Below are 70,845 nucleotides of genomic sequence, written 5' to 3'. Positions count from 1 at the left end.
CCTTACAAAATCGACAAGACCTAGACCTCCTAACCACACACACACACACAAAAGGAGGACTTTGCTTATTCTTAGAAGAATGCCGTCTGGAGTAGAGATGCAGCAAAAATCCTAGCTGACCGAGCCTCCAAAATTCACCAACGCTCCTCAAACTCCTGGGGACAGTGGACTCACAATCCACCATGGCTCTCATGGTTAATTCCCATCCTTACCCCACTCATAACTCTCATTCTCCTCATATCAGCAGGTCCATTGTCTTCCACACAATAATTCAGTTTATCCAAACACCAGTCAGAATGGCACCCAGAATCACATAGACAATCTTATCCTGATGGGAGAAATCCGGTACCAGCCACCAAACCACAAGTCACAGCCCAATATTTCAACGTTGAAAGGGGAACAACAGAATCTAGCACTGACACATAACAGCAGGAAGTAGCCAGCGGAATCTTGATGCCCCCCCTCCCTCACCTTCAAACTTTTAAAGATTTTTCTCTAACCAAAGTTGGGAATCTTGGAATGTAACCTCTTGCCTCCTGAGTTTGTACTTGTTCAAACACCGAAAGTCCTGTTCCCGCTCTTGCTCATCAGCATCTCCGCAAAGCCACAGACATCCCTTTCCCAACAGCTGAACAGTTCTGGGACCATCACGCCCACCCTGAGAGAGCTAACTTGGTACTTTCCCACCCTATATCTTCTTCTTTTTTTTTTTTAAAGATTTATTTACTTATTTATTTATCCCCCCCCCACCCCAGTTATCTAATCTCTGTGTCTATTTGCTGTGTCTTCTTTGTCCGCTTCTGTTGTTGTCAGTGGCACGGGAATCTGTGTTTCTTTTTGTTGCGTCATCTTGTTGTGTCAGCTCTCCATGTGTGCGGGGCCATTCCTGGGCAGGCTGCACTTTCTTTCACGCTGGACGGCTCTCCTTAGGGGGTGCACGCCTTGTGCATGGGGCTCCCCTACTACGTGGGGGACACCCCTGCGTGGCACGGCACTCCTTGCGCGCATCAGCACTGCGCATGGGCCAGCTGCACACGGGTCAAGGAGGCCCAGGGTTTGAACCGTGGACCTCTCATATGGCAGACGGATGCCCTAACCACTGGGCCAAGTCTGCTTCCCCATTATAAACTTTTAAGGTAGAAACCTCTAACTATTTGTTAAGTTCTTGTATTTCTTGTAGCATCAGTATAGGTTATTTGTGCATTTCTAGGAATTTATCCATTTCATCTAGATTGTCTGGTTTGTTGGCATACAGTTTCTCACAATATCCTCTTATGACCCTTTTTATTCCTGTGGGGTTAATCGTACCTTCCTCCCTTTCATTTCTGATTTTATTTGCATTATTTTTCCTCTTTTTTTTTTTTCCTTTGTTAGGCTAGCTAGGGGTTTATCCATTTTATTAATCTTCTCAAAGAACCAGCTTTTGGTTTTGTTGTGGGTTTTTTTTGTCATTGTTGTTCTCAATGTCATTTATTTCTGCTCTAGTCATATTATTTCTTTCCTTCTGCTTTCTTTGGGAATGGTTTGCTGTTCTAGTTCTAGCTTCTTAGTCATTCAGTTAGTTATTTTATGTTAGCTTTTTCTTCTTTGTTTAAGATTTATTTTCCCCTCCCTGCCCCCACCCCCACCCTGCTGCTTTTTGTTGTCTGTGTCCATTTGCTGTGTGATCTTCTGTATCTATTTATTTATTTGTTTGTCTTCTCATCTTTCTCCTCTAGGATTCAGAGGGCTTCTATTGGAGGTCCCCAGGATCTTCCTTCTTTTTTAATAGAGGCATTTAGGGCTTCCAAACTTTCTCAGAGGCTGTTCTCCAACCTCCACTGACAGCCTCCTCTCTTTCTGCCAGGTAGGAAGTAATTCCACTCTCCTCTGTGTCCTCAATGACCAGTGCCGGTCAGTGGAGAGGGTGATGGCGAGGGTCAAATCTCTCTAAGCCCCTGCCGGCTCCCAGGACCAACAAGGGCATGGCCCCAGCCGGCCTGGCAGGGTTCACAGCAGACCAAATGGGGGCGTCCAAGCCAGAGTCCGCCTGTAGCTTCATCCCTCTCTCTCCTCTTTCCTGGGGAGATGGATCCCTGTGGCCCACCTTGGTCTGTAGCTGCCGGGAGGCACCGAGGCCAGAGAATTCAAAATTATCCATAGGAGGGGGGATGGTGTCGCAGCTGCAGATTTAATGCACAGCTCGCTGTCGAGATTCTGTCCCTTTGTCCCTCTCTCTTTCCCTGGTGTCCCACACCCCAGAAAATTTTTTCCCCTGCCTGTCCTCTAGCTCTTTCTCTGGGAGAAAAGCGGGTCCTGTGTCTTTCTAGTCCGGAAGTCCTCTCGTTGTTTTCTTTAGCTTAAAGAGTTACTTTTGGGTGCTTCTCCTCCCACAGGCTCTTATTGTTTCTGAAATGAGGTGCTTGTATAGTTGGGTACCAGGAGGAGCGAGCCCAGGCCAGCCTGGGGGTTCTCGCCGCCTTCCTGGGCTTCGTGGGGTGCACAGACCTGGCCACCACAGCCCCTCGCCCTCCCACCCTCTCGGTCCGGGCTTTGGCTGGCCCTGCGGCACCTGCTCCTCCCTGCACCTGCGAACGCCCCTGCCCGGCCCAAACCAGAGGAGCAGGAGCTCCTGGCTGCCCTCTGCAGGTGCGAGCAGGAAAAAAAAGACACCGAAGCCAGCAAAAATACAAGTCAGCCGAGGCCCGCCCCGCCCTCGCCCGCCCCCATTATTTCAGGATCGGGACTTTTCCCTCCCGGACCCTGGAAGTTTGTGGCTTTCCCGACCAAGGACACACGCGGAGGTGATGACGCCAGTTCTGCTACACTTCCAGTGTTCCTTTAAAGTGCTCTCGCTCTGGGAAGTGGACTTGGCCCAGTCGTTAGGGCGCCCGCCTACCACATGGGAGGGCCAAGGTTCAAACCCTGGGCCTCCTTGACCCGTGTGGAGCTGGCCCATGCGCAGTGCTGATGCGCGCAAGGAGTGCCCTGCCACGCAGGGGTGTCCCCCGCGTAGGGGAGCCCCACGCGCAAGGAGTGCACCCCGTAAGGAGAGCCGCCCAGCGCGAAAGAAAGTGCAACCTGCCCAGGAATGGTGCCGCACACACAGAGAGCTGACACAAGATGATGCAACAAAAAGAAACACAGATTCCCAGTGCTGCTGATAAGGATAGAAGCCGTCACAGAAGAATACACAGCGACATGGGGAATTTGGAACAATCATTTCTGCTTGGATAAAGAGGTAATTTGATGAACATGACTCATCTTTTTTTAAATAGCTGTTTGATTATTTGGAAATTCTCTAAGCAGATGTCTATAGTAATGTTCTTAAAATAAAAAATTATTTTAGAACTGTTGAAACAGAACATTAATGGAATGCAAACATTATCAGGATGCTGACTATTCTTTCTCCTTCAGCATTTGTTATTTACTCATTTCTTAAAGCTGGATTTTTGAAAATTAAATCTTCTTCAAAATTTGCTTTTTTAGTCTCATCAAGCAATGTGCTTGGTTGAAAGTCACCCTGAAGACAAATTTTTTTGAAACACAACAATTTCCAAAATCATCTGAGGAAGAGTTTGCCCCAAATGTGTAAGAAGTGAAACAAAATTGTTTCTTTAAAATCACCATATTTGAACAGCTAGGAAAAAATCATATGATCTAGGAAAACCTTAGATTAAATTGTTCAAGTGTTGTGCACACTTCAAATTTCATTATATGAATGAACAATTGTGGGTAATCAACTCCAGATTCAAAAATGTCCATTCTGGGGACTGGATGTAGTTCAAGGGATTGAGCACCTGCTTCCCGTGTCAAGGTCCTGGGTTCAAACCCCGGTACCTCCTTAATAAAAATGACCATTACCTTTTTTATTTTTTTAAGATTTATTTTTTATTTATTTCTCTCCTCGCCCCCCCAACCCCACCCCGTTGTCTCTCTCTGTGTCCATTAGCTGCGTGTTCCTCTGTGACTGCTTCTATCCCTATCAGCGGCATCAGGAATCTGTGTTTCTTTTTGTTGCGTCATCTTGCTGTGTCAGTTCTCTGTGTGTGCGGCGCCATTCCTGGACAGGCTGCTCTTTCTTTCACGCTGGGCGGCTCTCCTTATGGGGCGCACTTATTGCGCGTGGGGCTCCCCTACGCGGGGGACACCCCTGCGTGGCACGGCACTCCTTGCGCGCATCAGCACTGCGCATGGGCCAGCTCCACACGGGTCAGGAGGCCTGGGGTTTGAACCGTGGACGTCCCATGTGGTAGGGAGATGCCCTATCCATTGGGCCACGTCCACTTTCCTGACCATTACCTTTTTTTTTTTCAGGGGGTCTGCGAGTAGAGACTCCTCAGACAACTTTACTGTTTACAAGGGGCTCTCTATATACCCCAGTCTACGTACGTGACAAGCAGCAACATGCAGTTAAATATTAGCATTACTAAGGAACTCTAAGGAACTCAAAAAATCTTGTCTCAAGGTACAAAGCCCAAGTGTTCTATTTACTACAAAAGGTTTGTGCTTATCTTTTCTTTCCTGACCATTACCTTTTGAGAAGACTTCTTGTGACTGTGGAGAAGAGAACTGAGGACAAGTTTAAAGTCCATTTAATTCATTCAGTCACTGTTTTAGTGTGCTAGGCTGCCAGCGCAATGTACCAGAAATGGGTAGGCTTTTACAAGGGGGACTTATTATTTATTTACTTTTAAAGATTTATTTGTTTTATTTATTTCTCCCCACCCCCTTGTTACTTTTTTCACTTGCTGTGTCTGTTTTCCTTGTTTCTTTAGGAGGCACCAGGAGCTGAGCCCGGGACCCCTCATGTGGGAGAGAGGTGCCTAATCACTTGAGCCACCTCTGCTCCCTGCTTTGTTGTGTCTCTCATTATGTTTTTCCTCCCTGTGTCTCTTGCTGTGTCAGCTCGCCACACCTGCTCATCGCATCAGCTTGCTGTCTTCCTTAGAAGGCCCTGGGATCCGAACCAGGGACCTTCCATGTGGTAGGTGGGAGCCCAGTCTCCTGAGCCACATCTGCTCCCCAATTTATTAGTTTAAAAGCTTACAGCTCCTAGACTGAGAAAAATCCTCAAATCAAGGCATTATCAGGGAATCCGTTCTCTGTTCCTGTGACTTTCTCTCTCCCAGGTCCCAGTGATCTCTGCTTCTGGCTTCTGGGGCTTCCTCTCTCAGCTTCTAGGTGTTTTTCTCTGTGTCTCTGCACATTTCCACAGTAAGAGGATTAAGATCCACTCTGGGTCCTGCAATCTAATCAAAGGCCCTTAACTGAAGTGATTTAATCCAAAGGTCCCACCTACAGTAGGTTCACACATCCGGGAGTGGATGAGCTCCAAGGACACGATATTCTGGCGTCCACCCAGCTTCAGGTATCATCACCACCACCCTGAAGCAAGCTCACCTGGCGAGTCGGCCACGCCCCACCACGGTGCCCAGCCTGGCGTGGCCTTGTACCATAGGAGGACTACTGGGTGCTTCTAGCAAAAGCCAGCTCTGCCCTTGTGCACCAACTCCCTTCCCCCTTGCCTGTTCCAGAAACTTGTTCCAGAAATTCCCCCCTCCTTCTCCATCTTCATTGGACCTTCTTTCCCACCCTCACTCAAGCATGCTATTTCTTATAAAGGTCCTCTCTTGATCCCACTTTCCCTTCCACTTATCACTCACAGTATCGCCTGTCTTTTTTTTATCCACACCCCCCCCCACTTGAGGCTTGCCTGCTGTCTGTTCTCTGTGTCCATTTGCTGTGCATTCTTCTGTGCATGTGTATTTATTTTTATTTATTCCCCCCCACCTTTGTGGCTTGCCTGCTGCCTGCTCTCTGTGTCCATTTGTTGTGCATTCTTCTGTGTTTTCACTGATCTCCCTTTTGGTTGCATGACCTTGCTGAGTCAGTGCCCTGCGGCGCTTGCGGGCCGGGCCCTCCAAACCCCCTCAGCGGAGGGCGACTCCAAGCTCCTGGAGCTGTCTTAACTCCTTCCTTGTCTTCACATGCTCTGCATCAGACAGAAAATCCCAGGGGCCCTCTCTTCAGAGAGAGCCAGGATCTTTTCACCAGCGCCATGGCCCCCATAGGCTCGGTCATATCCTCTCCTTCCCGTCTCTCCCCTCCATCCTTGGCCCCTGTCAGCCTGTGCTCAGCACTGAGCCCTGCTGCAAAGCCCTTCCGTGGCTTCCATCTCCCTGGGAGTGAAAGCCAAGGCCATGACCATCCCCCCAGCCCAGCACAGCCTGGACCGCCTCGCCCCCCTGTGTTAGTCAGGTTCTCTAGGCAGACAGAGGCCACAGGAGATACCGGTGAATAGCACGAGATTTTATAAAATTGTTCTCAAGCGACCGTGGGGATGCACGAGTCCAAATTCTTTAGGGCGGGCTGCAAGCAAAGGGCTCCAGTGAAGGTCCTCGAGGAGCTCCCCCGGAGATGCTGGCTCTCTGCCCTAGAGGTGGGAGTTCTCTCTCTGGAGGCTGCAATCTCTTCTTGTGTTCAGGTCTTCAGCTGACTGGATGAGACGTCACTCGTTGCTGACGGCAGTCTCAGTTGATTGTAGACGTCATCAGCCAGAGAAGCAATCGACTCACTGATGAGTCAAGTCCAGGAAATGTCCTCACCCTCACCGAACAATTAGGCCAGAGCTTGCTTGGCCCAACAACTGGGTGCTGTTACCTGGCCGCGCTGACACCCAAGCCTCACCTTCGTACCCCGCCCCCACCCTCCTCCCCCTCTGTTGCTTAGCCCACCGGGCTCACCTGATTTCACACATCGGCCTCTTTGCTTCGGCACCCTCCTGGCTGGGAACAGCACGCGCAAGGCCCCTCAGCGCCTCGGCCCCTCAGTCCAGGAGGCGCCCGACGGGGCTGGTTTTCGAAGCCACGTCGGCCAAGCCAGGGTAGGACCCGAGCCTGCGCCCTCCTGCAGAGTGTGGTTCCATTCCCTCCACCCACATTAGCAGTGGCTTGTAAGCTGTTGGTGCTACTGTGGTACAGGTGTGGGCAATAATGTGACCTCTTGATGCCTAAAGTGACGTATATCTGGGTTAAAAAGGAAAACAGGTTAAAAACAGTAAGAAAGCCATTGTGGTCATTATAATTCCTAGGAACTTATTCCTGACAGCTGTAATTTATCTGGGAAGGAACCGGCTACTTTCAGAATCACCCAGGGGGCACTCTGAAACCTGGAGACTCTGGCGAACCCCCTGGGCCCGGCCCAGAACGGGCATCCCATGGGGCAGGGGCAGGGGTGGGGGGTCCTGTGCAGCATCAGAATCTCTCCAGGTGACTTTGAGCCACCATCATCCCACTCCCATTCTCTGGAGAACCTCTGATCTGGGGTGTTTTAAAGTGAAGGTATGGGAAAGAGGAAGGAATTAAGAAAAAAAATCACACACATGCATACTTTCCACTCATTTCCGTTCCTTTAAATTTGAATTATAATTTCCGAATCCATCCCTTAAAGATCATGTTCCTCTCTTTTAGTAATAATTTAAGAAAAAACAGAACAAAGATGTGTCTTAGGGCACAAATATAATTAACTTGTACATTGTAGCCATGAGACCAACTTTATGTAAATCATTGCCAGACACAGAGATGCAAGCTTATTTCCTCCCAGTCGGTTTCTGATGTCAGTCGTAATTCAGACGAAACTGCAGAAGTGAGACAATGTATGGGGTGAAGAGATTTTTAATCTTTCAGCATAAACTAGAAACTAAAAAATATATACGGATGCATGAATCCAGGAAAGGATGGAGGAATAAAAGTATCACTTGTGAAATTGTTGGGGTTGAAAAATATTGAGGAAGTGGGTAAATTATCTAGCAGGAAACCAAGCACACTTTTTGAGTACCTAATGTGTACCAGGCTGCCTACAGAAATTGAGGAAAAATAGGGCACAAGAAACGGTCCTTGGGAAAAAGACGTGGCTCAAATATTTGGGTTCCCATCCACCGTACAGGAGGTCCAGGGTTCAATGCCCAGGGCCTCCTGGTGATGGCAAGCTGGCCCACGTGGAGTGCTGGCCCCATGCAGAAATGTGGCCCCGCACAGGAAATGCCACCCAGCGCAGGAAAGCTGCCCCGTGCAGGAGTGCCGGCCGAAGTGGAGAGCTGGTGCAGCAAGATGACACAACCAGAGGCACAGAGGAGAGGAAATAAGAAGACGTAGCAGAACAGGGAGCTGAGGCGGTGCAAGAGAGGGATCACCTCTCTCCCACTCTGGAAGGTCCAAGGATCGGTTCCCAGAGCCGCCTAATGAGAATCCAAGCGGACACAGAAGAACACACAGCAAATGGACATGGAGAGCAGACAACAGGGGGAACGGTGGGGGTTGCGGGGGAGAAATAAATAAAATCTTTAAAAAAAAAAAAGAAATGGCCCTTTACAAAGGCTGGCGATCTAGTTGGCGAGGGAGCTGGTCAGCGAGCGGCCTTGCTGGAGTTCTGTGTGAGCAATGCTGAGAAGGACAGGGGCTGGACTCACACAGGCTCCGTGGGGCCCTCGGGGAGTTCCGTGCCGGGCAGCAGTGCTCCAAAACGTAGTCACCAAACGAAGAATGTGCCACACTGAGGAAAGAGGTTGTCGATGTGGGGGGTATGGGAAGCTCTTATATTTTTTAATGTAACAGTTTTTGTGATTTATGTATCCTTAAAAGAAAAAAAGAAAAAAAAAGAAAAGAGAGGGATGGAACCGTGAGTGTCAGCTGCAGAAAGTTCTAAGCTTTCCTTGGCCCTTCGGGTAAAGGAATTTTAAAACACCAGGTTCACTCCTGCCCGTGCCCCCTGGCAACTGTTAAAATTCAGCATTTTCTTTTTCTGTCATATGGAGTGGTGATGTATGCCCCCGGCCCAGCATCCAGCTCAAAGCCCAAGATCTCTGGGGGATGGGCACTCCTCTCCCTCTGCTCCAGGTGTCAGGGAATCAAAAAGGCAACTTCGGGGGGGAGGAGCGGGGTGAGGGAGGTGGGGAGTATATGGGGACCTCATATTTTTTGAATGTAACATTAAAAAATAAATAAAACTTCATTAGGTTGGATAATAAAAAAAAATCTTTGAATTGTACTTTTATTTTTATTTTTAAGATTTATTTATTTAATTCGCCCCCCCCTCCCCGGTTGTCTGTTCTCTGTGTCTATTTGCTGCGTCTTGTTTCTTTGTCCGCTTCTGTTGTCGTCAGCAGCACAGGAAGTGTGGGCAGCGCCATTCCTGGGCAGGCTGCTCTTTCTTTTCACGTTGGGCGGCTCTCCTTACGGGGCGCACTCCTTGTGCGTGGGGCTCCCCTACGCGGGGACACCCCTGCGTGGCACGGCACTCCTTGCGCGCATCAGCACTGCGCATGGGCCAGCTCCACACGGGTCAAGGAGGCCCGGGGCTTAAACCGCGGACCTCCCATGTGGTAGATGGACGCCCTAACCACTGGGCCAAGTCCGTTTCCCTGAATTGTACTTTTAAATGGGTGCGTTGTATGATACGTGAACTATATCTCAATAAAGCTATTAAAATGTTAAAAAAAAAAAAAAAAAAGGCAACTTGGAGCTGCTCCCCTTAAGCCCACCTGCCCCCCAACACCATACTGTGGAAGGACAGGGCCAGGAAACCCCATTCAGGAGAGCGGTAGGGGACACAGGGCTGTCACTGACCCAGCAGGATGTCCCCTGAGCAGGCTCTGCTTCATGGAAAATTCTCCCTTGTCCATCTCCTCCTGGGCCGCATCAAAAAATGGCTGTTGAGGGAAGCGGATTTGGCCCAATGGATAAGGCGTCTGTCTACCACATGGGAGGTCCGCAGTTCAAACCCAGGGCCTCCTGACCCATGTGATGAGCTGGCCCATGCACAGTGTGGACATGCGCAAGGAGTGCCCTGCCACGCAGGGGTGTCCCCCACATAGGGGAGTCCCAAACACAAGGAGCACACCCCGTAAAGAGAGCCACCCTGCGCGAAGAAAGTGCGGCCCGCCCAGGAGTGGGGCCACACACGTGGAGAGCTGACGCAGCAAGATGACACAACAAAAAGAGACACAGATTCCCGGTGCCACTGACAAGAATGCCAGAGGAGACAGAAGAACACACAGCGAATGGACACAGAGAGCAGACAACTGGGGTGGGTGGGGGGAATGAATAAATAAATCTTAAAAAAAAAAGAACCACTGGGGAGTGGATGTGGCTAAAGCAGTTGAGTGCCTGCTTTCCACATGGGAAGTCCCGGGTGCAGTCTCCAGTGCCTCCTAAAGAAAATGGAAACAAAAAAGTAAGCAAAAGAGAAAACTGACTCTGGGAAGCCGACGTGGCTCAGTGGTTGAGTGCTGGCTTCCCACATACATGGTCCCAGGTTCAATCCCCAGTCCCTGGTACTCCCCCCCCCCAAAAAAAAACAAACCTTGAATTAGGCCCTGCCCTGATCAAGATGGCTGGATGAGAGACTTCAGGGCTTTTTCCCTCAGACAAATCTGAACAACCAGCAAGAACTGGCAGAAACATCTTTCTGAAAACTTCGGAAAACAGTTAAAGGACTGCAGTCACAAGGTGAGTGCCAAATCAAGAACAAGGCTACTTAAAAGCAAGAGAGGGGGACCGGATGTAGCTCAGTGGTTGAGCTCCTGCTTCCCACGTATGAGGTCCTGAGTTCGATCCCAGTATCTCCTAAAACAAACAAACAAAAACCCAACTCTCACTGGGCAGTGGATGTAGCTCAGTGGTTGAGCATCTGCTTCCAATGTCAAGGTCCTGGGTTCAATCTCCAGTACCTGCAAAAAAAAAAAAAAAAAACTGGTAGGAACTCCTGGTGCCCTGGCTGGCCCCTCCCCCACCCCTCAGCAGCTCGGTGTGCAGCTGCCCACGTCCCAGTGTGGAGTCACAGGCCTGGTTCCAGAGGGAGCACAGCAGCCCTCGTGCACATGCTGGAGCCTGTATACATGGTACAATCTGTGTGGGGTGGCCTGAGGGACCTGCCGAGCTAGAACTCGCCCCGAGTGTAGGAGGCAGCTCACCGAGCTCTCCAGGATGTGTGGGAGAGCAGTCCAGTACCTGCCTGGGGCAAGGACTGCCGGCTGAGGGACACGCAGGGCAGGGCTTGGGACTATGAGGAAACTGTTCCCCAGGGAAGAGGGGACATTCAGACCCATGTAAACAGGATTTCTAGTGTTGGACATTTGAACCCAAAGGGTATCGGGAATGAAAGAAAGAGAAAAGAGAGAAGGAAATAAAGAGAAAGAGCGAAAAAGAAAGAAGGAACGAGAGAGCTGGGATCAGGGGGTCTGCAAGTAGAGACTCCTCAGACAAATTTATTGTTTACAAGGGGCTCTTTATATACCCCAGTGTACGTGCCAAGAAGCAGGCATACGTAGCCTATGTGTCAATAAGCATAAACACATAGCCTACAGTGTCATCAAGCAGCAATATGTATTAACTATCAGTATTACCCATAGTCTAAGGAATTTAAAAAAATCTTATCTCAAGGTACAAAGTCTAAGTGTTCTATTCACTGCAAAAAGTATGTGCTCATCTTTTCTTTCAGCCTTTAACAGCTTCATCCCATTTGCCCTGAACTCTTAATTACCGCATTCCTTAGGTTGCAAGCGTAGCCATGGAGACAGCACTAGCATGGAGATAGCATGTCTCTCCTTGAGAGGCCACTGTGCCTCAGTTTCCAACACTAGGGCCACAAGTGCATGCCCAAGACAAGATGCATGCACAGAAAGGATCACTGAGTCCCTATGCTTTGGCCTAGAGCTATTCTCTAAACTCATTGTATGGATAAGCCCTGAAGGAGAACCCTGAAAAGGTCAATGTTCAAAGACTGGGAAAGGTGTTTTTTTTCTTTTTCTTTTCTTCTTCTTTTTTTTTTTTTTTTGTTAGGTCCTGGCCTTCAAGGAAAGCTCTGCCAGAACACTAGCTGAATACAAGATTAAGGAACAGACGCCAAGAGTCTAAATTTCAGCAACAGGGAAGCAGACTTGGCCCAGTGGTTAGGGCGTCCGTCTACCACATGGGAGGTCCATGGTTCAAACCCCGGGCCTCCTTGACCCGTGTGGAGCTGACCCACGCACAGTGCTGATGTGCGCAAGGAGTGCCCTGCCACGCAGGGATGTCCCCCGCGTAGGGGAGCCCCACTTGCAAGGAGTGTGCCCCGTAAGGAGAGCCGCCCAGGGCAAAAGAAAGTGCAGCCTGCCTAAGAATGGTGCCACCCACACAGAGAGCTGACACAAAAGATTACTCAACAAAAAGAAACACAGATTCGATTCCTGTGCCACTGACAACAACAGAAGCGGAAAGAAGATAACGCAGCAGAAAAGACACAGAGAACAGACAACCGAGGTGGGGTGGGTGGGAGAGAAATAAATAAATAAATAAATAAATAAATAAATAGATCTTAAAAAAAAAATCTTTAAAAAAAAATAATAAATTTCAGCAACAACACATCAAAACATCAAAATGTCCAGTTTTCAACAAAAGATTACAAAACATACAAAGCAACAGAAATTGATGGCTCAGACCAAAGAGAAGATTAAAGCATCAGAAATCATCGATGAGGAGGAACAGAGCTGGGACATACCAGACAAAGACTTTTTAAAAATGGTTCTAAATATACTCAAAGAGCTAAAGAAAAACATGAATAAAGAACTAAAGGAAATTATTAAAATGATAAATGAGCACACAGAATGTCAATGGAGAGATGGAAATTATGAAAAGGAACCAGAGAGAGCTGAAGACCAAGTATCAGAAATTAAATTTCCCTAGAGAGTTTCAAGAGCAGACCAGAGCTGGCAGAAGAGAGAATCAGCAAAATTGAAGACAAGACCATTGAAATAATCCAACCTGAGGAGCAGAAGGAAAAATGAAGAAAAGTGGACAGAGCCTGAGGAATCTGTGGGACACCATCAAGTGTACCAATTTACACACTGTGGGAGTCCCAGGTGAAGAAAGAGAGAAGGGGGTTGAGAGAATATTCAAGAAAAAATGGCTGGAAAAAACTTCCCAAATTTATTGAAAGACATGAATGTATACACCCAAGATACTCAATGAAGAGCAGGATAAACCCAAATAGAGCAATGCCACCACATATTATAACCAAACTGCCAAATGTCAAACATAAAGAGAGAATTCTGAAAGCGTCAAGAGAGAAGCAATGTGTCACATCCAAAGGAGCCTTAATAAAACTAAATGCTGACTTCTCATCAGAACTCATGGAAGCAAGAAGGCCGTGGGATGATATAGTTAAACTGCTGAAAGCAAAAGCCTGCCAACCAAGAATTCTGTATCTGGCAAAATTATCTTTCAAAAATGAGGAAGAGATTAAGACATTCCCAGGTGAACAGAAGTGGAGAGAGTTTGTCACCACGAGACCAGCCCCACAAGAGATGCTTAAGAGAGTTCTACAGGTCAAAAGGAAAGGACGGTAGACAACAGACTGAAGTTACATGAAGAAATAAAGGTCTCCAGTGAGGGTAACAATATGGATAAATATAAATGACAGTACTATTACATATTTGGTTGGTAACTCCACTTTTTTACTTCCTCCAAGATCTAAAAGGCAAATGCATAAAATGTAATGAGAAATCAGTGGCTTTGGACTTGTATAAACATGTAATTCATTACCAAAATACATAAAGGTGGGGGGCAAAGGGATACAGGAACATAGTGTGTGTGTACTATTGAAGTTAAGTTGGTATCAAAGCAAATGAAATTGTTACAGTTCAGATTTAGGATATTAAATTTAAGCCCCATGGTAATTACAAAGAAAATATCAGAGAATATACAAGCTCATAGAGACAGAAATTAGAGTACCGCTGGCCAGGGTTTGGGGGCTGGGAGAACAGGGAATTAATGCATCATGAGTTAGGGGTTCTGTTTGGGGAGATGGGGAAGTTTTAGTAATGGAAAGAAGATGATGGCACCTCAACATGGTCAATGTGATTCGTCCCACTGAAAGGTGTACTTGGGAGTGGGTGTGATTACAAAGTTTATGTTGTATATATGTTCTCGCAATAACCAAAAAAGAGCAACTTGTGAGGCAGTCACAGTTAAAGGCAATTCATGATCCTGGACAGGATCTAACAAGGGAGCAGAGAAGGCGCAAAAGGACTTTACTGGGACATATGAAAAAATTGGAATATGAACTGTAAGCTTTATATTAATGTTAGATTGCTTGAACTTGGTAATTGCACTTGAGGTGGACACGTAAGTGAATGTCCTTGTTCTTAGGAAACGTACATGGCTGTATTAAGTGTTCAAGGAGCGTGATGTGTACAACCTACACCCAGTGTTCAGAAATGGATTGAAAAATAGACAGACAGGGGGATAGGGAGAACGATATGGCAAACATGACAAAATGTTGAAATGGGTGCATTGGGGAATCTGGGGGGATAGGGCTATGCTGGACCTCTTTTTACGGGGTCTGTATTATTTTTGTAACTGTCCTGTAAGTTTGAAAGTATTTCAAAATAAAATTTAAAAATTTTTTGAAATAAAAGAACAACAACAAAAAAAAAGGAAAAGAAAAGTGAAGGTGAGCTTGACCCAAGCCTTCCATTGATCCCGTAGTTTTTGTCTACAGGTGACTGGTTTACAGGGGGAGGTTTAGGTCATGTATGTTCCCAGAATGAAAACGAAAGTATAAAGCACAGGATTCTATAACACAGTGGGCCCTACTGTAGACGATGGACTACAGTTAGCAGTACAAGTAGAAGAATGTGTTTTCATGGATCACAGCAAACCTGCAGCACTAATACCAGGTGTTTATAATAGGTGGTAGATGGAAAAAGGCACCTAATGTAAACTAGGGAGGACTGCTAATAGCGCTATTTTCATAGTTTTTCATCAGTTGTAACAAAGGTAACTACTGTCAAAAAATAGTACAATTACCAAAAAGTGGTATCATGGATTGTAACAAATGTTCCCCACCAATGCCAGGTGGTGGCGGTGGGGTGTGGGAATCCTTTACCTTCTGCATGATTGTTCTGTAAGCACACAACTTCTCTAATAGAAATTTTTGGGAAAAAATAAGTGAATATGAGCTGCTTGACTCCTCCTATCGATCCTGTAATTTTTGTTTAGGATGGAAAAGAAGTTAATTCCTCCTTTCTATGGTACATTTTTGTAATAATATAATGTTTTCTAGCTTTTGCTTAAGAGTAGAGAATTACAAAGACGTACACACACCAATAACTTGCTTAAACAACAATAATAATATATATAAAAAAGGCAGTATGTATCTAGTGTTTGAAAACAGAGCAGGCTGGAAGGCCTCTGTCTATTTATCTGTCTGTCTGTTTGCTTGTCTGTCTGTCTAATAAAGAAGAATGAAGTCCCCTCCTCCCTAAAGAATATCACTGCTGTAAATTGCTCATGATTCTTTCCATTAACGCAGGCCCTCGTTATTTCTTTTACACAAAAGGGATCAGACAGTATGCAGGATTAAAAAGGAGAATCCAGGATTTAGTGGCAGAAACAGGATTAGTCCCTGCTCTTGGCCTGGCAGTTTCATTATTTTCTTTACAGTTTATTTGGAGTCCAAGAGAAGAGATTTGAATCCTCGTAGATCAGAAATTTGAGCCAAATTTAAGATAAATAGGAAGAAAGAAGGGGAGAGGAAGGCAGGCAGGGAGGGACAGAGGGAGGGAAGGAAAGAGAGAAGGGAGGGAGAAAGGAAAGGAGGGAGGCAGGGAGGGGGAGAAAAGAAGAGAGTTCTCAGCCGGGGCGCCCATGAGCCGTGGGCCGCTGCCTGGAGCTGCGAGGACCTGTGCTCTCGCCCCAGCACGGCTCTCAGGCTGCAGGTGCTGTCACCCAGCAGGTGGCGCCACGCCGACGCCGGGAACCTGGCGCGCGTCCAGCCTCGGAAACTGGGAGTGGAGTTCAAGGGGGGCTGGTGGGGGGCAGAGCTGCCCTGCCCTTTTACCATCCGAGTCCTGGGGCTAGAACACCCGTGCCCCGGCTGCCGTCCGATGGCCCCGTGCCGTGAGCCGGGATTGGCACAGGGGACCTCCGCCCGCACGTGGCGCGGCCAGGTGGTCGGTGGGCTCGTAGAGGGCAGGTGTCCTGAAGCATCCAGGAGGGCCGGGCCTCACAAGCCACCTTTCCCAGCCGTGGTCAGAAATCGCCACCCCGGAAAGAGAGTCGGAAAGACGCTGCGCTGCTGGTCTGGAGGATGGAGGAGGGGGCCACGAGCCCAGGGCGGCGGGCGGCCTCTAGAGCTGCCAGAGGCCGGGAACAGAGACTCTCCCCGGACCTCCGGAAGGAGCGCAGCCCTTCACGACGGGACGTCGACACCCCAGCGTTTGTGGGGTTTCAAGCCGCTAAGTTTGGGGTGACTTGCTGCAGCGACCACAGGAGACGAAACACGGGCCTCTGCTCCCCCATATATGGATCTGTTACTTTCTGAGCAGGGGGCGTTTTCAGGATATATAGGTCTGTGTGATGATTTTGTGGCCCCCCATGCTCCCTCGTCTGTCTGCTTGTCGTCTGCTCACTGTGCCTGCTTATTCTCTCTGCTTGTCGTGTCCATTTGTCGTCTGCTCATCTTCTTTAGGAGGCGTGGGGAACCAAACCCGGGACCTCCTGTGTGGGAGGCAGGCACTCAACCACTTGAGCCACAGCCATTCCCTGCTTTTTGTGTCTGCTCATTGCGTCTGCTCCTCTTCGTTAGAAGGCACCAGGAAGTGAACCTGGGACCGTCCGTGTGGGAGGCGGGTGCCCAACTCCTGGAGCCACATCTGCTCCCTGGTTTTGTGTTTGAATCACTTTCCTGATCTTGGAAGGACTTTCTTGCTAAAGATGGTGAGAATAATTTTAATGACAGTTCAGTAGCTTCGTTAACCAAGTTTCCTGGCTGTTTTTGCTTAATTCACCTCTCTGCACAAAAACCCAGCGAACTCAGCCCTCCAGGAACATTTGTTGCTGTAAACGGAAATGAACTCTGGTGCGCTGCTGTGGAGAGCTATGGAAGCAGCGGCTCTTCAGTCCTCACCTCTTCTTGGCTAGAGTGTGGAAGCCCAGCAGGGAGGTTCTCAGCATTTCAAGGATTAGTGTTCAGAAAAAATTAAGGTGAGAGGTCTAGAAACAATTAGGGCTTCCGAGATGGCTCAAGGACGAGTGTCCTACAGCCATACAGTGGAGAATACGTAAGGGGTTAAAAGGCAAAGGAACACAAATGGCCAATCAGCCCAAGAAAAGATGCTCAATGTCTTTTGCCATTACGCAGACGGAAATGCAAATCAAAACCCAATGAGATACCATTTCACACTCACTACAATGGCTGCTATAAAAACGGACCAACAGAAATTAACCAGCGTTGGACAGGATATGGAGAGAGGAACGCACGTTCCTCGTTGGTGGGACTGTACAATGGTGTAGCCTCTGCGGAAAACAGTTTAGCCGAGGGAACCGCTGCTAACGTCGGCTACACACCGTGTCTTTTTCTGTCCATTTAAACATTTACATATACACGTTCTTTAAAAAAAAATCTAGGGGTTTTAGTGTAGGATTCTCCCTGCGTTTTCCACTAAGAATATCCTAACCATTACGATAACGATGGATGGTCCTTGGGGTTGTTTTCAAGTTTCCGCCGTGGGAAACGACCGCGTCCTGAGCATCAGGCCCTGACGTGCGAGGAGTACGGACGTCTCCAAGGCTGTCGCTCAGGTTCTAAACGGGGAGGCGGGGGAGGCAGAGGCGCCTGGGCTTTGGACAAGACGGGATTAGATGAAGTTTTATTTTCTGCAACGTCCCCAGCATTCTCCCCCCCCCAAACACTGGGAAGTAAGGCTTTCTTTAAGATTATTTCATCTTTTAATTGACTATTCTCCTTCTGTGCTCGAGTGCACCTGCGTCTGGTATCCCCCCTCCTCAAATCCTGAAATGGTGCTTGGCGCGCTCCAGAACTCGGGCAGGTGCTCACGACGGAGAACGAGGCGGGGCGGTCGGGGCTGGTCCCGAGCCCCAGAACTGAAGACGTTCCGAGCTTCTAGCTCCGTTTTCAAGCAGAAGGGGGTGCTTTAAGGGCGTGTATCGCCAAGCTCGGGATTCGATCGCATTCTGATTGTCTTCATGTCTCCAGGCTGTGGCCAGTGTGCAACGACGGGCGTTGTAAACCGCTGCTCCCCACTCCTGAGCGCCGGGCCACGGAGCCAGGGGCCTCCCAATGGCCACGGTTTACCTAAGACGTCTTTGCCAAAGCAAAAAAGGACTGTGTGTGCATGCATGTGCACATGCAGAGACGTGCTATGTAGAGGGGAAGCAAATGGGCCAAAATATCCACGTTTTTAGGCTTCTCCATCCGATCATGTTTTTTTTTTCAGCTTTTCCATATGTCCGAAAGTTTTCAAACTAAAAATTTGGGGAAAGTAAATGCTGAAAGGTATGGCAGTTCGGTGAACATTAAATGCTCTAAATTTTCTTAATCCAGGCAGATTTATCAGGCAGATTTGACCGGCAGGAGGTGGCGATGGCATCCTAATTTCAGGGCTTTTTTTTTATTTTTAGGAGGTACAGGGGATTGAATCTGGGATCTTGTACTTGGGAAGCAGGTGCTCAACCACTGAGCTTACACCCGTTCCCCCCATTTCATGACTCCTTGAATCGTCCAGTTTAACTGTCTTACTCCAATATTTGAGAAACTATTTGTAGGTATGTCTTTTCTGATGTGCTAGAAACAGAACCTAGCTTTTTCTTTAAAAAATCAAGGGGAGAGTTCAACTCTGAGGGTTTTCTTAAGTTTTCCAAATGGACCACAGCAGGGCTCTGCTCTGGACACAGTATTAGACAACTCTGCCTAAGGGCCAGGGGAAGTAGAGGAACTTTATTTACCGACAGCTGACAACTATCGACACGACACTATAGGTTTCTATGAACATTGATAGGCCTGGGCTCATGTTCCTGAAACATGCAACAGATATGCTGGCTGGCAGCAACCCGATCTCTAGCACAGAGTGAATGTTCGATTTCCTTCTGTGAAGCGTTGGTGGGTTTCATGACACGCAGTCCCCCTAAATGGAAAAGCCCTTTGAGGGCAATGGGAACCGGGAGGGACAGTCAGACTGCTGGAGGCACCGCTCTGTGCTCCGTGCTGGAGGTCGCTGCGGAGCTCCGAGCCAGCGGCCCTGTGTCCACGGCAACCCACAGCCCTGGCCCCCACGGCACATGCGACCCCCGGCTGGAAGGCTGAGCCTCCAGGCGCAGGTGGCTTCACCCCGAAAGCCCGTCCCACTGCCCCGCCCGCGCTCTGGAGACTGAAGCGTGGGCAAAACGACCTTCCCACCCTTCGAGGGACTCTGAGCCTTTGGTTCTCATCTGGCGTGTCTGATTGTATTGTTCACGTGTGGGTTCCTAGGAAAAGGTGCTAATTGCTTTTGAAAGTCAATTATGTCATCTACACAACCGTGCCTGATCTAGAGAACAGGAGCGAGTGTGGGAACAGCCCCGCGAGGGACAGTTAAGTATCTGAACCATCCACGGCTATGCTTGTTCTAGTACTTCTAAAAATAAAAACATTGTACGGTGTAGGTATATTCTGGTCTTTCTTTACAGAATAAAATTGTAAAAATTAGAACTCAGTTATAATTTTTAAAGGCAATGCTAAATGGAGACTGAAAATCTGCTGGCTCATACATCTACGATCAGAGACATTTAAAACACTTCTGTTTATTTACCAGAAAACACGTAGAACTTGAAGACTACAATATTCTACTATTTTAAATACCAGGCCCAAAAGGAAAAGTACGTATGCGTATGTGGTATTTCAACTTCTTTTCCTGCACTGAAACAGGGCACGTGCTTTAATGCAGCACATGCAAATAAGAAGCCAGTAGCTTCTGCTGGCTGAGAAGAGATCGCTGACCGACCCGGGGCGGCCTCTTCCGGCTGATCATCAACTACAGAATGCATTCAAACAGGCTGCATTTTTGGATGCAAGTATATCACAGGGTTTAGAGAAAATAAATTAGTATACCAAGATGAACATACCTCAATGTGACGTTTTAGTTTTCAGGGAGGTAAAATTATCTATTTATTGTTTGCTGAATTATATAATATTCTACGTAAGTTTTGGCCAATAACTCAAATACTCAATTATAACCACCTGAGTCTTCAAGGAACTTTCGAGATCTTTTGTTATGATTATGTTGCTGGGCAGTAGCCCAGGTAAGGGAGAGAAGTCGCCCAACAGTCCTCCTCCCCCAGCACCGTGCCCTCCCAAAGACCAGCAGCCCCTGTGCTTTGGGGCACAGTCACCCGGGGTGTGGACTTGCCAGGCAGAAGCTCCGGCCCCTCCTAGAATCTCTGACTCGGTGAGTCTACGAGCACCCAGGACGTGTACCTTTAAAGTACCCTCGGGGGATGCGGCAGGTCGACCTGGACCGTGCTGTGGGAAGCACCCCTTAAAGGCAATTCTCCCGCCAGGGTCACATGCCCAGACCCCAGAGCACCCACGTCCTCTCTATGCAGGACTCTCCGGTGGGCGACTGCAGCCCGCCTCCCACAGCAGGCCCGCCGCCTCTGAGCGCATCAGCATGCGGCCGTGAGCTGCGCGCAGCCCCAGTACCTGGGGGATGGATCGGAAAAAAAGGCTCAACAGTGTGCTGATCGTACTCAGAGGTTTCCAACACGTTTTATTTTGCTGACCACTGGTTTGTAGCTTTTGAGGCCCGGCATCTGCATACCCTCCTGTAAAATGTCCCGTCAGTTTCAGTCCTGGGGCAGCCCACACGCTGGGTGCATGGCTTGTCTCCAGGAGCCCCGAGAAGGCCGCGCCTGCGTGCCGGGGGGAGGCCGGGCTCCCGGGCACGGCGCCTGCCCTGCCGTGGCTTCCTCAGGCGAGAAGCTGATTGTTCGGGTGGCTCGGGTGCCTGCCCGCAGGAGGCGTTGGGACACTTGCGGAGCCGCGGTGCTTCCTCCTCAGCAGACGGCCGCTGAAGGTCCAGGGCACTTGTGCTTGGCGGCGGGAACCCCTCCTTGTTGCGTAGGCCGAAACAGAAGGAAGCCTCTTAAGGAGCACAGATAAACACCTCTTTATATCGCCTATTTGGTCTAGAACTACAAAATTTAATTCGAGAAAAAATATAGGTCCCATGAAAGACTTACAAGTTTTATAAAACTAAAATCTAGTTTTCCCCCAATAAATTGTACTTTAGGCAAAACCCTCCCAATGCTTCTAAAATAATACTAAAAGGGGCATCTGATTATACAAGATCAATAAAAAAAATTAAATATTTATTTGAATAACAAGTTTTGAGTTCAAGCTGCAAAGTTGGCAATGCAGATTTTAACAGACCATGAAAAGCGTGCACAAAATGTATTGGCGCAAAGGACAAATTAATGCTAAGAATTAGGCTAAATAGCTGCTGATTTTAAGAAAACGAAAAGGCCTGAAATCACTATACAAAATATAAAATGTATTAGATGCTACCATCCACACAGTCTTTATTATTGATTATATTTAAAAATTATTTGCGTAGTTAATTATATGTTGAATCGTAAATGAGTATCATACACAAAACCCCCTTCTGGAAGGGCAATTCCTTGTTGCACTATAGAACATCTAGTTACATTGCAAAAAGTATCCTTCTCTTCACTATCAGTAAGGAAAACAGTTATCGATATTACTGCAAATATCTGGAAGACTACAAAAAAATTAAAGAGAAACGAAATTTCTTTTTTTTGTCTTCCAAGCGCTTTCCGTGCAGCTGCGCACTTGCCTCGTTACACTGAGCGCGCTGGCGGCCGTGCCCCGGTGGAGACGCTCCTGCTCGTGGGGCGAGTCGCCGTCACTGACCGGCTTACCATCAAGACGGCCAGAGCCAGGCCAGCCTTCTAACGACAGGGACAGAAAATGAAGACACCGACTGCGCGTCGACACCACTCTTGGTAATGTCTGTGCTACGTGAAAGCACCTTTGAGAGAGCCTGTCGGCAGGAGATAAGAGTCTAAAGATTCAAAATGAATCAACGGTATTGGCTAACGATAAGTCTCGACTCAGAAGCTGCCTGAAGATGAGGTGCATCTTCAGCGAACGTAACAGGAAAAGAAGGCAATGGTTCTCTTTTATTAATTGTATCCACTCACAAATCGACCTAAGGTCACCAGATGTGCAGACACAATGAGAATTTGGGGGTGTACAGTCTTAACTGGAGCACTGGTGGAGGGCGCGGTCCGGGCGAGGGCAGCTGCGAGCTCCGCGGGGGCTTAGGAGGTGGCGCCTGGCGTGGGGTTCACGCTCTGGGTGGCCACCTGGGGGGCCACCTCGATGATCCGGGGCTTGTCGATGATCCTGGCCGTGCGGTTGCCCTTCTCCACGATGCCGATGATCCACGCCTGGTGGCCCTCCCCGTACTTGGGCGACTTGATCTCCGCACAGAACCGAGCGGCCTGCTCCCGCGGTAGGCAGATCAGCAGGCCTCCTGGCGACGCAGAGAGAGGGCCGTCAGGGGGGCTGGCGTGCGCGGCACCACGCCATCCCCGCGGACAAAGCCTGCCCACCGCCCCCACGCACAGGCTGCCCCCCGCGCTCAGCCGAGAAGCCAGCTCCCGCGGCCGTCACGGGCTCCATGGACCCACCCCGAGAGCCGTTACACAACTTGCTGGGTGAACTCCTAATATCACACGGACCCGAAAATAACCCATCTGTGAACTGTTTAAAGACACAAATGGTGGAATCCGGGGCCTTGAGAACACGTGGGATCTATTTTTTCTCCATGCTACATTGACAGGAAAAGAGATCTTTTCCTTTGCAATTCGATTCTCTACATGGCTTCCTCATCTTACAAAAAGTTTTTTGGTTTTTTTTTTTAATTAAAAAAAAAAAGATTAAACTCATGAAAGAGTTTAAGCCTCAGAGGATCAAAGCCCAAGTCCTGGCTCTATCATGATCTCCAAGGTAGAAACAGTTTCATAAAATGCATGACAGTGAATCTTCTTTGTTATTTCTAGTACTAGGGAAAAAACTTTTTATAAGTGGAATGAACTCAATCAGGAAAAAATACATACTCGCTTCCATAAAGAAGTAAAATCGCCTAATTGCTGAAGAAAGGGAACAGGTCTGCTCTGCGGGTAAAAGCTGCTACTGCAGCCGACACCCCCTCGGGCCCACCGGCCCGGCGCCGCCCGCTGACACTGGGCAGAGGACAGAAGCACCCGCCCTCTTGGGGCACAAATGGAGACGACAGGCCTTTTTCTGAACAGCAAGATCAAGGGCCTTCTGCAGAGGCTGGGGGAGCTAGCAAGCTCCCAGCCACTAGGCCTGGCCGCTCCCGGCAGACTCTTCTAGAAGCGGCTTTCAATGCTGATATCTAGGCTCCCCCCGCCCCCCCATCAATTAAATCAGCATTTCTAGGGGGCATGGGCCTTTTTTTTTTAACCCCCCAGGGGATTCTTTTCTTTGCCAGGGCAGAAAACTACTAGTTATATAAGGGAAGAAAATAGAAATGAGAGAGACAGGGAAAAAAATATATAGGAAGACTCGAAAGATGAAAGAGAAGATAAACATATACCTGAATAAGATGGAAAGGGGAAATGTTAGGGAAACGGACTTTGGCCCAGTGGTTAGGGCGTCCGTCTACCATATGGGAGGTCCGCGGTTCAAACCCTGGGCCTCCTCGACCCGTGTGGAGCTGGCCATGCGCAGTGCTGATGCGCACAAGGAGTGCCGTGCCACGCAAGGGTGTCCCCCGCGTTGGGGAGCCCCCACGCGCAAGGAGTGCGCCCGTGAGGAAAGCCGCCCAGCGTGAAAAGAAAGAGAAGCCTGCCCAGGAATGGCGCCGCCCACACTTCCCGTGCCGCTGACGACAACAGAAGTGGACAAAGAAACAAGACGCAGCAAATAGACACCAAGAACAGACAACCAGGGGAGGGGGGGAAATTAAATAAATAAATAAATCTTAAAAAAAAAAAAAAAAAAAAAAGAAGGGGAAATGTTAGATTGTATGTATAGTAACAGAACAAAATTAAAAATTTAAAAATCCATGGAACTACACAAACAGTGAACCCTAAGTTAAAAAAGGACTTCAGTTATCAGTACAACTGTAAAAATGTGCAATGATCAATCATAAGAAATGTTCCACACCAATGAAAGGTGCTGGTGGTGAGGTGGTGTATGGAAATCCAGTATATTACAATGATTAGTCTGTACTCCCACAAGTGCTCTAATAAAGAAAAAAAAGAGTGGGGGGGGAAGAGTCAAGGAAAGGGGCAAAAAGAAAAACGGCACTCGGGAGGCATAATCTTCAACTTTCTTCTTAAAAGAGCAACTTGAGACATTTCTCACCAATGTAGCCAGTTCATTTCAAGGGCTAAGTTTCCCAATGAAAACTGAGCAATGACTAATTTTCCCACATTCTCCCCCTCTCCCTCCCCATCACATTCCTACACCAAAAAGGAAAGCTCAGGGGAGCAGCTGAGCGCCTGCTTCCCACACACGAGGTCCTGGGCTCGATCCCCGGTACCTCCTAAAAACAAAAGAGCGCACGAGAGAAGCGAGGAAACCAACTCTGGGGAGCTGATGGGGCTCAGGGGTTGAGCACCGGCCCTAGGACCTCAAAAAAAAGGAAAGCTGAGAAGCAGTCACGTTTAGGCAGCAAGCCGGGCACACCGGGGCCGGGCGTGCCGACCCCCCGCGCGGGCGCCCCCCGCCGCCCCGTACCTGAGGTCTCGGGGCAGGTGCCGTGCATGAGGCCAAACATGTTCCCGCAGGCCTTGCTCACGGCCGCCATCTTGGCCAGCACGGGCAGGTTGTGGATGACGAACGACACCTCGTTCCTCTGCTGCTTGGCCAGGTTCTGCGCGTGGCCCAGGATCCCGAAGCCCGTGATGTCGGTGGCCGCGTGTGCGTTGAACGTGTGCATGAGCCCTGCAGCTGGGAGAGCACAGGCGGCGTCACCGGGGGCAGCGTCATGGGGCGGCGCGGGGGACCCGCCTCTCCCCACCCAGGCGCCGCCACAGGCTGCGCGCCGGGAGGCTCCTCGCGGGCCGGGGAGGCAGCGAACTGGGGTCACGGAGGTGATCTGTCTAACGCCACGAACACCACAGTCACGTTCCAAAGGCCGACTTCTCGACTCAGTCGGAACCACGCAGAACCCATCGGCCGCGTCCATCAACAGCCATTCCCCAGTAAGCACAGTCGCGGAACCGGCCGGGGGGAGCTGCCTGCAGGGTCTGTTTCTAAGGATCAAGGGCCTCTTCTCCTGGAACGCGGTGCCCGGGGCTCCGAGGGCTCCGCAGGGCTCTATGGTGCGTTTTCTCCCTTATTCAGGCGCACTGGGGACAACTGAGGCGGGAGGAGGGTGGGGACCTCGGGGCCACCATGGCTATGGGACCAGACGTGACCGCTCCAGGAACACGTCCGTACTGCCTGCGGGAGGCCACCTCAGACGTGCAGGACATCTGACGAGGCCTGCCCTCCGGGAGCTCTTCCCACACAAGGCATGCGCCCAGGGCCAGCCAAGGGGATTCTCGTTATGGGTAAGCACTGCCTTCAATTCCTCTATGGGAGACTTTCTAAAATTATCGCTAAAACTGTGGACATTTTTAGACAAACATCAAAGTAGAGACTAGCGCACTAGTCTCCCAATTCCAACGACATCCAGCTTCAACCAGCCCACCTTTTCTCTGGGGTTGCATCTATTCCTGCCCATTTGGGGGGCTTGGAGGAGGTAGGGTCGAGACTTTTCAAGCCCAGCCCAGCCCTCCCACTTCATCCATAAAGACATTTCCACTTATCTGTGAAAGACTAAAGCCATTATCATGGAAACAAAATTAACGTGACAGGTGCTTGATGTCTCCTGAATCTAAGTCTCCCCCCTTTTCTTCCCCTCATGCCCTTTGTTTACTGCAGAAGCAGGGGTCACTTTCAGGGTAGACCGTCCTGATTTTGCGCTGGGCTGCTGTCCTCTCCCCGCAGTTCCCGTGCCCTGGCAGCGGGTCCGAGGCGTTGCGGGCTCAGGCCCAGCGCCTGCAGGCGGCCGCCACCTGCACAGGGGCAGCGCCTGGGCCGTCTGTTTTGGTCCGAAGCGGACGGAAGGCTTCCCCCGACCCCCCACCTAATGGTCTCAGCAGCCACTGACCATCCTCCTGAGGTCCCTTAATTCAAGGGGGCAGCAGACACAGCAGTTCACAACTCAAGCATTCGTTTATCAGATGTGATCCTTCTATAAAGACCTTTTTTAAAAAAAACAAAACCTGTTTGACAGACTATATGGCTGATTCTTTATCTAGTTTCAGAATGTGCTCATGCACGAGCAGATCTTCCAAGGGTGGCCAACAAAATCTTTTAAAATTACTGCTGCCATGACCTCGTGGAATTTTCCTATATTCGACACGTTTCGACTGACGGTAGTGCTGATTCTCGAGCTGACCCTCATCTAATTGGGCCACTACATGGCTTCCAGCACAGGAAGCCCAGGCTTATCTGTTACATTTCCTGTCCTAGATTCAGAGTCAGTCACGTCCCCAAACAGTCCTGGTTGCTTTGAGCGGGAATTGCGATTTTGAGAGCTGAACTAGGCAACAGAGAAGCTCATTGCTCTAGATTTTGCCAGTAGGCTCAGAAATGAAAAATCCTGAGTTCATGCTGACTGATTAAATCCATTTAACTGACTAAATTCCAGTTTTGGCTTAGTTCCTCTAACATATTTCTTTTTCTTTTTTTGGGGGGGGGGGAGGTACCAGGAGCCAGGGATTTAACTCGGGACCTTGCTGTGGGAAGCCGGTGCTCAACCACTGAGCCACACAGCTCCCAAGCTGGTTCTTTTGTTTGCTTGATGTTTGCTTTCAGGAGGCGCTGGAAGCTGTGCCCGGGAACTCTCCCATGTGGGAAGCAGGCACCCAAATACTTGAGGCACATCTGCTCCCTGACATATTTATTTTATTCTTAAAACCTTAAGTGGATACACTGAAAACACCAGACACAAAAGGATCTGAAACAACTCTTCCCCACATGGTGCCCCACGAACTTAATAAAGGGTAGGCTCACTGGTTTCAATCTGGTTTGGATCTGTTAAGATTTGGGTGTTTTTTGGCTTTCTTAGTTTTTTTAACAATACAAAACTTATTTCAGAGTCAAACATATGGAACAAAGCACATCCAGAGTAGACCTGCATCCCTCTCTTGCATGTATCCATTTGTCAGTTTATGGTTTATTCTTCCATTATTTCTTTTGGGAAATACAGTATGTAAATGAATTCATAATCAAACACAGAAAATACTGCATACTATACACATGCTTCTGTCCCTCCCTTGCTTTTTTCCATTCTGATAAAGGTTTAATATCCAGTATATAAAGAAACTCTGTAACTCCACTCCCTTGACTTTTAAAAAAATTTCTCTCCCCTCCTTCCCCCCCATTGTCTGTTCTCTGTGTCCATTCGCTGGTGTTCCCTTGCTCTTTTTACTCAGTTGTCTCCTGGGGCTACCTCCCTAGCCACAGAGATTGTTCTCATTCATTTTTACAGGTGTATAGTACTCCACTATATGTATGTAGAGGAGAAAATTCAACTAGTGCCACTGGTGGACATTGGATTGTTTCTTTTCTTTTGCAATTCTAAACAGTGCTGCATTGAAAAGCTTTGTACATGTCATTTCTTATTTAGGCTACAGTAGTTTTGGAATAGATTTCTAAGAAGGGAGACTGCCAGGTCAAAAGGTAAATACACTAACTTTGCTAGATACGGCAAAATACCAAATAAGGGTTTCTGTCATATTGTGTGTTCCTACCAAAAATGTATAAAAATAAGTATCTTAAAATGCTCAAATATAAGCAAACCAATAATCCATACAGACAAAAATAAAGCCATTATAAATCAACTTCTTACTGTTAAAACTACTTAATTTGAAGGGCCAAAAAGACTTCTTAAAGAGTATGCATGATAGAGGAGCTGAGCAGTACTGAGAGCAAGGCTCTAAGCAGAGACAGCATCTGAAGACAGAGAACTAAGTAACTGCAATTCAACTTTGTAAGATGTCCTAAGAAATAGTCCAGAACTCAGAAAAAGAATAATGGAGAACTTTCACTTCAAAATGAATTATTCAGGAGCAGATGCAGCTCAGGTGCCTGAGCACCTGCTTCCCATGTACGAGGTCCTGGAATTGATCCCTGGTACCTCTTAAAAACAAAACAGACAAATGGAAAGCACTGACTTGGGGAGCCAGGGTGGCTCAGTGGCTGAGTGCCGGCTTCCCACATAGGAGGTCCTGGGCTCAACCCCCACCCGGTTACCTCAAAAAAAAAAAAAATAACAAAAAGGAAAGAGGTGAACCAATTATCTCTCTGGTAGAACTTTAGCCATCATGAATTGAGTACTAGGATATGGAATGATATGGGAAAAATAATTCAATAAAAGCAAATTCTAAATATATATAAAAACACGATTCCACCCCAACTAAGCATAGGAAAAAACCTTTCAAGAATACACAAAGTGGGAAGTAAATTTGGTTCAATTGATAGAGCGTCCGCCTACCATATAGGGTTCAGGGTTCAAATCCAGGGCCTCCTCGCCCGTGTGGTGAGCTGGCCCACGCACAGTGCTGATGCGCGCGAGGAGTGCCACGTCCTGCAGGGGTGTCCCCCACATAGGGGAGCCCCATGCGCAAGGAGTGCGCCCCGTAAGGAGGGCCACCCCACATGAAAAAAGTGCAGCCTGCCCAGAAGTGGCGCCACACACATGGAGAGCTGACGCAACAAAAAGAGACACAGATTCCCAGTGCCGCTGACAAGAATACAAGCAGACACAGAAGAACACACAGTGAATGCACACAGAGAGCAGACAACGGAGGGGAAGGGGAGATACATTTTAAAAATAAATAAATCTTAAAAAAAAAAAAAGAATACACAAAGTATTTTTTGGGTAGTGGGACTATGGACGATTTTCCCTACTCTTCTTCATTTTCTAAATGAAGAAAATACATGCTTTTATGATTTGTAATATACAGTAGAGAAAGAAGAGACAGGAAGAGACAGGAAGTGAGGGCACACTGAAATAATTTTGTAAACACAGTTTTCTCTCTTACAACTGCTTTGGAGAAGAATTCGGCACGATGCAGGCCAGCTGAAGCAGTCCCTCTTATGCACGCGCGCCACCGCCAGCCGGGAGGCCGCCAGCAGCAGGACGGGTGAGGCAGTCGCAGGGTGGAAAGTCCCCGTGTAAGGAGCGAACCAGATACACAGCGGGAAGAGGCTCGGGAACCTTGGACGTTGGAGAGACACGGCAAGGACACCACAGGTATGACTCTATTTCCATAAATGCAAAACTCATTGTCTAGGGATAAGATCCTACATGATAAGAAAACGTTTTAAAATAAAAACTGCATAGACCCCCATCGCTAGGGCAGGCAGATGGGACCTGTGCTTTTGGGGTTGGACGTGGGGCCTACTGGGCATTTCCCACATGGGTTCCTTCGCTCACAGATGACTGAAAAGGAAGTCTCCGTGAAGTACCTGGAGAACACCTAACACGCAGACCACAAAACCCACCACACGCGCCACAGTTACCAAACACCTACGACACGGCCTCCACTCTGCACGGATGCCGCAGTGTCCAAACCAGACAGAAATGCAGGCCCTCTGGGAGCTTACAGACAAAATGCAGGTTTGCTTCCAGATCATTCACACAGACGACCCACACAATGCCTCTCTGTCCCCTCTGGCACAAGACAGAGGCTAGGACTTTTAAACCAAAACAAGTGTCTCCTTCCGAAATATAAAAAACACCTGACACTTCGTATACATGAAGGGCAATAAAAACAGTGAGCGTGAGATGGTGAAACTGCATCGTGTAGTAAGCCTTGCTGCTTCAGAGAGAGGCATTCTCACTCCTGAAGTTCCTGATTTATTTCAAGCAGTTTTTAAAACTCTTCGCATAGTATGAGAAGTACTGTTCAATTTCTACGTTCTTACTAAATCATTCAGAGGGAGCAGCGTCTAACACTTAGAAGCACTATAAGCAGAGGCAGATCTGGTTTCCCAGCGTGGCCCACCACCTAGTAGCTGTGTGACCCTGGGCCAGTTACTTTACCTTTCTGTGAAATGAAGATGACAAAGACACCTTCTAACATTGTTGTAAGAAATGAGAAAGGACATCAAGTTCTTGGGACATAATAAACCAAATAAACAATAGTCACTATTATACTTACTTTTTTATCGGTAGTAAGAAGCTAGGACTAGAAATAAAATGTAAAGGAAAAAATGAATAACTACTCATTTATATACAGAAACCTGGTTATTAAAATAGAGCAGGGAAGAGGATGTGGCTCAAGCAATTGGGCTCCTGTCTACCACATAGAAGGTCCAGGGTTCAATACCCAGGGCCTCCTGGTGAGGGCAAGCTGGCCCATGTGACGAGATGGTCCACACAGAGTGCTGCCCTGCGCGGAAGTGCTGGTGCAGCAAGATGATGCAACAAAAAGAGACAGAGGAGAGACAATAAGATGTAGCAGACCAGGGAGCTGAGGTGGCGCAAGAGAATGATCGCCTCTCTCCCACTCCAGAAGGTCCTAGGATCAGTTTCTGGGGCCACCTAATGAGAATGCAAGCAGATACAAAAGAATACACAGCGATGGACAGAGAGAGCAGACGAGGGAGGCAAAATAAATAGATAAATCTTTAAAAAGAAAATAGAGCAATGTTAGCATCTTAAATCAATAGAGAAGACAAGTACTTCCGCAGATGTGCTAGATCAAGTTCTTTTCCATCTTTATTGGGACAGAGGAATTTAGTACTGCTCATAATCACAGAAATTTAGAGCTGGCAGGGACAGAGAAGAGACACCCTGTGCTCTCCGAAGCACGCCAGTGGAAACACATTTGGCTGCACTCTTAACGCATCGTTCAGGCTGTTCCTTAGTTGCCTGTTTTAGCCAACACGAGCCACACCTAACCGTCATTTCTTCCAGAAGGTGCAATGCATTCGGATCCCGCTAACGGACCCCACACCTGGCACCCACGGGGAGCGGGGGCCAGCGCCTGCTGCTCCCACAGGCCCCGGCCAGGAATGGTTTCCGTTTTTTAAGAGTTGTTAGAAAACAAACACACACAGCAATATTCGACGGAGACGGCGCAGAGCCTGCCCCGCCCACGTCTGCTCTCGCGGTCCCCCCAGGGAAGCCTCGGCCCCCGTACCTGTTCTGTTGAGCCTCGCCATATTCATCATCGCCTCTTGGTATGCCAACTCGACGTCTTCTTGGGTGACCACTAGTTTAATTTTATTCCACTTCTCAGGCTAAAAATAAGAACACAGGTGGGGGAGAAGAAAGGGGCAGGCGTGATTCACCTTCACCGCTAACCCCTGACAGAACAGCACGTTTTTTATTTGTCAGCTTCTGGAGAGTTTTATTTATCTAATTTGGCCCCAAAACTGTGTCTCCTGGACACAGGCTGTCTCCTGCCCGCCACGTGGGCCGCAGGACAGAAGGCACCGACAATATACTCTGGTTGCCCCTGCCCTTCATGAAGAGGGCGTCTGCCGCGACAGAGCCTTTGGGACTTGCTCTTTTCAATTGCGAGCATTTTTAAGAAGCTGGTGGAAAAGCAGGGGCGGCGTCAAGCTGGGGTGGGAGGAGGGCCCCAAGCCAGCTCATCCCGGCCGCCCCTCGGCCTGGCGTGCCCGGGCGCTCTGGGCAGCACGCAGCCCTGGGCGGCTGGCTGGAAGGCGACTGGGGGGGGGGGGTGGGGGACGGCCTGCGGTGACCTGCCCAGCGCCTGGCCGCCGCTAACACTGACAGGAGATCTCCCCGCGGCCTCGGCGCCGGAGTAACGACGCCACAAAGCGGCAGCCGTAGAGAGCTTCTCGTGCGATATCAAGCTAACATAGACCTGGTTGATGAATAACATGAAAATTATTTATTTTCCTTTTTCAGCTGTTTCTCAGAACTGATAGTTTCAGATGACAGCTGTAGAAATTAAAAGCACCAAGATATGTGAGAATATTCCACAATCTTATTAATTTGTGAGTTGTTACAGCAATGAGAAAAATCTTAAAATATGATTATGGCCCAGCAGAAAAGTGACTCAGGAAAAATATCTTCACACTCTAGATTCGTTCTCCATGAAGGAATTATATATCAAAATGTTCTGAGTTACTAATCGGTTTAAAAAGACAAAACTAACAAACAAGAACAGCCAAACACCCCATGACTACGATAATTTAAATCGCCAATAACCCTGGCTCTATACCCCAAACATCACACACTGCGAATTACTCTCCTCTTTTTAGAAAACCTTTGCGCCCCAGCCCGAAGCATATCTATTTCAAGAACTCATGAAACTTTCATTTAATAAAACATGGACAGTTCCTAGAATTTCTAGGACTTGACTGACACTAAGCTCCTTGGAAGTAAAACTAAAGAGCCTCATTTTAAAAGACAGACTGATGACATTTAGAAGGACAAACACGTTGAACGTGTCTAAAGGGGCAGGGGTCACGCCAGCAAAAGTGCCTGAAGCGACCTGAGCTCACGTCCGAGGCGAAGGCCCTCCTCTCCAAGCCCACCTTCAGAGCCCCCACGCCCGCGGCCCCTCGCCCGCACTCACGATGTCCAGCCACTGGTGCACGGCCACGGCCACCTGCGTCCCCAGGGGCTTGGTCAGCACGAGCACATCTCCCGGCACCGCGTTGTCCGGCCTGAAGGAGAGAAGAGGGGCAGTGTCGCGTCAAGCCAGCCTGTGTGTGCACGAGGGTAACTGTCAGCACAGGCCTACCCAGGCCAGACACTGTTTTTGTTTGCTTTACTCACTTAAGAGGCTGGAACCGCGGGTGGGATTTCTCAGGTTCTGCGGGGTTTGACTCCACCCCGTGGATCTAACACTGGGAATTTCAGCCTCGAGTTTCTCAAAGACTGATCAAAAACAAGCACTTGGCACCCAGATTCCTGGTTGGTCCCTTCCTAAAGACTGAAGGCAAATACTAAAAGGCAGCCTTAGAAATGAAAAGACTGACACGCCCCCCTCCCCCGCCCCGAGAACTTCTATTTCACTCGCACCCCCGCTAACAGGACATAAGCCCACCACTTGCATCCGCACCAGAGGCTACAGCGGTCCTATTCAGGCCAGGAGCTGTCCACATAGCTGTCAGACCCCTCCAATACTCATCTAAGTCGACTAAAAGGTAAGGCACAGCCTTAAAAATAATACCAAGAAAATGGGCAAAGGACTTGAACAAACATTTCTCCAAGGATACACAGATGGAGAACAAGCACACACAAAAAGATGCTCATCACAGGCCACGAGGGAAATGCAAATCAAATCCACAATGAGATACTCACTGGGATGGGTACTATTAAAAAAGTAAAAGAACAGAAAATCCAGCGCTATTGAGGATGTGGAAAAATAGGAACCTTGGTACATGGTTGGCAGGAACGTAAAATGTTGTAGCCACTGTGGAAAATAATTTTGTGGTTCCTCAAAATTAAACACAGCTAACCATATGTCCCAACAATCCCACTTCTAGGAAACACCCCAAAGAAGTGAACACAGGGACTTGAGGAGATGTCTGCACACTGATGTTCATAGAGGCATCATTCACAATTGCCACTGGGTGGAAGCAACCCAGCGTCCATCAACCGATGAAGGGATAAACAGAATGCAGTGTACCACACGATGAAAAGTATTTCCATGTTTTCCATTTGTGTATATCTGAAATATTTCAGTTCAGCTTTAAAAAGGAATCAAGTTCTGACTTGTGTAACATCTGTGAAGACATCATGCTGAGCAAAGCCAGTCAGTCAACAAAGGGGCGAAGATTGTATGATTTTACATCATGAAAGAGTAAGAACCTGCAAATTCATAGGCAGAAAACAGAGGACAGGTTCCCAGGGGCAGGTGAGGGGAAAGGGTACAGGGACTGTGCGAGGTGCTGGGAGAGTTCTGGTGGTGGCTGGAGTGAGGGCAGCACGACATCGGGCAGGTGATGAGGCCCACTGAATGGTGTGCTTGGGAGGAGCTGAGATGGGAGAGGTTATGTTGCATGTGTTTCCAGGATTAAGACAATGACAATTAAGTGCAATAAATGATTCTGGACTGGACCTAATAATTGAGGAGAAAAAGCCCCAAAGGACATTATATTGGGCCAGATGGAGAAGTTGGGATGTAGACAGCAAGCTTTAAATTGCACTTGAAGTGGTTACATCCGTGAACACCCTTGTTCTCGGGAACTTTGTACCGGGAAGCATTATGTGGTCAAGGAGCATGATGTCCACAACCTGCGCCCGAGTATTCAGAACGTAAGACACAGTGACATAGCAAACGTGGCAACATGTTAGAAGCTGGTGGATCCTGTTATTTGGGTGGGGGGTATACTGGAGTTCTCTGTATGCATTTTGTATTATGTTTACAAATCTCCCGTAAGTCAGAAAGTATTTCAAAATAAAGTTAAAAAATTATATCAACATCTAGCTCCCCAAGTAATTTTATAATGCTTGTACTAACTGTTAGCTTTGAAAAATACAACTGTGTGACAATATAAAAGAAACTCATTTTCTAAAACCTAGACCTTAAGACTTATGTCTTTCAATTCACCTGAATCACCACGCCTTAAAGCTAATATATTTCACTGGTTGCGTGCAACATATCAATTTATACAGCCTTATGAACATGCCAAGAGTGATCGAATTATTCACAAACTCATTCATCTTTCAAAGTAAACACACATGCTGTTGACAAAATTAAAAATTCATTGCAGCTTGCTTTATTATTCTTTTCACGCCCCCCCCCCTTTTTTTTTGCTATTGGTAAGTTCCTGTTCTACTGGAAAGTGGAATGAGTGAGACAGATGGACTTTAGGATCTTTTACCCCACCCACGTGGAAAGTCCAAGAGCTGCTGACACGAAGCGCAGGAAAATAAAACCTTGAGGTGAGTAAAATGCAAGATCCTTAAGGGCAAAGTTGCTAGAAAATGGCTTAAAAGGGGCTTCCACCATTTAAAAAAAATACATAGAAGATATGAACATGCCAAATATGTTCAGCCTTACTCCTAAAATAAATGCAAATTAAAACCAACAAACAGACTGACAAAGACCGAGAAGGTGGTTAACACATTGTGTAGGTCAGGATGTGGGAAACCAGCACTCATTCATTGATGGTGGAACACACATTGGCAGAGCCTCTACGAAGGGCAATCTGAAGACGCCTAACAAAATAACAAGTGCATGAACCACTTCATCTAGTAATTCTATTTTGAGAACCTTCTAACCAATACATCCATATGTGCAAAATGATCTATGCATTAGATTATTCACTGGCATATTATTTGTAATGCCAAAATAATTATGTACCCCAGAGAACTGAAAACTTGAGTCTATGCAAAACCTCGTTTTCGTGAATGTTCACAGCAGTCACCATTCCTAACAGTCAAAAGGTGGAAATAATTCAAATGTCCATCAGTTGATACACAAAAGGTGGTGGCATATCCATACAGTGGATTATTCTTCAGCAAATCTTGAAAACATACGTGAAAGAAGCCAGGCACAAAAGGCCACATGTTACAGGATTTGTTAATGTGACATGTCCAGACCAGGCAATTCCACAGAGGCAAGCAGATGACTGGTTGCCAAAGGGACAGGGGAAGGGGGAATTGGGAGTGGCTGCTAATGGGAAAGGAGTTTCTTTCTAAGGTGATGGAAATATTCTAGAATTGCAGAGTGGTGGTTGCACAACCTTGTCAATTACTAAAACACGGAACTATACACTCTAAAATATTGAATTTAATGTGAATTTTATCTCACCTTCAAAAAAAAAACACTAAAGAACTAAAAATAAATCTTTTTTTAAAAAAGGAGATACACTTATACATGCTTTAATATGGACGAACCTTAAAACTATTATGATGATGGGAGAGGTTGTTGGTGTGGGAGGAGTGGGGTATACGGCAACCTCGTATGTTTTTTAATGTAACATTTTTTGAAATGTATATATCTTCAAAAAATACAATTTACAAAAATGATGGAGGTTGGGGTGGGGAGTGGGTTATATGGGAACCTCTTGTTTTTTAATGTAATGTTCTTTGTGATATTAACTTTAATGAAAGAGTGTTAAAAACAACTATTACGCTAACATTAAGCAAAGTGAAATAAGGCAGGACGGGGGGAACGGGACGGAGAGGGCAGCTCACGGATCAGGTGTTTCTTGGTGGGTGAAGTGTTCTAAAGCTGATTAAAGCAATGGCTGCACAACTCTGTAAATATACCAAAAACCACTGAGCCACATACAGTAGCTGAACTGTATGCTGAGTGAATTACATCTCGAAAAAAGCTGTTGAGAGAGAGAGAGAGAGAGAGAGAGAGAGAGAGAGAGAGAGACTGGCCAGGGACAGGAGACGAAAGCTGCCTTACATGATGAACTCGTTGGGCTGGCAGACGGTCGTGGCGACGCCGCCCAAGACGATCCAGGGGTTCAGCACCGTCTGCCCACCTGTGACCGACGTCCCCGCTTCCTCTGCCGCGTCTTTGAAACCCTGTATAATTAGGGGCATCACTTTATCCCTTTCCTACGGTTTAAAAGGATACAAATGGGAAGTCAAATAATTCAGTTCAAAAACCAGAGAAGAAGGTTTACAGCTGTAGTTGTAGGAAAAAGGATTGTAAAACCCCCAAGGAAGCGCTGAAGGCCTGCAGACAGGCCAGGGGCTCACCAAAGCCAGGGAGCCTTTTCCATTAACCACCCCACGAGGTGCTGGGAGACGTCCCGCATCATGTGGGAACAGAGCCAGAGACGGGGACACTAACGCGCTTGGATGCGCGGAGCCAGCCACCCCCAAAAGCTCCGTGCACGTCCTGCCCCGGCTCCAGGCCGGGCTGGCGTCACCACGGGAGCAGACGGGCAGGGCCAGCTCGCCAAGGACAGGCCCCCGACGCCACCGCACACAGCTGGAAGGAGAGGGCCTACTGAAAACGCTCGTTTCCGTGAGGAAGGGCAGGCTTACAAACAAGCACCTGTCGAGAACAATCTACGTGGCTATGGCCATGCTGCCAGGCGATCATACAGCAGTGAACATGGGTTCCCGAGACCCTCCCCCAGCCCCAGGCCTGCCTCGGCCAGAGGCACGGCTACGTGGCCTGAGCCTCACAGAGCACACACACGAACTAACCAAGAGCAAGGCCCGCCCTCGGTCCACGCGTGGAGGGGCAGGGAAGGCGCGCGGGCCCCCCGCGGCCTGGCTCTGGGCTGCGCAGACGGGGAAGGGCACAGAAGGGGAAGGCGGGTGGCCGAGGCGGCACCAGGCAGCGCATCCCCAGGGCGGGACTCACCCTGTCCGTCATCTTGTTGCTGATCCCAAGGAGCATCAGCATGTTGTCGCATTCCGTGACGCCCATCGCGTAGAGGTCGCTGAGGACGTTGGCGCACGCTATCCTGCCCTGGGAAGAGAGGGGAGCTGTGAGCAAGGGCAGCGGGGCACTCCGCCCACAGGCTGGGCCGCAGAGCAGCCTCCGGGAGGGCACGGGCTCCCCGCAGCGGCGGCGCAGCCACTCGGGTGCTGGCCCCGAGCTGAGCCTGGCCCCGGCGCCCAAGACCAGCCTGTCCCCGGCCCCTGAGCTGGGCCCAGCCCTGGCCCCCGAGCTCCCAGGAGCCCAGCCCTGGCCCCCAAGCCACGGGGACGGGCCCCGAGCCTCCGGCACTCCTGTCCCGCCTCTTTCCTGGGTGGAACACAAGAGGTCACCTGTCTGTTCCCATCCTACACATGCAGGGAATCTGGAGTTTATTTAGACAGGAGCGGGGGAAGGGGGGGGAGTTGGGAAGAAAGGATGGTTTGGGAGGATGAGCTCCAGAGTGAAAGTCCGAAAGCAACTGTCCTCAAGCAAACCCACTAAGCCACGGCCGCTGAGTGTGTTCTGGAAAAGGCTGCCCTAGCTTAGTCTCTTAGGTATAAAGAAGATGGTTTTTGCACGCCTGGGTTGAACCATTTTTTTCCTGTTTTTCAAGGCCATGGAAGGGAAGCAGCATAATCCTCTTTGTTTGAGAAACAAACCAACCAAAAAAATAGAAGAAATGACAAACCTCTAGGCCTGAAGTCCCACTGTTTTCTAAAGAGAGAGGCATCTCCCAGTAATACATCACCTTACTGGGGCAAGATGGTAAGAAGGGCTTTTTATTGCCATTTGAGATTTTTCGTAATTTTCAAGTTGCCTTGCCTAGACTAATGTTTCTCATAGGCAGCAACAAAGGAGAAAACAACACAGACATGTTTTCTGACTTCAGCATCATCAATCTTGGAAGCACTATCATTTCTGCTAGCTGCCTAACTGCCTGGATGTGCTTCCCACGGCTTTCCGGGAGCCTGGGGAGGCGACGCGGCCGTCTGCTGCCCACTTGAACATGGCCAAGTCGGAGGCACAGGCTGAGGGCGGTTTACAGCTTGGAGGCGGAGACCCCTGGCCAGGGCTGCAGCGACTCGCAGCCCCTTCGGCTCCGGGCCCTCTCAGGCTCTCAAGAAGACACTCGGGGTGGGGGGGGGGCGCTTGGGCTGCACACCTGCCCACGCTGCAGTGTCGTTCCAGACACTGCAAGATGTGGAGGGGAGACCGTTCATAGTGAGTTGTTTGCATGCCACCCCCATTTAGCTGCCTTGGGGTCTGAGGCCCCCTGACCAGCTCCTCCGTGTGAGCTCGCTGCACTGTGTTCGCCACGCAGGAAGAACGCCTTGCCGTGCTGGACAGAACCTTCCCGCTCTCGTCCGGCTCCTCCTGGCGGGCGGGAGGTGGGGTTAAGGAGCCGAGAGGCGGGGCGGCTGCAAGCACGCGGGCAGAGCGGGAACACACTTAGGCAGTGAAAGAGTGTCGCCAGGACCTTTAACCCAGCGGTTCAGGTACGCATCGTACCCAGTGGAGGACAGCAGAGTGGGCGCGGGACGTGTGCCTGCGTACCCAGCAGGGCTCAGGTATCCAATGAAAGCCCACGAGCTGTGCTTGACAGCAGGTGCTGAGCGCCTGCGCTTCTACGGGGACGCTAAGGCTCCGGGTAGGCCCTGCCACGGGCGTGGTGACACCTCCAGCCTGACATCCAGGCGTGGCAGGTTCACAAACGTCAAAGCAGGGAAGGAGGAAACTACAAAAAGTTTGTCCCAGACACCCCCGGGACACACGGTGTTCCCGTGCAGGCATATCCCAGGGGCAAAGGCTTCCACCGCGAGAGCGGCCAGGCCGCGCTGCTGCAAGGAGGGGTGGGCGGGGTGTCCGGACAGAGCTGGGGCGAGCTGGACTCCGCGACCACAAAAAACCAAACCAGCAACAAAAAAACAGAAACCACCCAGGGGCACGCAGAGCCCAGCCGCGACCAAAAGGCGTCGGCACGGGCAGGCCCCGGCGGCGCGGCCACTCACCATCATGTAAGGGTCGTCGACGATGGGGTAAATGTAGTCCGTGGTCTGCACCAGGGAGAGGCCGCCGTGCCTCAGCGGGATGACGCACGTGTCCATTCCGATGCCTGCGGGGAGGGACAGCGTCACCCGAGCCGGGGCCGCCGTCCGGGGGGGCTCGGGCTCTAGGAAGACGCTAGCGGACCCTGCAGCTGCCCGAGAGGCAGCGTGTCTCCTGTCAGGGAGCGTAACTGAAATAAATGCGGACGGTAACTAGCTGAAGGGAGGAAAGTAAAAATGCTGGTCACCAGGGCTTAATTTTGAGGTACCAGAATTTCTAGTCTTTAGGGATGGAATAAAAGTTTTCCTTGGTATTGCTGCACCAGTGACTGGAACCACACAGAATTTCTTTGAAGGTAAGAACAGTGAAAGTAAACAAGGATTATTTTACAGGCGTTACCCTGAGTAAATCTTCAGGCATTCTTTCATTTCCCTAGCAGAAAATCCGTAAAGTTTGTACACATCCAAAATGTTAATATTCCTTGTTCGTTTTAGTCAAAAATGAAAATGACAAAGTCAAGCAGAGATTCCTAATTTCCAGTCAAGCATGTACTTAACTGCTCTGGCACCTATGTAGCCTATCTGTTGCCCAAAGCAGTTTTTTAAGAGACATGTTATTCCCCTAGGGAAAAAAAATGTATAAATGCTACTTTACTAACTTATAACACGAACGGGAACTGCTCTAAAGGTCACCTCCTTTCAACTTAAAACAAAAACAAAAACTACTCGCAAGCCTGAGGAAAGTATTTCAGGTTATTATAACGGGTTTCTAAACACGTAGAAGGTATTACAGGCAACTAAGAGGCTAGTGAGAAGTCACTCCATGCTGCTGAAATCAGTTCTGAAGTAGTAAAGACCAGCTGCCCTGTAAAAACGGCCCGTACTGCAGATGCCCGAGGAGCTCAGACCACCTGCCCGCCCGCGGCTGGGGCACCTCTTAGAAAGGCCCGCCTGCCCTCCTGGGGTGCTTGCCCCTGCCACCCACGGTCCCCCGGCAGAAAGAAAATGAGGACGAAGTACAGAAGGAAGCAAGTGGACTCTACCCTCTAACTTCAGAATCTAATGAAACCAGAATATGAGTCACCCTGAAAGGAGGGAGAGAGTGTGCCCAGGCAACACCGAAGGCCACGCCGATCTCACAGATGGGCCGGGGAGGCGCTTTATTTTCCCTGTTCTTGAAGTTTAATCAAAAGCCACATACCCGGGGAGAGGATGTAGCTCGAGGGATTGAGCACCTGCTTCCCATGCACAAGGTCCCGGGTTCAAGCCCCGGTGCCTCCTAAAAAAGAAACAAACAGACGAGAAAACCAACTCTCTCATTGGGGAGGCAGATGTAGCTCATACGCTGTAAGGACAGGCTCATTTTATTTGTTTTTTTTTTTTTCCTAACTGAGATGACAAAGCAGAAACTCTTGGTGAGAGATCCAGTCAGGATCCTGAGGAATCTGTTTCAGACAGCAAGTCTCACAAATGCGTAACACTGGGACATGCTTCGGTGGTGGTCAGCTTTCATTTGTTTTAGGCTCTGTGCAGCAAAAGGTAAGCTTTCTTATAGGCTTCCCTGTCATATAGACAGCTGAAAGAGACATTAAAAAATAGCTGCTCAACGTCAGCACCATATGTTTCCGCTTTGGGTCATTTTAAACCTCCACGAAATGCAGATGATTTTTGCAGCGTTTTATGTCTATGCATGCTTCACTAGTTCTTTGGTCAGAGGAGTTTTGCTGAGGACTGCTGACCATGTTCCTAGGGCTGAAAAGAAACTCACGGTGTCCACATTTCTGCTGTCGCATCCATGACACTATCGATTAGAACGATGCGGACAGCTGCACTGTCCAATAAGGCAGCCACCCACACCAGTGAGCGCTGCAAACGCGGTCGTTCCAAACTGAGATGTGCTGCAGTTATCAAGCGCACCCCGCCCCTGAGCCCTTAACGCAGGGAAAGAATTCATTAATGTTTCCCATTCAAAGATTTTTAAAAATACGTTGGGTTTAAGAAGAATGTATCCGAATTAATTTCACCTGAATCTTTTTACTTCTTAAAAATGTAAATCTACATTTAAAATTACCCAGGTGGCCTCGGCATACTTCTTTGGGACAGCACTGGTCTGTAATGATTGAGCTACAGATCATCCCCTGCATTGTGAGGGAGAGAGAGGAGGTGGGCCAGGGAGACGGGCCACGGGCCTTGACACAGAGGGTCTCCAACGACAGAGCAGTTCTCCAGGTGGAGCACAAGCGCGGACAAAGGACAGCGCCAGAGAGCAGGAAGCCTTCCGCCCCACGGAGCACCTTCCACGTCGTCTTGGCTTGGGGCAGGAATGAAAAACTGTCCGTCAAGAAAAATACTCCACAGCGTATGTGACCACCAACCAATCCCTGACAGCTCTCAAGCACCCGACGACAGACGTTTCATGCTCTAGGACACACGAGACGTTTCTTTGGTTAGGTTATACCCAGCACTCATGGATACATGAAAAGCTGTCAGCGTCTGCCGCCAGGCTGATTCTACAGACCCGGAGAATCAGGAGGCTCCCGTAAGGTAGATCTGATCGCGGCTGTAGCTCTGGTCGCTACGTCACCTCTGCACCAGGTTTTTTTTTTAAACCTGGGACCTTGTATGTGGGAAGCCAGGTCTCAACCACTGAGCTACACGGGCTCCCCCGAGGTGGTGTTTTTGTTTGTTTTTGGGAGGTACCAGGATCAAACCTGCGACCTGGTACACGGGAAGAAGGTGCTCAGCCACTTGAGCACATCCGCTCCCCTGCTGCTATCTACCCTTACAGAATGCCGTGGATGCAAAATCGGCAGGTGTGCAATTTTCTGGGAAAAGGTGCACAGCTGCCATTTCCTTCTCAAAAGTTGACTGGCGTAGAGTTCTGCCTGCCTTTAAAAAGCTGTTTTCCTGCGTCTTCCCTTGCTGCCAGACATCCATGCCTTTTACCACTAAGAGGCAAGGCTGAAGCAGCCCCTTGCCCCACTTTTAAAGACGGCTGGACCTAGAAACCAGGCGACGAGCAGCCTGGGGAGCTGAGCGCCAGGTCCCGGGTCCCGGCCCGGCTGGGATGCGGGTGGGCTGCCTACCCAGCCTCCCCGAGCTGTCTGCAGCTGCTGGAAGGAGCAAACGAGGCCGCCCCAGCGAGGCGCTTAGTGTGCCTGGGGTGTGCCCCTCGCTCAAGAGCTCAAAGGGGGACCTCTGGGACGGAATCATTACTTATCTGTTACATTTTAGTTCGCTTGTGTTTGCTTATTTTCATCAGCAAACGAAGTTATTGAAGCGCTTTCTTGCCACATTCTGATTCCTTGACCAACGAGCTGACGTGCACCCAACTCGCCCACGGGACCCTGCTCCACTGCTCAGACACCGGCAGGGGGACGGGGTCCGACTCGCCCACGGGACCCTGCTCCACTGCTCAGACACCGGCAGGGGGACGGGGTCCGAGCGGGCCGCCCTCGCAACCAAAGCAGCTCTGCTTTGACCTGCTGTGCACCTGGGGTTTAAAGGGGTTCCCGGGGCTCAGAACCAAGGCTGCAAGACGGGACTCTACAGCAAAATAATGGGCAAAAGTAAAGGCAGAGCAAGCCTCAAGTGGGAAAGCTGAATTATACAACATCCCAAACTCCCAACTCTCGAAGGCACACGCCAGCTCTCGAAGGCAAAGTCGTCTCAGTGTTGCATCATGCCCTTCGCCAGCCACGCCATAAAGCCAGTAAACAGCAGCCCAGGAGCCTAGAAGGTGTCTTTCTGAGCTCACTATTTGGGAAAAGGCACACCACTAAGGACACTGGGATTTAGGGCTTTCTCAAACCACTGCAGGTGACGTCCTGGGGTCAAGCACAGATGCCGTCCAATCTGCTCTTCTGTGTCTGGTGCAGTTCTCTTTCCCTTTTTGGGGGGCAGGGGTTTGAAACAACCGACTGCAGAGCCCTCTCCTTAGCCCCTCTCCCTGCCCCTAATCCCCGCCTGCATCACAGCTCTCGCCGTCCTGCTCACCTGTTTAGGGCATCATCTCTCCCAGAGCAACGAAGAGAATGGAAACATGTGAGAGGTGATTTTAGGAGAAAGGCATAATCTTAATCTCCAGATAACAGAAAATTCAATCTAATCAAAATACGTTTTTACTGTGATATAGTTGGTTCCAATCCTGCATTTAATAGTTTAAAAACTGTTAAGAGTACATTTCTTGTGCTTCTGCCAAAGAAGTTACGATAACAGTTATCATTGCTTTGTTGTTGGAATCCTTCTTACAGAAATTTTTTTAAAAATAGAAGAACACAAAAAAGCTGCAGGGGGAGCAAGGCCTGGCCCTGGCTCCTTAGCTGGGGTGCAGGCCACATGCTCCACCCGCCGCAGCGCGAGAATGCTGGTGGTTTACATACCGAGCCTGGGCATAACCGCTCCCAGGAACTGCTCATCTTCCTGGAAGTGGTTCTCCTGTAAGGATTCCAGCAGCTTCTGTAAGACATCCTGCGGCACTTTACAGCCGGTACCCTTCAGCTCCGTGAACCTGGTCAGCCGGAAGCTCTTGTCCAGCTCGTGGCTTTCTGGGTTAAAGGACTCCCGCACAGACATGGTGCCCGCGTGCACACGCCTCGCGGTCAGCGCCTTCCCCTCCCTCTCCTAGTCCGCTGGTTTCCTTGCAGATCCACCTAGGTAGCACCAAAACAGAAAGACAGACGTCATTCCACAAATTCGGATGGGTACCTGCCAAGAATCCAGTGACTATGCAATAGTGACAAGTCAAAGCGGTAAAAAGGCTGAAACCACCCATGCCTACGGAGGCGTGGGGCGGCAACACCTTGTCCATCCGTAATGCAGAAGCAGGAATTAATCATTTTTCAAAATGACTGCCCCATCACAGCCACCTCTTAGGAAACAGAGCTGAAGTGTGGCGCGTTAGGACTGTGGCTCAATGGAAAGTACTAGCCAGCAGGCGTACTGGACACAGTGCCATCTTGAACAGCAAGTCCCGACGGTTTTCTAGACCACAGCATGGTGACAGCAGCACTTCCAGCCACTTCGCCCGCCAACCTGGAGGCACTCTGGTTCCTAAATTAGAGTTCCTAGCTAACGTGACTAGAAAACCTTTCGATACCTTCTGCTAGCATGCGCGGAAAATAAAATGCCTAATGGGAACCTGGCAGGGAAAAAAGATGCAAACACATTTGATGAACTCCGTCACGCTGCTAAATCCCATTTTAGAAACAAAGGTTTTTACTCTGAGCCAGCAGTATACAGCACAGCCCCAAACTAACAGGAGACCTTCCTGAAGAACACAACTTGCGAAGTGGAATCGCTGCTGGGCCCTGGGCAGTCCGCTGTCTTCACGAAAGCCCCGGGAAGGCGGCTCTGATGGTTTAATGCGGTGCTCTTTCCTAGAAAGCGGACGTCCTGCCCAACAAACCAGGGCGCACACACGATCGACACACGCCGCTGCCGCCCGTTACTCCCTCACTGCCGTACCCACACCATGAGTTACAGCACGCGACATCGCCAGCGTTTATGGGACTCGGCGACTTCCCAGGCTTCTAGAAGAAGCCCTTCTAAACTCCAAGCCCTTGGGGCTGAAGCAAAAATTCACACGTGCTCCCAGAGTTTACGAACCTCCAGATTGATACTTTATTGGGCATAGAATTACAGACACCCCAAGTTTTAGGGTCAGTTTCCCCTATAAAATTTATGATTAAGAACATAATTCCCATTTATAGAGTTTTCGATTCCCTGGGAAGCACATCGGCTCATTCAAAATAAATCTCACAATGCCAGAGTTTGGGCAGCAGTCCAAACCATAACAAAAACATGTTGGGGATGAGCAATGATTTCAGTCCGAAGCCTACCACTGTGCAGGATTCAAACGCGATCCCAAGAAACCAACCTGTGGGAATCTGAAGAGGGAGGCAGGCGAGCTAAGTGAATCACAGAGACCGGCATTTTGAAGCCATTTTAGAGCAAGGAGAAAAAGTATGAATAGCACTTTTGACTTGGAAGAGGTTGGAAGAAAAACCACCTCACAAACTGCCTTGCCATCAGGGCACAAATCCAACTCTAGAGGCATCCAGGTTATTTTCCTATCTCCAATCCCTATCAAAAAGAAAAAGAAAAAGAAAGCAGGGAGGCGGAATTCAGGGTAAGGGGATTAACTGTTTTCAAAGTAATTTACATTTTCCCATATTTCTAAGGGAGGAAAAGTTTTTCGAGTCCCTAAGTCTGGAAAATGCTGAGGTGTTTTAAAACCCTAAATGGAAAGAGAAGGCACATCAGACTCAGCCGTACCTAACGTTTTTAAATAAAGTTTTACGTTTTTGGAAGGGCTAAGGAAAGGGGTGCTGGGATAAGTGAGATAATTAATGGAGAGCAGAGAGTATATATTTGCTACCCAAGAGGTAGCTGACGTAGCTAACTCCAACCTAAAAGTCTCCTGTTTACAACTTTAAAACAATGACATGAATATTTAAAATAACGTTTAACCCTTCCGCCCCCGGCCACGTTTAGACCGCGAACGGCTGGATCGGCTCGCTGGCGCAGGCAGGGGCCGGCAGGTGCGGAGGGCCCGCGCTGCCCGCAGCCCGGGGCCCACCTACCCGCGCCCCTGGGCCGGGACCGGAGCGCCGGGGGGGCGCCGCGACGAGGGCGCAGGCCGGGCGCCATCCATGAGGCGCGGCAGGGGCCGGCCCGGGGACACCTTAAATCTCAGGCCGCCGCCGGGAGGGGCCGGGAGGCCCGGCTGTGCTCTTTGTGAGCCGCCCCAGAGCTGCAGCCGCCACCCGGGCTGCTGCCACCGCGGAGGGGCCGCTCCAAGCCGGGAGGAGGGGGCGCGCCTGGGGGTGGGGGTGAGCTCCAGCGCGGGACGAGGGGGCGCTCCTGGGGACGAGGGATGCTTCAGCCCGCGATGAGGGCCATTCCTGGAGACTGGGGTGCTCCCGGGAGGGGGGGCGCTCCTGAGGATGAGGGGTGCTCCAAGCCGGGAGGAGGGGGTTCCTGGGGATAGAGGTGCTCCAACCCGGGAGGGGGCTCCTGGGGATGGGGGGTGCTCCAAGTCGGGAGGAGAGGGCGCTCCTGAGGGTGAGGGGTGCTCCAGCACGGGAGGTGGGTCCTGGGGGTGGGGGTTGCTCCAACCCGAGAGAAGGGGGCTCCTGGGGATGGGGGTGCTCCAACCCGGGAGAAGGGGGGTCCTGGGGAGAGGTGTCCTCCAACCCGGGAGGAGGGGGCGCTCGTGAGGATGAGGGTTCCTGGAACGCGGGAGGGGGCTCTTGCGGATGGGGGGTGCTCCAACCCGGGAGGAGGGGGCGCTCCTGAGGATGAGGGGTGCGCCAAGGCGGGAGGAGGAAGCACTCGAGGATGAGGGGTGCGCCAAGGCGGGAGGAGGGGGCGCTCCTGAGAATGGGGGGTGCTACAAGGCGGGAGGAGGGGGCTCCTGGGGATGGGGGGGTGCTCCAACCCGGGAGGAGGGGCGCTCTAGGGCTTGGGGGGCGCTCCATGGCCCTAAGCCAGGCCGCCCCGACCCGGGAATGGGCCCCCGGCCCACGTGAGGGGAGGGGGATGGCGCTCGGTGCCCGCCGAGGGTGGTGGTGGTGGTGGCGGCCGCGGAGGCCCGGGGCGCGCGCCGGGGAGGGGGCGCCCGGGCCCCGGCCGGGTCCCCCCGCACGCGCGGGGCCTCCGCACAAACATGTCGGCGGGTGAAAAAATTAACCCATGCGCCGCCGCCTGGCGGCCCCGCTCCAGCCCCGGCGCGCGCGCGGGAGGGCGGGCGCGCGGGCGGCGCTTCTTTTTAAAGCGGCCCCGCCGAGCCCCGCGCGGCGCCCCCCGCGCGGCCCCGCAGCGCCCGGTGCACGGCGGCGGCGGGCCGCGCGGCCGGGGGCGGCCGGGCCCGCGGTGGGCGGCGGACGGACGTTCCCTTTAAGCCTGCCCCCCCGCCCGCGCTTACCGGCTCGCCTTCCGCCTCCTCCGCCTCCTCCTCCTCGGGCGACGGCGCGCCCACAATGCACCGGGCCGGGCGCCCGGGCGCCGCCGGAACCAGAGCGCCGCCGCCGCCGGGCGCGCGGGGGGGACGCGCCGGGGCCGGGCGCGCGGGGGGCGCGGGGGCGGGGGCCGCGGCGCGGGGCCTGGGCCTCGGCCGCCCTCTCCGCCAGCCGGCCGCCGGGAGCTGCGGGCCGCGCCCGCCCTTTAAGGCCGGCGCGGGGGGCTGCGCGGCCGGGGGGCGGGGGCGCCGCCGTGATTGGCCTCGGGGGAGGGCGGGGGGGCGGTCGCCGGCCGGGCCGGGGCGCGCGGCGGCCGGGGCTGGCCTTCTAAAGTTGCGAGGCGCGCCGCGGGGCCCCGGCCTGCCCGCGCCGTCCCCGGGCCGCCGCCCGGCCCAGCGCGGGGGCTTCGGGGACGCTGTGGGCGGGGGCGCGGGGGCCGTGGCCACCGACGACCCTCGGGGGCGGGGGGCCGGCTCCCTGCTGTGAGGCGCTGGGCGTTGGCGCTCACCTGAGCCCCAGGGCCCGGCACATGGGCCGCGGGGCCTCGGGAGCGTTTAGGGCGCTCGGGAGGACGCCGCCGAGGAAGGGCCCCGCGCTACTTTGTTGGTGCTTCACGTGTCCGAGGGAACATGGCAGCCTCGCCCCGTGCGCGCTCGCCGCCACGTCCGGGGGGCACTTCCGCCGGGGCAGCAACTTCTGTCAGGTTTTCCACTGTCTGAGGAGGAGCTGACTGAGAAGCGGAATGCTGCTGTGTGGCCCCGTCGGCCAGGGCTTCCCCCAAAACAGGCGTGCGGAGGAAGGCGGCCTGCACGGTCGGCGCCGGGCAAACGCTATTTGGGATCGGACATGTTTTTTGTTAACCGAATCGTGCTTGCGTGTTGCGTCAGGTGTGCCAAGTATGCGGATGCCCTTTTCGTTTTTCAGATTCCTGCCTGGCCGCGTCCGCGGTGTTTTCATTTGTCCTGCAAGCTGGAAGACCAGGCGCGGCCTCGGATCTTTGTGCCCTTTCTCCATTCCCCTACAAGAAGTTAGGGAAGAACGGTGGCCGGGGCTCTTCCGGGTGATCCGTTGGACTTCGGTTAAGAGTGACCGTGGTTGGGCCTGACCCAGTGTTTGACAAATTTTAAATTTGCCTCCCAGCCACTTGGGAAGACGCACAGACACACACAGTCCCCAGCTCCAGACCTCCACAGTCAGGATTCCAAGGAAGGAGGGTACCGGGGCCCTAACCCTTCCCCTTTATAATTGATTTTGCATTTAAGCAAAAAAATCCACAAGCAGGAAAAAAGATTGGGATAGGGGGAGTTTGCTGGGGGCACAAAAGTAGGTGCCCTATTTGAAGGCTTATGCGGAGGACCTTGGTATTTGTGCCGTAGTCTGCAGGGTTCTTCAGATTTGTTTTTTTTCTAGAAGTTTCACTCTAGTGACAATGTTGGGAGGAGGCCCCCTCCCAGAGAAGAAAATAGGGCCAGGTTTTTGTTAGGAGGTTATCACACTGCATTGGAAATGTGTGTACTTGAACTGAGGCAATGGGGGTGGGAAAGTGCGGAGAGATTTGGGTTGAATATGATTTAGTGTGCAGTCGGAGGGGTAAAGGAGAGGAAGAAACGTAAAATGACCTCCAGATTTATAGTTTTGGGGATCTGGGTGGGCAGCGATGCTACTCTGGAAGGGAAACTAATTTGGGAAAGAGTTCGGCTTTGGAAATGTTAATTTTCCGAAGGCTGCAGGATGTAACCAGCAATTGGTAGTCCGGAGCTTGGGTGGCGGTAGGTAGGGCTCTTGAGTTTGAGATGTAAATGTGGGGCCCTCAGCAAGTGAATGAACGGTGTTTGTTTTGTAGCCTTGGAAAGAGGTGAGATTTCCTAGAGTTCAGGAAAAAAAAGCAGAGACTTTGGAGGGAACGTTTCAGAGCTCTTCAAGTTGAAAGACTAGGGCAAGAGGAAGACAGATACTGCTGAGTCGGTAGGAGGCAAACAGCCTTATAGGCAGGTAATTCTTCCCCCAGCCACTGGAGCTCCAAAACAATTTGAGTCAGAGTCTCCTGAGCAAACGCTGTACACCCTTGACTGACCTGTGGAGTTCTTGATTCTTCTGGAGTCAAACCAGAACCTTCAGAGAATCCCACCAGCTCTCTTGTCCCTCCCTTCCCTTGTCCTAAGCAAGCCTTTCTGATGTGTCCTGCTCTGCCAGCCTTCTTCCCACCGTACTTTCTCTGGGTTTTCCCTCGTTGGCTTACCAGGCCCCCCTGAGTTTTCAGGTCTCACTAGCTAGCTCCATCCAAATGCTTCCATAGATTGTTGAACTGCTTTTTTCTGTTAGTTTATTTTTTGAATTTGAAGTAAAATTATTTTTTTTAAGAGCAGAGAAAGAAACCCAGAGGACCCAGTGGCTGCCCCTTCTGTATCCCACATTTTAACTAGCTCCAAAGCAGCTCCAGTGAATTGCTTTTCTGTTTCCCTGCCATTCTCATTCAGGGCCCCTGCCATCTACCGCTGGGGTTGCCACTCCCTCACGGTTTTTTTATCATGTGCATTCAAAGTGACCCCTGACCAGCTATCATCCCAAGGGATTTCTGTGATCATAAGTAAGGTCTGGTAGGCAATAAATAGCTCAAATCTAATGACTTCTACTCACTACTTCAGCCACCCATACCCATCTCCACATGGTGAACCTTTGTCCCAGGAAATCTTAATCGCCAATAATCTCCTGTGCTGTAGTCCTCTCATTTCTAACGCTTGCACTTCACCCTTACTGGGACCCTTAGTTTCTCAGTGCCCCCTTTCCCCCTCCATCCAGTCTGGACCCTGCAGTTGCCCAGCTCCTACACCCTCCTTTGAGCAGATTTATATGCCCTCAAAGTTCTAGCCTTCAGTTCCTTCTCTGCCTTTTCACTCGTCTGGAGAAACCTCAGGATGTGGAAATTGATGTCCTTACGGATGTGTGATCTCCAGTGCCAGCTGGGCTTTTCCCACAGCTCGAAAGTCCTTACGTGGATTCTTCATAGTTTTCATTATTTTCAAGGGCAGCAGATGCCCCTGAAGGAGAAAGGGAGTCGCTTTAACTTTCCCACCCCATCCCTACCCCACTCCCCCACCTTCAGAGTCGGTGTCTCAGAAGAATTACCTCTTCTCTAAAGCTGGTCCTCTGCTGCGGCAGGCTAGTTTAGCCTGGGAATGGGAAGACCAATCTAAAGCCAGGCAGAAAAATGTGGCCGTAAAACACATGGCCGTGGAAGCCCACCTGGAAAGCCCCTGAGGGAACGACCCCCCTCAGAAGGCTCCTGGGAGAACCCCGCGAGAATTCTCCGTTTGGAGTGAGATTGCATCACGGAAGAGCCCGGCATACTCCCAAAGCGCCTTATCATCAAGCCCCTTCTGGGGAACTGTCCAGTGGGTAATTAATCAAAAAAGCAAACAGCCAGAACCCCTCCCCTGAACATTTGCAAGGGGAGGAATAATTAATAGCTTAAAAAGCAAGCACACAAGCAAAATCTCTCTCTGCCTGGAGCAGCCTGCAGCTACACCTGGGAACCTATAATCTGTTATTTTCTCCCGTTTCTATTCTCTTCTTCTATTTCCTTAATAAACTACTGGCCTAACTAAACCTGCATGTTCTATGTAACATAGCCAAGAGCTTAGAGGAATCCAGCTGCATTGCCTGTCCTCCAGCTTCTGCCACTCCAGTAACAGCCAATGAGTACTTACTACATACTCCACTCTACAAAATGTTTACAAGCACCGTCTCTGAATTCTCACAACAACCCCAGGAGGTAATGCTCATATATTTTCATTTCATGGTGGAGGAATCTAGGACTCAGATGGATTAAGTGTCTTGTCTTAGTTTGGGGTCTCCCCAAAGCAAATCCAAAGACAAGGACTTGGGAGCAAGTATGAGGTTGGTGCAAAAGGATTGCAGTTTTAGACCATGAATTTTAAATCATCATAACTAGGCTCAAACACATTTTAATTCATCAAAATAGGAACCATTACAAGCACATTTTTGCCAATGAGAAATAAGTTTGTTTATTCCTGTAGTGTAAAAATCCATGCTTTGGAATTCGATGACCTCTTGGAAAGCATTTTCTGCATCCTGCTGGTTGTGGAAGCGTTTTCCCTGCAAAAGGTTGTTGAGATGCTTGAAGAAGTGGTAGTCAGTTGGTAAGTGGTCAGGTGAGTATGGTGGATGAGGCAAAACTTTGTAGCCCAATTTGTTCAACTTTTGAAGTGCTGGTTGTGCAGCTTGTGGTCGGGTGTTGTGGAGAAGAATGAGGCCATTTCTGTTGACCAAAGGGGCTGCAGGCATTGCAATTTTCAATGCATCTCATCGATTTGCTGAGCATACTTCTCAGCTGTAATGGTTTTGCCAGGATTCAGAAAGCTGTAGTGGATCCGACCAGCAGCAGACCACCAAACAGTGACCATGGCCTTTTTTTGGCACAAGTTTGGCTTTGGGAAGTGCTTTGGAGCTGCTGCTTGGTCCAACCACTGAGCTGGTTGACGCCAGTTGTCATATAAAATCTACTTTTTGTCGCACGTCACAATCAGATCGAGAAATGATTTGTTGTTGCATAGACTAAGAGAAGAATGACACTTCAAGGCAATGATTCTTTTTGATTTTCAGTCAGCTCATGAGGCACCCACTTATTGAGCTTTTTCACCTTTCCAATTTGCTTTAAATGCCAAACGACCACAGAATGGTCGGACGGTGAGTTCTTCAGCAATTCCTCACGTAGTTTAAGAGGATCAGCTTCAATGATTGCTCTCAATTGGTTGTTGTCAACTTCCAATGGCCGGCCACTATGCTCCTTATCTTCAAGGCTCTCGTCTCCTTTGCAAAACTTCTTGAACCACCACTGCACTGTGTTAGCAGTTCCTGGCCAAATGTGTTGTTGACGTTGTGAGTTGTCTCTGATGCTTTATGACCCATTTTGAATTCAAATAAAAAAATCTCTCAAATTTGCTTTTTGTCTAACATCATTTCCATAGTCTAAAATAAATATAAAATAAACAGCAAGTAGTGTCATCAGCAAAAAATAAATAAATGCACATTAAAATGATGTATAACATAACCACATTTATTTAAGAATGTATTCCAATTTCAAACAGCCAGTTCCAACAATGCAAAACTGCAATTACTTTTGCACCAACCTAATAGTTTATTTAGGAGATGCCAGGAAGTATGAGTCATGAGATAACGAAGGGAGAAGTGTTTTACTGAGTTCAGTTTGGGTCTCTCTGAAAAACTGTATGGAGCACCCCCTGGGGTAGGCAGAATAATGGCCTCCCCAAGATGTCCACATCCTAATTCCCAGAGCCCACGAATATGTTAGATTACATGGCAAATGAAAATTAGGTTACTCATCAGTTGAGCCTAAACTAGGGAGATTATCTTGGGCTATCAGGCTCAATGTCATTAAAAATGAAAGGGGAGGATGTCAGCAAAATGGTGGAGGAGGCAACTCCAAGCTCTTGGTCCCCAAGAGAAACATGGGAAAGCAAGCAGACACTGTCACAGCCAACTTTGTCAGAACGCTGGAAAACAAAGGTGGACAGTGGCTGTCGAGTGCTGGATCGTGAAAAAGTAATAGGAAAGCTTTGTGGCATTTTCACTTGCCCTTGCTCCTTCGGCTCGCTGGCTCAGTGGCAGCCTTGAAGACGACGCGGCCTGTGTCCCCATTGTAGACTCTGGTTCTTAGTTCCAGATGGAGCAGAAACATCACTCATCAATTACTGCACGTCCATCCCAACCCATCTGGTGGTACATGAAGGAGCGACACAAGACCTATCTTGGAACTCAGATTGGAAAAGTGGGCATTGCTTGAAAACACTAAGGTGAACTATCAGTTCTCAGCTAGGTGGGGCAAAAGATTACATTTGAGCCTTAACATTATATTGTCTTAAGGTCTAGGGGAAAGGTGAAAAGGAGAGTTTCTGTGGGAAATTACGGCACTCAGAAACATTTGTGTAGTCAGGAGAATTCAGAAACCACATGTATACTCAAGGGAAGACAACCAAAAGTTGATTCTTTGTAAAGTTCAATAAAACTGACCAACCTTTAGCTACACAACCAAAGAAAAGAAGAGAGAAGATGCAAATAACTAAAATCAGATAGGAAAGAAGGGGCATCACTGCTGGCCTTACAAAAATTAAAAGGATTATAAGAATATTATGAACAATTGAATGGCAACACGTTCAATGATAGTAGCACTCAATTTACCTCAACTGACTCAAGAAAAATAGAAAATTCTTAAGACATACAGAGATTGAATATGACAAGTAAAGGGATTGAATCAGCAATAAAAAACATAACAAAGAAAAGTCTAGGATGGTTTTCACTGGTGAGTTCTACCAAACATTCAAAGAAGAATTAATCCCAATTCTTCTCAAACTCTTCCAAAATATAGAAAAGGAGGGAATATTCCTAACTTATTTTATGAAGCCAGCATTATCCTGTTGTCAGGCCAGATAAACACATCAGAAGAAAAAAAATTATGTAACTATCCCTTATGAATATAGGTGCAAATATCCTCAATAAGGTACTAACAGACTGAATCCAACAGTTTATTAAAAGTCCATGAGGGAAGTGGATTTGGCTCAACCAGTAGAGCATCCGCCTACCACATGGGAAGTCCAGGGTTCAAACCCAGGGCCTCCTGGCCCATGTGATGAGGCGGCCCACGCGCAGTGCTGATGCGCGCAAGGAGTGCCCTGCCACGCAGGGGTATCCCCTGTGTAGGGGAGCCCCGCGCACAAGAGTGCGCCCCGTAAGGAGAGCTGCCCCACACAAAAACACAGCCTGCCCAGGAGTGGCGCCACACAAACGGAGAGCTGATGCAGCAAGATGATACAACAAAAAGAGACACAGATTCCCAGTGCCGCTGACAAGATTACAAGTGGACACAGAAGAAAACACACAGCGAATGGACACAGAGCAGACAACTGGGGGAAGGGGGAAGGGAGAGAAATAAATAATAAAAATGAATCTTAAAAAAGAAAAGCCAGTGACCAAGTGGGATTTATCCCAGGAATGCAACAATAGTTCTAAGAAAATCAGTGTAATACACCACATTAATAGAATGAAGGAAAACAACCACAGGATCATCTCAATTGATACCAAAAGGCATTTGACAACATCCAGCATCAATTCATGGTAAAGTCTCACAAAACAAAAATAGAAGAGAATGTCCTCAACATGATCAAGGGCTGCTATGTATAAAAACCCACAGTTAATATTATACTCAATGGAAAAAACTAGAAGCTTTCCCCTAAGATCAGGAAATAGACAATGATGCCCACTTTCACTACTGCTAAAAAAAATACATAAAAAGAATGAAGTTGGAGGATTCATACTTCCCAATTTTAAAATGTATTACAAAGCTACAGTAATCAAAACAGCATGGCACTGGCACAAGGACAGACACACAGAACAATGGAATCTAACTGAGACTTCAGAAATAGGCCCTCATATTTCAGGACAATTGAATTTTGATAAGGGTGCCAAGTCCACTCAATGAGGAAAAAATTGTCTCTACAACAAACGGTGCTGGGAAAATTGAATAACCATATGCAAAAGAATGAAGGTGGGTCGTCTTTCTCTGTCTCCGCTGAGGCAGCCATCTTGCTCTTGCCGCGTGCCGGTGTTAGAGGACCCTTCCTGCTTCAGATTTACCAACAGCATGAATCAAGAAAAGTTAGCCAAACTTGAGGCTCAGGTCTGGATAAAGGGCAAGGGTACAGCTCGCAGAAAGAAGAAGGTGGTACACAGAACAGCTACGGCTGATGACAAAAAGCTTCAGAGTTCTCTTAAAAAACTGGCTGTGAATAATATAGCTGGTATTGAGGAGGTGAACATGATTAAAGATGATGGGGACAGTTACCCATTTCAACAATCCCAAGGTCCAAGCTTCCCTCTCTGCTAACACCTTTGCAATTACCAGTCATGCAGAAGCCAAACCAATAACAGAAATGTTCCCTGGAACATTAAGTCAGCTTGGTGCTGACAGCTTAACAAGTCTCAGGAAGTTAGCTGAACAGTTCCCCCGGCAAGTGCTGGATAGCAAAGCACCAAAACCAGAAGACACTGATGAAGAAGATGATGATGTTCCAGATCTCGTAGAAAATTTTGATGAGGCATCAAAGGATGAAGCTAACTAAAATATTTTCTGGTTTTTGGAAGCTGACATGGACTAGATTTAACAAATCAGCTATGTGGTTCCAAAGTTTTACAGACACAGAGAACATCACCTGTTATTAGTTCAGTAATATAAATATTTTGTATATTAATAATGCTGTTTGTTCAGCATTTTCAGTCATTTGATTTTGCATTTTGCACTTCCAGGATTTATTCTTTGGTCAAAATACGAAGTATTGGTGCAGTTTGAGGGTGTTTCGGTTTTAGATTTCTTGGTTTTTGTTTTCTGTTGGGATATTTTTGGTGTGTATGTATGTGTGTGGGTTTGTGTGCGTAAACGGCGGAGAACAAATTGGAATGGTTCTGTTTATCCTCCTCTTTCCCTAGTAGAAATAAAACAAATCTTCACATTTGTTACTTTTTTTTTCCCTATAATGCACAAAATTACTGAAACGTGATTATGTTGGATTTCAAATCTAAAGAGATTTTCCCATTGGAGGTTTGGTTTTCATTTGCTTTGTTCACTACCACATTTTTAAAACATTTCATTGGGTTTAAAAATGTCTTGAGGGAAACGGACTTTGGCCCAGTGGTTAGGGCGTCCGTCTACCATATGGGAGGTCCGCGGTTCAACCCCGGACCTCCTTGACCCGTGTGGAGCTGGCCATGCGCAGTGCTGATGCGCGCAAGGAGTGCCGTGCCACGCAAGGGTGTCCCCCGCGTGGGGGAGCCCCACGCGCAAGGAGTGCGCCCGTGAGGAAAGCCGCCCAGCGTGAAAAGAAAGAGCAGCCTGCCCAGGAATGGCGCCGCCCACACTTCCCCGTGCCGCTGACGACAACAGAAGCGGACAAAGAAACAAGACGCAGCAAATAGACACCAAGAACAGACAACCAGGGGAGGGGGGGAAATTAAATAAATAAATAAATAAATAATCTTAAAAAAAAAAATGTCTTGAGATAGTGCCGCCAGCTCCACACTGGAGTAATAGATAGCGCTGTCTTTGGTACTCACCTGCTTCATCAGACCCAGAAGTGTTTCTTTTACTAGATTTCTTCTTTTCTTCATAAATGCTTTTTTCCCTGTCCATTTTTTCTCAAAATGGTCTGGTCAACCTTTGGTAATACTCTTCCCTATCTTCTAATTAGTGTGAGAAGGATGTTCTCCATATAGGGTTGAGTGCCTAATCCCTCCCTTTTCCCTTTTATAAGATTTTTTCCCCTCATCCTGAGGAACAACAGCTCCATCCTCAACTTTTTATTTCCCCTTGATTTTGTAGTCTGGTAGATTTCAAACTGGAATAGCCAGCATGTGCTTGCTAAATAATTTTCTGTAAGCCTTATCCTATATCCTAGCTGTTCTTAATAGCAGGCGCACAAATGCCTCTTTTAAAGCAAGGTTGAGATTGGAAATGTCCTTTTGAATCAGAAATAAATAGGCCACAGGATCATCACCCAGCACAATATGGGCATTCTGTAAAATGGTCCTGGCCCCAGGGGGATTTCTTTAACTGCTCTCCTACTTTTGGCCTGGAACCTACCTCTGGGTTGGATCTCACTATTGCAGCTGCTTACAGCACCCTCTTGCGTGCTTAGAGTAATGCTTTGGGGGAACACTGGTAAATGCAGTATTTGTTTTCTCACCTCCTTTCAGAGGACTTGGAGGTTAGGTGCACTCATTCATTCAAGCTTCCCTCTTGCTGCCAGATGATGAAAGTTTGCGTTTTTCCATATCAGCATTTGTTAGAGCCTTGTATCTAAGGATAAGACTTTAGGAAATCTGTTGCTTCCTGGCCACCATCATACTATGGGTTAACCTTGCAGCATAACAGCTTTTGTTTCAAGCTAGGTATCTTTGATATCTAAAGAACAAGACCAACAACATATCAAGAGATCTGTAGACATGAAGGCAAAGCTCTTGTGTTTTTTTTTTTTCATCCAAACACCTCAGTTTATTTTATAAATTTGTTCATTTTTCCTGTTATGTTTTATATAATATATGGGCTTATTACAAAATAAAACAACAGTAATAAAATAACAGTACAAAAGAGGAAAAAAAAAAGAGTGAAGGTGGATCCCTACTTCACACCTTATGCAAACATTAACTCAAAATGAATCAAAGACAAATATAAGAATTAAGACTATAAAACTTCTAGAAGGAAACAGGGAAACATCTTCAGTACCTTGAGTTAGGCAACAGATTCTTAGACATCACACCAAAAGTGCAAGCAACAAAAGAAAAAAGGAAAAAAAAGATAAACGAGACCCAAACAAAATTAAAAACTTTTTGCAGTGAAGGACTTCATCATGACAGTAATAAGACAATTTACAGAACAGGAGAAAAAAATACTTGGAAACCATATATCCAATAAGGGTTTAATATCCAGAATATATAAAGAAAGCCTACACTCAACCACGAAAAGACAACCCAAGTGAAAAAATGGGTTAAAGAGCTGAATAGACATTTCTCCAAAGAAGGTATACAAATGGCCAATAAACAAGAAAAAAAATGCACACCATCATTAGCCATTATGAAAATGTAAATGAAAACCACAATGAGATACCATTTCACACTCACTAAAATGGCTACCATTAAAAGAAAAGAAAAAACAAACAAGTGTTGGGGAGCATGTGAAGAAATAGGAACACATGTTCCCTGTTAGTAGGAATGTAAAATGGTGAGGCTGCTATGGAAAATACTTTGGCAGTTTTCAGAAAATTAAATACAGTATTACCATATGACCTGCCAATCCCTCTGCTACGTATATACCCAAAAGAATTGAAAGCAGGAACTTGAACATATTTGTACACCAATGTTCATAGCAGCATTATTCACAATTGGTAAAAGATGAAAGCAACGTAAGTGTCCATCAGCAGATGAATGGATAAACAAAATGCAAAGTATTTGTACACTGGAATATTCAGCTCTAGAAAGAAATGAAGTTCAGATGAAACTTGAAGACATCATATGGAGTGAAATAAGCCAGACACAAAAGGACACTGTATGCCCTCGCTGATATGTAATAAGAATAAGCAAATTCTCAGAGTCAGAAACTAGAATAGAGATTACCAGGGGCAGGGGTGGGGGGTGGGAAATGGTGTGTTAATACTTAATGGATACAGAGCTTCTGTTTGGGGTGAGGGAGGTTTTGGCAATGGATGGTGGTGCTGGTAGCACAACACTGTGAATGTAATTAACACCACTGAATTGTATATTTGAATGTGGTTAAAAGGGGAACTTTTAGGTCTCATATATGTTATTATGACCAAAAAAAGTTTTTAAACCGTAACACTGAACAACACAAACTGTGTAATCTAATGTAAACTATGGACATTTTTTTAAAAAGATTTATTTATTTCCCCCCCTTCCCTCCTTCCACCCTGCTGTTTGTTTTGTTTTGTTTGCTGTCTCTGTTGTCTTCTCTTCTCATTTACTCTCCTCTAGGATTCACTGGGATTCGATCCTGGGGACCTCTGATGGGGAGAGAGGTTCTCTGTCAATTGCGCCACCTTAGTTCCTAGTTTCTGTGGTGCTTCACCTTGACTCTCTCCTTGCCTTTCTCTTGATGCATCATCATCTTGCTGCAGGACTCACTTGCATGGGGCACTGGCTCACCACGTGGGCACTCACGCAGGCACTTGGCTTGCCATGCAGGTATGCTTTCTCTTCTTCTTTTTCACCGGAAGGCTCCAGGGACTGAACCCAGGTCCTCCCACATGGTAGGCAGAAGCTCTCTCACTTGAGCCACATCTGCTTCCCCAATTATGGGCTATTGTTAATAGTAGAATTATAATAACATTGTTTCAAATGTCTCATGATGATGGAGGCAATTGTTGTTATGGGGGGAGGAGTGGGGTGAGGGAGGTGGGGGGTATATGGGGACCTCATATTTTTTGAATGTAATATTAAAAAAATAAATAAAGACAAAAAATAATAACATGTTTCATCAGTTGTAACGAAGGTATCACATGAATGCAAAGTGCTAGTAATAGGGAAAACTGCATGTGTGAGAGTGAGAGGTATATGGGAACTCTATTTTCTGCAAACCTACAACTTATCTAATTAAGAAAAAATAAAGATGTAGGACTTGATTGGGGGCAACAGGAGTGACCCTGGATCTCTCGGGCAGGGGCATGGCATTCTCAGCAAAACGGATGGGGGATTGGGCTGGAACGAGCGTGGAAACCTACAGATAATGAAAGTCATCGAGGCCACCTGAAATGGGAATGAAGGCAGAACAGGCATACCCGGAAGCAAGGGGATGAATTTGAAACGACATTCAGAAGTGCGATATCACCAGGGCGGCAGGCAGGTCTGCGCAGAGGGAACCAGCACCGCCCAATGCTCAGGGCGCCTCCCCGCCCAGTCCCCATCCCAGAGAGTCACGGCGCCTCCAGGCCAGAGGGTCTCATGCTGACCCGGCCACCCTCTGCTGCCCGGTCCCCCCGCAGAGCACCCTGCCGGGCAGTGAGAGGGAAGCTCCCCCGCGCGCTCCCTGAAGGCAGCAGCCCAGGGAAGACGGGCCTGGCCTCGCTCGGGAAAGGCGAGCCCACCCGCCAACCCTGCAGCCCCTCCAAACCCAGGAGCGGCCCCTGCCACCCAGATGTGGGTGCTCCGAGCCAGCTGGAAACCCCGCCTCTCTCGCCTTCCCCCACGAGGGCCTCCCGGGGCTGGACCCCCCCCCCCCCCCCCCCCCCCCCGCGCTGCTTCAGCACCAGAGGGCAGGCACGACTGGGTAGGACGCACTCGGTTTCTAATTCTCTTTCCAAGCAGCCCAAGAGCAGAGCAAGTTATCAAAGAAGACGCCTTATCTCGGGGCAAAGGGTCCAGTCTGCCGTGGGCTGAACTTGGACTTGTGATGGGAAACAAAGGAAGTGCGCGCAGAGCTGCTCCTGGGCTTTGCGGACAGTGCGCTTTCCTGAGAGCAGGAGGGAGCGCCCCAGCCGGTTTCTATTTAATAATTTCTTAGAGCAGGAAATAGACAGTGAGCCCGAGACCCATAGACGCTCAGACACTTCCCTGTCGATCGCCTCCCCCTTCCTCACCCCCTCCTCTCCTTTCAGGCCCCCCCCCCCCACACACACTAGGCACAGTTTGGTTTCTAATAATTATCGTTCATTAGGATGTGGCCACCTGCAGATGGGCTTTGACACTCAGGGACAGAGGTGCCACTTACTAAACGTTTAACTCAGGGAAGAGGGAAGCACGCACCTGATCTAGCGACGCCGAGCCCCTGCACGGCGTCACGTTGCAGAAATCCTGGAGGAAGGGGAGCTGGGAGTAATCACCCTGGGGCGGGATGGGCTCTCTGGCTCCGGTCCAAGGGCGGCTCTTCTGAAATGGAAAGGGAACGGGGTGGCTGAGGGAAGGGCTGGCCCACACGCAGGAGTCCACGCACGGCAGGGTCTCAGGGCTGGGGTCCAGGGTCTGAATTTTTGACATTTGTGAAAAACTTCATTTTAATCAGTGGAGCCAGGAGGAGAAAGGGATGTGGAAATGCAGCAAAAGAAATGATTTGTCAGCGTGACCTTTCAAGGCATCAAGAGGATGAAGAGAAACTTGATAATTTGGTAGCCTTTGGTCGTCTCTGGGTGCAAGCAATGAAATCTTCATGTTGCAGCACCCGATTAGTCACTTGTGGGCTGAAGACTAGAACTCACTGGGCCAAGTGCCGCAGCGCAGTGAGACCTGGAGGCGTGTCGCTGCATTTTGGGAGGCAAGAAGCCAGAATTTGGGAAGGGGTCCTCCGGCTAACTGCATCTCCTGCGAGAGCACCCGCTCCACCCCTGCACAGACGCCACCCACATTTGGAACGGGTTTCCACTCACCTTCTCCGGCATCCATGCCCCGCCCGGGGACTGAGACTGAGCACGCAAGTTTCCACCACCCCCCCCTAAGCCCGCCCGCAGGGGCACGTGTGGACACCCCAGGGGGAAGGGCCGGGGCGGGTGTCTGGAGGGAATGCTGGGTGGGTCCAGCCGGTTGGGGCTTCTTAATTGCAACCAATTATCCTTCCCTTAGAAATAATAACCCCTTTTCAGAATCAAACCCAGAAGCGCCAACACCGTGACTTGAATGTCTCTGTTTCCTCTTAACCAAAAATTTAAAAGGTGATGGTTTTCCCAGAGATCATGCAAGTCCACTGATTAAAATGAAAGAAGATTATTGCAATCACCAGAGTATTAATGAATTAATATAATAACAATAATTGACTACCTGTATTTCAAGTTTCTTCTCACAATTAACATTCTGTTTCCCCCCAGCTCTTGTCATATTACTCAGTTTTGGGGTCAAGGATCCCTCTGAGTTGCTGGTGAAAGTTGGGAACTCTTTCCCCAGAAATGTACAAGTGGACATAATTTTGCTCATAATTTCAGAAGGTTCCTAGACTCCCCTTGGAAACCCAGAGACTTGACTTAGCAATTCTCTTCCCACGCCTCCTCTAACTGCTGGGTTGGGATTCTGACTTGTTGGCCGTGTCCCAGCACCAGGTCAGGATGGGAAAGCCAGGCTCAGCAAATGGTATCGGTGGACTGATGTTACTGAGGCAAGAGTGGTGGAAGGAGAGAAATGATATTTAGAAGTGGGGAGAAAGCATATTTATGTTGTGCAAGAAAAAGATGTACTGGCGTCTCAGCTGTTTCTAATTTTCTTGGGATTTGTATCACTTGGAAATTTCACCCCATGAAAGAATATCTCTTAGAACGGCTAAAATCCAAAGCACTTACAACCTGCTACAGAAACTCAGGCTCACTGCTGATGGGAATGCAAAATGGTACAAAACAATTTGGTGGTTTCTTACACAGTTAAATAAACCTGCTGTTGGGTAGTTAACCAAATGAACCGAAAAGTTCTGTCCACATAAAAACCTGCACAGGACTGGCTGTGACAGCTTTATTCATAAGTTTTATATTCACAAGTTGGAAGCCACCGTAGGTGAATGGGCACACTACAGTATGTCCATGCAATGGAATGTTATTCAGTGATAAGAAGAACTGAACTATCAAGTCATGAAAAGCCGTGGAGGAGCCAGTCTGAAAAGGCTATGTACTGGATGGTTCCAATTTTATGACCTTCTGGAAAAGGGAAATCTATAGACAATAAAAGCATCAGTGGCTGAAAGGCTTTGGGGGTGGGAGGGGAAGGATGCAGAGGTGGACTCCAGGGCATTTTTGGGGCAGTGAAACTCTTCTGTATGATATCGTGTATTAGTCATGGTTCTCTCGGGAGACAGAATTAACAGGAGACATGTGTAGACAGTGTGAGGTTTCATAAGAGTCTCTCACGTGACTGTGGGGATGCTCAAATCCAGGTTCTGCAGGTTGCAAACCAGGGGCTCCGATGAAAGTCCAATGAACGTCCTGGATGAGTTATGGGAGACGTTGGCTGTCCAAAGACCAGCTGGGAAATACTCGCTGAATGCTGAAATCACTTTCTTTTTTACGGCATTCAACTGATTGGACAAAGCCTCACTCATTGCTGATGGCAGTCTCCCTGGTTGATATAAATGTAATCAGGCATCTATGCAGTAAAGTCACTGGTGACTAAAGTCCATAAATGTCCTTGTATTACAATTAGCCCAGTGCTTGCTTGACCAAACAACTAGGCACAATTACCTGGCTGAGTTGACACATTAGCCTAACCTTCACATACTGTAATGGTAGACATATGCTATTATGTCCATCAAAACCCACAAGGCTAAGAGTGAGGCACAATGAATGACCCTTATTATATACTATGGGCTTTAGTTCCAAATATTGTATTGAAATAACAGTATAATTGTGACATCTTGCACACTAATGCAAGATGTTAATAACAGGGCACTGGAGAGGGGGAGCTTTCTTTTTTTTTTTTTTTTTTTACTGGATATATAATATTGTGTTATGATTTTTTCTTTTTTTTTTAATTGACTTTGTAATAATATTACATTAAAAATATATATATATGAGGTCCCATTCAATCCCACCTCTCCCGCCCCAGCAACACTCGTTCCCATCATCATGACCATCCATTGCATTTGGTAAGTACATCTTTGGGCACCTCTGCACCTCATGGTCATTGGTCCACATCATGGCCCATACTCTCCCCCATTCCATCCAGTGGGCCCTGTGAGGACTTACAATGTCCAGTGATTGCCCCTGAAGCACCATCCAGGGCAACTCCATGTCCCAAAGATGCCTGAGAGGGGGAACTTTCTGTACTTCCAGTTTAATTTTTCTGTAATCCTAAAATTGCTCTAAAACAATAATGTTTACTTTTTAAAAGTTACTTAAAAGAAACCTGGTATGTCAGAGATTAATTAATTGGGTTTCATCCATTTAAAAACAAACAAACAAGCAAAACAGAGCCAGTTTCTCTTACACAGACAGGGATCCAAAACTTTTGCTCTTAGATGAGTTAAACTGATTTGGAAAGATGTGCAGCTGCACGAATAAACCTAGACTGCAACCTAGGAGAAACCAGAGAGGACCCCAAAAAGATCAAGAGCAGGACCTGGAGGTTCTGGCAAGTTTTCAGAATCCGCCTACCAGGAAAGTGCCGACCTGCGTGGGGAGAGAACCAGGCGTTCCAGGCTCAGACCCTGCTTGGTGTCCTGGTTCGAGTGTTTTGTGGACCCCAGAAAATTATGTTCTTAAGCTAAGCCACTCCTGTGCCTGCAACTCTGCTATATGTGGTGGGACATTTTGCTTAGATTCAGTTACGGGAGCTTTTGATTAGATCACTTCAGCAAAGGGCCTTTGGTTAGACTGCAGGGCCCAGGGGTCTTAAGCCTTTTGCTGGAGTCTTATATAAACAATGACACAGAGAAAGAGCTGCCATTTGAACCCCGCCCTGTGAAAGAAGGCTCCAGGATCACCTAGTGCTGCAGAAAGACAGAGAAACACCAAAAGGCTCAGAGAAAGGCCAGAGGCTGGAATTCGCGGAGCGAGGCTGCTCAAAGCAGAAGAGAGGGAAGAGAAGAGCCGTGTGTCTGGTCACCCACCGCTGAGCTCAGGGAGAAGGCGAGCCTGGAGGGGGAGGCAGAGTCCGGCCGCCATTTTGCCTCGCCACATGCCAGGAGCCCGGGACCAGCAGCAGCTGATCTTTGGTGAGACAGCATCTCTGATGATACCTTGATACGGACATTTTCACAGCCTAAGAACTGTAACATTTTACCCTAATACATTCCCCTTATAAAAGCCAACCCATTTCGGGTATTTCTGCATTGGAAGCCTTTAGCAAACTAAAACTTGGGATGTAGCTCAGTCCTCGTTGCTCCCCCTCTCCCATCTCCCTATCCCATCTTCCCTTCCCATGTTCTCAGGCCTCCCTGGTTCTGGACCCATTACCTCTGTGTCTTCTTGGTCCTGGACCTGCTATTTGGCAAGGTTCTGACTCTTGTCCCCAGCCCCAAGCCCTGACTGGCAGACAATTCCAACCAAACCCTCTCTTCCCTGTTGATAAATGTCCTTGCTTCTCCTTTCCCTTCTACAACACTTCTTCAAAGAGGTACACTTGCTCGCTCCACTTCTTTAATTTCCACTTACCCCCCGGCTCCCCCCCACCCTATCTTCTACTCTTGGCCCCTGCATTCTGGTCTCTCTCCCCCAAACACCAGGAACCTCCTGATGATCAAATCCAAACATCTCCTTTCTGTCCTCATCTTACTTTGCTTTTCTGCAGCATTTGTCACCTCCTCCTACCTTCTTAAAATTCTTTTCATCCCTGACTTCCAGAATGATGTTCTCCTGGCCTTCCTGCTGCTAGCCAGGCAATGGGGAGGTGCTGGGGACGTAACCCAGGTGTAATCTCTATGAGCAGCGGGTGGCTTGATGGGGACACAGGGGTGGGGGAACAGGTGGATGGGATAACTGCAAACCAGCAGGAGCAACTCCATAAGGAGGACTGTACAAGAGAGAGGGCATGCATGAAGAGGATGGCATAGCTTCCTGTTGCTGCTGTAACAAATTATCACACAGTTAGTGGCTGAAGACAACATACATGCATCCTCTGACAGTCCTGGAGGTCAGAAATCCAAAACAGGCCAGCAGGACTGTGCTCCTTCCAGAGGCTTTAGCGGGAACACATTCATTTGCCTTTTCCAGCTTTTAGGAGCTGCCTGCTCTTCTTGACTCATGGCCCCGCATCATCCAACCTCGGCTTCCAGCGTCCCATCTCCTTCGCTTCCTCTCCTGCTTCCCTCTCTTCTTTATTAGGACCCTTATATACTGTGGCAGATATTGGATTGTGTTTGCAAACTGGTCTGTTCCTCTGGGCATATTAGATTATATTACATTCAGAGGTTTCTCTTTTCCTTGATTAAGTTATGATTAAGTCTTTGATTGGGCCACGTCAGTAGGATGTCAAGTCCCCGTCCCCTTGGTGGGCAGGGAGCCACAGAGGAAACAACGTGGCGGAGGAGAGAGTTTGAGCGTTGATGCTGGAGGCCCAGGAAGTAAAGGCACAGAGAAGGGGAACACAGCGGAAGGTCATTAGACAGGATCCTGAGGCCCCAGGAAGAGAGATGAGCCGTTCACCTGATAGTTTGCAGCTGCAGAGACAAGAGCCCTGAGCAACTGAGCCCTGAGGGAAACAAGCCCTGAGGGAGATGAGCCGTATCCCAGCCTACAGCTGAGATTGGAAGAAGCTGGGACCACGGAGCCTTAAGGAAGAAGGAAGGCTGCACTCTTGCAGACATCACCCGCCATTTGCTCCAAAACACGGCCAACGACTTTGGGTGACAATGTATCTCTTATGGTACCTTGAGTTGGACTCTTTAGGGCCTTGTGACTGTAAGCTTCCACCCCAAATAAATGCCCTTTATAAAAACCCACAGAGTTTGGTACTTTGAATCAGTACCTCTTTGGCTAATTAATACAGAAGCATTTATATTTATAATTTTCCTGTCTTATTGTTGAAGTGAATCTTTTATCAGTTGACAGTGGCCTCTTCTGTTCATGAAATGGTTTTTACCTTAAAGAATATTTTATCTGATATTAGTATAGCTACCTCAGCTCTCTTTTGGTTATTATTTGCATGGTATATTTTTTCCATCCTTTCACTGTCAACCCACTTCTGTCTTTGGATTTCAGGTGCATCTCTTGTAAACAGCATTGAGTTATTTTGTGCTATTTTACTCATTCTGCCTTTTGAGAGTTTAATCCAATTACATTCAAAATAACTATTGTTAATGCAGGACTTTATTCTGCCATTTTACTATTTGGTCTTTGAAGTCTTTTACCTTTTTTGACTCTCAATTCTTCTGTTAATACCTATTTTCATATTTCTTGATTTTTTTGGTATTGTACCATTTTGAGTCCCTTCTCATTTCTCTTTATATATATATATATTTTTTTTTAAACTTTATTTTTTATTTATTTCTCTCCCCTCCCCCCAGTTGTCTGTGCTCTGTGTCCATTCGCTGTGTGTTCTTCTGTGTCCGCCTGTGTTCTTGTCAGCGCCACTGAGAATGTGTCTCTTTTTATTACGTCGTCTTGCTGCGTCAGCTCTCCGTGTGTGTGACACCCCTGTGTGTCACGGCACTCCTTGCACGCATCAGCGCTGTGCATGGGCCAGCTCTTCACACCAGTCAGGAGGCCCTGGGTTTGAACCTTGGACCTCCCATGTGGTAGGCGGGTACCCTATCTGCTGGGCCAAGTCCACTTCCCTATATTTATTTTTCATATATTTTCTTTGTGTGACTACCACCGAGCTAAAATTTACTATCCTAAATCTATAATAATCACATTTGATTTGATACCAATATAACTTCAATAGCATAAATATACACTGTTCCTATACCCTTCTGTTTCCCCACCTTTTTGTTGTATTTGTTACACATTATATTTTTATAAGTTGTAGGTCCCAAACCATAGATTTATCATGACTATTTATGCATTTGCATTTTAGACCTGTAAGAAGTCACAGGTGGCGTTACAGACAATAGCACTGGCCTTTATAGTTACTCCCACAGCCAGCTTCACGGAGGTCTTTCTTTCCCTTTCCCGCTGTGATGCACTGGCTGGCGCCGTTTCCTCTCGGTCTGAGCTCCCTTTAGCCTTGCTTGGAGGGCAGGTCTCGTGGGATGAACCCCTCAGCTTTTATCTGGGAATATCCTAATCTCCCGCTCATGTTTGAAAGCGAGTCTCCCTGGAGATGAAGTTCTTGGCTGGGAATTGTTTTCTTCAGCATCTTATTTACTACCTCTTCCTTCGGGTTTCCATGGTAGATACCAGCACTCAGTCTTACTGGGACTCCTCTGGACCTAACACGGAGCTTTTCTCCGGCAGCCTTCGGAGCTCTCTCCTTGTCCTTGACTTCCACCGTTTGACTACCGTGTGCTTGGCATGGTTGTCTTTGAGCTCATTCTGTTTGAGATTCACTGTGATTGCTGGATATGCATATTCATATCTTTTGTTAAATTGGGGAAGTGTTCTGCCATTATCTCTTTGAATATTCCTTCTGCCCTTTCCCTCTTTCTTCTCCTGGGACTCTCAGGATTTGTATCTTGGTGCATGTGATGGTGTCCCACAAGCCTCTTAGGCTCTGTTCACTTGATTTATTTTTTTTTCAGGGGTAATGGGGAGTGAACACAGGACCTCGTACATGGGACGCAGGCGCTCAGCCCCTTGAGCTACATCCACTCTGGCTCTGTGAACTTTTTTTATATTGAGGTACCGGGTGCTGGGTATAGAACCGGGACCTCGTATGTGGGAAGCCAGTGCTCATCCATTGAGCCACACTGGCTCCCCTGAGTTGGTGTTTGCATTTGTTTTGCTTGTTTTTTGTTTGTTTTTGTTTTTTCTAGGAGCCACTGGTTGCTGAACCTGGGACCTCCCATGTGGGAAGCAGGTGCTCAACCACTTGAGCCACCTCTGCTCCCTCCGTTTAGTTTTTTTTCCTGCCCCTCCCACCCCCTGCTGTTTTTGTTGTCTGCCCATCCTCTGTGTGATCTTCTGTGTCTATTCCTTTTTGTCGTCTCTTCTCATTTTTTCCTCTAGGCTTCACCGGGATTTGATCCCAGGGACCTCCGATGTGGAGAGCGGTTCCCTGTCACTTGTGCCCCCTCAGTTCCTGGTTTCTGTTGCATCTTGCCTTGACTCTTCCCTGTGTCTCTTTCTGTTGCATCATCGTCTTTGCTGTGTCACTCGCTGCATGGGCCTGGCTCGCCACACGGGCAGGAGGCCCTGGGGATCGAACCCGGGTCCTCCCATGAGGTAGACGGAAGCCCAGTTGCTTCAGCCACATCTGCTTGCCCTCTGTTGACTCTTTTTTTTTTTTAAAGATATGCCCAAGATGCTTTATTTATTTTTAAAAGATTTATTGTTTATTTATTTCTCTGCCCTTACCTCCCCCCCCCCCCCCAGTTGTCTGCTCTCTGTGTCCATTCGCTGTATGTTCTTCTGTGACCACGTCTATCCTTATCAGTGGCACGGGTATCTGTGTTTTTGTTGCATCATCTTGCTGTGTCAGCTCTCCGTGTGTGCGGTGCCATTCCTGGGCAGGCTGCACTTTCTTTCACGCTGGGCAGCTCTCCTTACAGGACATACTCTCTGTTCGTGGGGCTCCCCTATGCGGGGACACCCCTGCATGGCAGGGCACTCCTTGCGCGCATCAGCACTGCAGATGGGCCAGCTCCACACGGGTCAAGTAGGTCCGGGGTTTGAACTATGGACCGCCCATGTGGTAGATGGACGCCCTAACCACTGGGCCAAGTCCACTTCCCTCTGTTGACTCTTGAAAATTCTTTCTTTCTGCTCCTTAGCCTGACTCTTTTCAATGGCCTTGTCTTCAAGTTCAATGACTTTTTTATTGACTCCAGTCTGCTTTTGAAACCCTCTAGGGCATTTTTAAACTTTAGTTATTGTGGTCTTCAACTCCATTATTTCTGTTTGATTCCTTTTTAAAACTTGTATCTCTTTATTGAAACTCTCATATTGTTCATTTCTTGTTTTCTTTATATCCTTTAGTTCTTTCTCTGTGTTTTCCTTTTAACTCCTTGAGGATATTGAGATATTTTAAAGTCTTTGTCCAGTATGTCGAATTTTTGGTCTTCTTTTTTGATGATTTCTGCATTTTCCTTTTGTTCTTTGGATGGGCCCTGATTTCCTGTGTCTTTGTTTGTTTTGTAATCTTGTTGCACACCGTACATTTTAATATTTCAAAATGTTAACTCTGGACTTTAGTCCTTGAACTGTCTGTTCCTTAAATTGTGTCCAGGTAGTGTTCCTTGAGTGCCAGCAGCTCACGAAAACAAACCAGCCCGCACACCCACACGCACCTTGCGCAGTCTTTGCACACTGGCCCTGTCGGCTGGTGCCATTCTTCAGAGTTCAGCTGTGCTAAGAAGAGTTCAGCCCAAGGCGAACGTGAAGAGCAAGAGCCTCTCCATCTGTCCTGAGCCTCTGTCTTGCCCTGTGTTTGCTTGTGGCCTTGGGAATTCCCGTTTGCAGGAATTTGCATGCCCCCCTCTGCTCCCTGAAATAGATTTTCTCCTTCTAGCTGTCCTATTGTTTGGCTTAAAGCAGGTAATCCTTTGCCCTAAGCCTTTGGGACTTGTTCATCAAACTGCCTTAGCTGTCAGCAAGCTGCCTCTGCTGCTAGACAAGTTCTAGGAGGTGAGCCAGAGATGCATTTCCTGGTTCAGTTTTTTTAGGCTGCCACCCAATAGGTGGGAACCTACGTCCAGCAGCTGCAGCCTGTGCCTGGGGGCTGCTCTGCACCCACCAGGACCGGGCCAGGACCCCACAGTGGGAACACAGGCTGGCTTTCCACCGCGCCAGGGAGGGGGTGGGCAGGCACTGGCAGTGGTGCCACATGTTTTTCCTACTGTGCAAACCTGTTCCTGTTTTCTGGAGTTCTGAGGAAGATAGTTCTGCCAGTTTTTGCTAAATGTTCCGAGATTCTGTGGGGACGGCACTCTGGAGCATCGCCACCGCTGGTTGCTTGGAAGCCCAGTTTCACATCTTTTAGCCCAGGAAACCATGTTCGACCAGGGGAAGTACATATTCACTTCATTTTATTGGCATCCAAAAGTCACAGGTCCTGCCGGCTGCCAAAGCAAGCTCTGTGTTTTTGCAGTGCTCCCTCCCTGGAATTCCTGGGGTGCCCCAGCTACTCTCCTGGCCCACAAAGCAGCCCAGCCCGCTTGCTCTGACTCACTTTGTGGTCTCCCCAAGGCCAGGTCCTCACTCTTGAAAGGTGGAAAGTGAATGCCAGATGGGGTTGGGAGCAGCCAAGGGCTCTTCCAGTTTTTGAACTTCCTTGTATATTAAAAAATTTTTCAGTGCCAATTACAAATAGGGTGGTATATTGAAAATGTTTATATTTACAAAATCTCACATACACAGGCAAACAAATCAATCCAACATAATTTTGTTAGTAACAAGGTAATTCGAAGTTTTATACAAGCAAATAAACATGAGACAATCTTTATAACTTCTGGGCAAGTAGCATTTCTTAATCAAGACACAAAAAAGCACAAATCATAAAAGA

General features: G+C 48.7%; 1 protein-coding gene, 1 long non-coding RNA gene and 1 pseudogene across 4 annotated transcripts; 1 reads left to right on the top strand and 2 right to left on the bottom strand.

Moving 5' to 3' along the window:
* Positions 1 to 7,482: 7,482 nt before the first annotated feature.
* On the bottom strand, positions 7,483 to 10,708 carry LOC139437076 (uncharacterized). The gene is made up of 2 exons (XR_011646624.1): positions 8,450 to 10,708; positions 7,483 to 7,618 (listed from the first exon to the last, which is right to left on the bottom strand). It is a non-coding gene; the product is annotated as an uncharacterized lncRNA (long non-coding RNA).
* Positions 10,709 to 20,543: 9,835 nt separating this feature from the next.
* SEPHS1 (selenophosphate synthetase 1) lies at positions 20,544 to 47,337 on the bottom strand. 3 transcript variants are annotated; one of them, XM_058282395.2, is made up of 9 exons: positions 47,208 to 47,337; positions 43,663 to 43,932; positions 39,245 to 39,348; positions 37,176 to 37,283; positions 36,261 to 36,415; positions 32,466 to 32,556; positions 31,056 to 31,155; positions 24,589 to 24,801; positions 20,544 to 22,351 (listed from the first exon to the last, which is right to left on the bottom strand). In XM_058282395.2, exons 2-9 carry the CDS (start codon positions 43,853 to 43,855, stop codon positions 22,137 to 22,139), a joined length of 1,179 nt encoding a protein of 392 aa, XP_058138378.1. In that variant the 5' UTR covers positions 43,856 to 43,932; positions 47,208 to 47,337; the 3' UTR covers positions 20,544 to 22,136. The 3 variants fall into 3 exon arrangements, with proteins under 3 accessions (XP_058138378.1, XP_058138379.1, XP_023442678.1); XM_058282396.2 differs by having other exon boundaries at positions 36,261 to 36,382; positions 47,208 to 47,318; XM_023586910.3 differs by lacking the exon at positions 47,208 to 47,337 and adding an exon at positions 45,865 to 46,885.
* A 7,408-nt stretch (positions 47,338 to 54,745) lies between these two features.
* On the top strand, positions 54,746 to 55,479 carry LOC139437075 (transcription factor BTF3 homolog 4 pseudogene; annotated as a pseudogene).
* Positions 55,480 to 70,845: the final 15,366 nt, after the last annotated feature.

This window comes from Dasypus novemcinctus, chromosome 20 (genome assembly GCF_030445035.2).
Source record: "Dasypus novemcinctus isolate mDasNov1 chromosome 20, mDasNov1.1.hap2, whole genome shotgun sequence".
NCBI lineage: Eukaryota > Metazoa > Chordata > Mammalia > Cingulata > Dasypodidae > Dasypus > Dasypus novemcinctus.
This window is presented reverse-complemented; position numbering and strand designations above follow the sequence as displayed.

Coding starts and splice junctions, on each gene's coding strand:
- SEPHS1 (XM_058282395.2), bottom strand. CDS start 43,855: ATGTCTGTGCGGGAGTCCTTTAACCCAGAAAGCCACGAGCTGGACAAG. Junction 36,416..37,175: donor GCAACAAGATGACGGACAGG/GTGAGTCCCGCC, acceptor TTTAAACCGTAG/GAAAGGGATAAAGTGATGCC. Junction 31,156..32,465: donor TGCACCAGTGGCTGGACATC/GTGAGTGCGGGC, acceptor TCTTATTTTTAG/CCTGAGAAGTGGAATAAAAT.